Source organism: Mytilus californianus, unplaced genomic scaffold, assembly GCF_021869535.1.
Source record: "Mytilus californianus isolate M0D057914Y unplaced genomic scaffold, xbMytCali1.0.p SCAF_6, whole genome shotgun sequence".
Classification (NCBI taxonomy): domain Eukaryota; kingdom Metazoa; phylum Mollusca; class Bivalvia; order Mytilida; family Mytilidae; genus Mytilus; species Mytilus californianus.
Window position 1 is genome coordinate 23334345 of NW_026262712.1, and position 72089 is coordinate 23406433.

The window sequence follows — 72089 nt, forward strand, 5'->3', positions numbered from 1 at the left end:
GAAGGGGTCATATCAGCAGGTGATGTTATAAGTAAAGAAAGGGTCTATAGAGACACTTTCTATGGTGCCTTTAGGAAAGGGTCATATCAGCAGGTGATGTTTTAAATAAAGAAATGGTCAATAGAGACACTTTCTACTGTGCCTATAAGAAGGGTCATATAAGCAGGTGATGTTACAAGTAAAGAAAGGGTCTATAGAGACACTTTCTATGGTGCCATTAGGAAGGGGTCATATTGGCAGGTGATGTTATAGGTAAAGAAAGGGTCAATAAAGACACTTTCTATGGTGCCAATAGGAAAGGTCGTATCAGCAGGTGATGTTATAAGTAAAGAGAGGGTCAAAAGAGACACTTTCTATGGTGCCTATAGGAAGGGGTCATATCAGCAGGTGATGTCCTAAGTAAAGAAAGGGTCAATAGAGACACTTTCTATTGTGTCTATTTGAAGGAGTCATATCAGCAGGTGATGTTTTAAGTAAAGAAAGGGTCAATAGAGACACTTTCTATTGTGCCTATAAGAAGGGGTCATATCAGCAGGTGATGTTATAAGTAAAGAAAGGGTCAATAGAGACACTTTCTATTGTGTCTATAGGAAGGGGTCATACCAGCAGATGATGTTATAAGTAATGAAAGGGTCAATAGAGACACTTTAATTTCTATTGTGTCTATAGGAAGGGGTCATATCAGCAGGTGATGTTATAAGTAAAGAAAGGGTCTATAGAGACACTTTCTATGGTGCCTTTAGGAAGGTGTCATATCGGAAGATGATGTTATGAGTAATGAAAGGGTCAATAGAGACACTTTCTATTGTGTCTATAGGAAGGGGTCATATCAGCAGGTGATGTTTTAAGTAAAGAAATGGTCAATAGAGACACTTTCTACTGTGCCTATATATAAGAAGGGGTCATATCAGCAGGTGATGTTATAAGTAAAGAAAGGGTTAAATAGAGACACTTTCTATAGTGCCAATAGGAAGGGTCGTATCAGCAGGTGATGATATAAGTAAAGAGAGGGTCAATAGAGACACTTTCCATGGTGCCTATAACAAGGGGTCATATCAGCAGGTGATGTTATAAGTAAAGAAAGGGTCAATAGAGACACTTTCTATTGTGTCTATAGGAAGGGGTCATATCAGCAGGTGATGTTATAAGTAAAGAAAGGGTCAATAGAGACACTTTCTACTGTGCCTATAGGAAGGGGTCATGCCAGCAGATGATGTTATAAGTAAAGAAATCGTCAATAGAGACGCTTTCTATTGTGCCTATAACAAGGGGTCATATCAACAGGTGATGTTAAAAGTACAGAAAGGGTCAATAGAAACACTTTCTATTGTGCCTATAGGAAGGGGTCATATCAGCAGGTGATGTTATAAGTAAAGAAAGGGTCTATAGAGACACTTTCTATGGTGCCTTTAGGAAAGGGTCATATCAGCAGGTGATGTTTTAAATAAAGAAATGGTCAATAGAGACACTTTCTACTGTGCCTATAAGAAGGGTCATATAAGCAGGTGATGTTACAAGTAAAGAAAGGGTCTATAGAGACACTTTCTATGGTGCCATTAGGAAGGGGTCATATTGGCAGGTGATGTTATAGGTAAAGAAAGGGTCAATAAAGACACTTTCTATGGTGCCAATAGGAAAGGTCGTATCAGCAGGTGATGTTATAAGTAAAGAGAGGGTCAAAAGAGACACTTTCTATGGTGCCTATAGGAAGGGGTCATATCAGCAGGTGATGGCCTAAGTAAAGAAAGGGTCAATAGAGACACTTTCTATTGTGTCTATTTGAAGGGGTCATATCAGCAGGTGATGTTTTAAGTAAAGAAAGGGTCAATAGAGACACTTTCTATTGTGCCTATAAGAAGGGGTCATATCAGCAGGTGATGTAATAAGTAAAGAAAGGGTCTGTAGAGACACTTTCTATGGTGCCAATAGGAAGGGTCATATCAGCAGGTGATGTTATAAGTAAAGAGAGGGTCAAAAGAGACACTTTCTATGGTGCCTTTAGGAAGGGATCATATCGGCAGGTGATGTTATAAGTAATGAAAGGGTCAATAGAGACACTTTCTATTGTGTCTATAGGAAGGGGTCGTATCAGCAGGTGATGTTTTAAGTAAAGAAAGGGTCAATAGAGATAATTTCTGTAGCGCCTATAGGAAGTGGTCATATCAGCAGGTGATGTGATAAGTAAAGAAAGGGTCAATAGAGACATTTTCTATGGTGCCTTTAGGAAGGGCTCATATCAGCAGGTGATGTAATAAGTAAAGAAATGCTCGATAGATATTTTCTTTATGGTGCCTATAGGAAGGGGTCATATCAGAAGTTGATGTCCTAAGTAAAGAAAGGGTCAATAGAGACACTTTCTATGGTGCCTATAGGAAGGGGTCATATCAACCGGTGATGTTATAAGTAAAGAAAGGGTCAATAGAGACACTTTTTATGGTGTCTTTATGGAGATTTATATCAGCAGTTGATGTTATAAGTAAAGAAAGGTGACTCAGGGACAGAAAATATGATCACGTTTGTCTTTGAACCGACAGTAAAGTCCCTTATATTGTTGCTTTAGTTTTGGTCATGTTGGATGATAAATACGCAGACACGTCTGGTAAAAAAAAAGATTTCTCATCTTTTGTCTCGTGAAGAGATAGAGTGCCAGGCTCTCTGCACGTTAAAGACCCTTGAAAGAAATCCTCCTTGAAGGGTCTGCAGGTGGGCTGTTGCAAGGCTAAATTTCAATTTCTCTATCCAGTATACTCTCATTTTCCAGTGGTATTTCAAATTTCTCGACATTCATTTCGATTGAAGACCTTCCGTTTTATTCATTATTAAAATTGTTATGACCATTAGCATGCGTGAAATATTTGACACTGGACGTAAAACGAACCACAATCAATAAATTTAATATTACTCTTAATATCAGTGTAAATTAAATATTCTTCTTCTGCTAGTGCTATGGGGGTATATGTTGAATAATTGAAAAATTAGTAATTGATAAAGTTAATCTTGGTACACAAAGTTGAATCAAATTAACACTAGTGATATAAAAGTTCCTACAGAAGCGTATATCGGTCACGCGTTATTTAGTAATTTCGACATTAACTTGTGTTATTTTATGAGAATTAATGCTTTATAAGATGATAATATTGGACTATCATTAAGCGATCATGCCATGCTGCTTTAGTTTTCATTGGGTATTACTTTATAATATTAAAAACAATTTAATTTAACTGTCATTGTTACAAAAGTCTTTTATTTATTCCTGGCTAAAATCTCATCTTTATATTCTTAATAAGAAATATATGTAGTAATGCACAATGCATTAACCCATTTTAAAAGTTATACATAGTTAAATTAGTAAAGATACGCATAGTCAGGAAGTTACGATTACTACAGAACAGAAAAAAACTCAAAGATGGACGCAATGATCGGGAAGCGAAATTTAAAATTATAAAGAAATTGATAAATATATACAGAATGTGTTTTCTTCGTTAATAGATTAGTCGTGCAATCTGTGGCCACCACCTGTAAAAACGACTGGTTTGGTTCCAACATAATGCACTTATTGTGAATGACTTTTTTTATCCTCCCATTCCTTGTCCAACAGAGTACGGGGTATACGGGTAACTGCATGTGTATCTGTCCGTGCGTCCGTCCGTAACAACATTTTTCTCAGCAACTATTCATCACAGCAAAATACTACTCAGTTTCCTACTTCCTGTTTCCCCAACTCTTTTTATTTTCGTACATATGGAAGTTTTGATGGCATTTTCTCAGAAACTATTTCCGGCAGAAATCTAATATTAAGTAGCAAGCTTCATGAATTTTTTACCTGTCAGTTCCCTTCCTACTTCTTATCTTCCAACTGAAAAAGTAAAATAACAAAAATTCCGAACTCAATGGGAAATTTAGAACGGAAAGTCCTGGTAAAATTTAATGCTCAAACACATCTAACGAATGGAAAACAACTGATGCCACTTTGTTATGTATGGGTTGTACTTATTGTTGATAGCCGTACGGTGACATATAGTTAATAATTACTGTGTCATTTGGTCTCTTCTGGAGAGCTGTCTCATTGGCAATCATACCACATCTCCTTATTTTTATATCTACTTTCCTCAATACAAATACTAATATATGGAACAAATCTCCATGATTTTAAAAGCTCTCACGGCGAACAAAAAACGCACATAACAATTTTAGTCTTCATTCGACTCGTATATGTCGAAGTTAAACAAATAACTGACCAAAAAACCACAACAAAACTACAAATTTTAATACGGTTGTGATTGTTTTGAAACGCTATATATGCGGAGCATCCGGGTGACTTCGTCCCCTGCCCCCTACCAGGACTTTCAACGGCCCTGGACCAACTGGGGGCCTTAGGCAGCCCCCATATCCCTCGCTTTTCAGTTTGTGATTCCACTTCATTAACAAGGTAGCTACGCCCCCGATTAAATTGTTTTTAATATTGTAAGTAATACCCAATGAAAACTAAAGCAACATTATAATTAATAATGGCATAATCGTTTTATAATAGTGCAATATTATCATCTTATTAAGCATTAAATTCTCATAAAATGACACAAGTTTACAATTATAATAATATCAACAGTTAAATCAAATTTGTTTAATATTATAAAGTAACACCAAAAGAAAACTAAAGCAACACTATAGTTAATAACGACATATTTGTTATATAATATTCCTATATTTTCATCTTTTAAGGCATTAATTATCGTAAAATAACACAAGTTTACATCAAAATTACTAATAACGCTTGACCGATATACGCTTCCGTAGGTACCTGTATCAAAATATATGTGATTAAAATAAGTAATAAAATGGTTTGTATTTATACAAATTATAAAATACATTTACACCATGATTACATTGAAAGTATAAGGATACCCTACATTTATCATGATAATCATGATCATCATAAACGTAGTCAAATTTCAGAATGACTACCCCCCCCCCCCCCCCCCCCCCCCCCCCCCTTTTACCTCTGGTAAATTACTGAAATATATCGTTTTGCATTAATCATAAAATCATTGTGAAATTATATTATGTATGCTTAACTTCTATTAGTGGGGTCCAAACAGTCATATAAGTTATTTTCCTGCTACATGTAAAAGTTTAAATAATTTCATTTCACTATTTTTTTTAACTTTGCAAGATTAATAAATTATTGTTTTCCAAATTAATATATGTATTCAAGGATTTGTATAGTACGACTATACAAATCGTTGATATATTCTTATTGTGAACTATAATAAAGGCAAAATGTTCAACAGTGTATTCAAAATTATACAAACCATTTAAATTATACTTTCCTGCGATTTTACATAATTAATTTCTAGCTGTTATTTATCTTAACTTAATTAATAAAGTAACATGACATTAATTTTCAATTTAAAATCGGTTAATGTACAAAAGGAAGTAACTTTAGTTGTTCTACATAGGGGCAAAATTGGCAGGTTAATGGTGCAAAATCAGCAGGTGCCGTATCAGCAGGTGAGTGATTTAGACCCGTCTCACTATATCAATTAAAAATTGAAGGGTTTGAAAAAATGATGTTCTTATTATTATTGAAACACAACTACAGTCACTGTGATGATTTTCAATAATCAAGTTTGAAGGTGTTTTATATTTCCTATGTTTTTTTTTAACTTATCCCTTTAATGGATAATCGAGGTCCTGTCAAGAATAAGCCATGGTAGAACTGCATCTTCTTGTAAACTAGGCCTGTTTTAATTGAAAATGTGTAAAAACTGTAAGAAAATCTTTTTTCATATAATATATTGATATTCTGGAGGAACCAGGAGGAATATTTTCCCAGATTGATCATTATTTTCATTTGTTGCTTCGCATGCTTTTTTTCCACGACTTTGCAGCGCGAAAATTTATTTTCACTTTTGTGTGTACACATTTTTTCCTGTATGTTGTGTTGCAGAATATTCATTTTTATCCTATGAAAAGTTATTTACTTTCCAGTTCTCACCAGGCCAAGTCATTAATTTTCAGAATCCTCCTCCCCCCTAAAAATCAAATAGTAGTCCCTCAAACGAATTTTATCTTGCATCGTCTGCATATTTACTTAATAAGAATAAAATTGTTTCCACATTTGCTTTCTTTACTAAGCAGTTTTAAAATGATAGATTAAGTAATTAGTTGGCGAATGAATGATTGTTGCGAGTTACAGTTTTATTAACTTTCAGAAATTCTAATGCTGTATCTGTACTTCGTTTATAAATAAACTTTCGAATATTTGGTTCTGAGCGTTCTTGATAAAGATAAATCCAGAAAAGCGCTGTCAAGTATTATTTTCATTTTTCTTTTAGGATCATGGTTCAAAAAGGGAAGTCAAATTGGCAAAATAAAGAAGGGATTTGTTAACTTACTTACCTGTAGCTAAGGATATCTTGTTCTGTATTTTTTCCTGAATATTTAACATTCGTGCTTTATACAGCTATTCATAAAGGAAACTGTAAGGTTAAAATCCTGGTCATTGAATTCGTTAGTATTATTGACATACTATAAAATGTAAATTTACTTTTTGATATGCATTAAGAACACTTTGTGGCGTACATGTGACTTTATGCTGGCTATGCATATTCCTTTTCAGTTTCTTGGCGCAAATCATAGCACTGAAACTTTTAAATTTCACAGTTGCTGAAGAGGTACCCATTAGTTACTGCACTAACAACTGATGAAAAGACACCAGTTAATCTAATTTTGAAATTCCTGCTTTTGCCCATATTCAAATCTAAGAATGGTAATATACAATACAACAAACATTTTTTTTACAATTAAGGAATCACACGGGGACATGACAATTGGCAATAATAATTCGAGACATGCAAAAATATAGAACTGGTCACTAAACAAAATAAAGATTCACAACGTTCTGTAGAAAAAACAGCATGACTGTTAGAATAAATGTTAATAGAAAACGAATTCGTAAGGAAATCCAGGCTTGGAAAAAGGAATATAAATACTATAAAACTTGTCTTCAAGTTTCTGATATTATTTTTGCCATTTAAAATGTCTATCAATCTATTATAGTTTTACAGATTATAAGCAAAAACGCAAATAATGGTAAATATTGTCATTAAAGAGCAATAACTAAAATAAGGAGTCGGCTGACGATTTCTGCCATGTATGACTTATTTATAGATCGCGCCTTGTCGATAATTTTGCTGTTTAAAGTGTCTATATATATCTATTATAGTTATCAGGATAAGCAACAACAAAAATACACAAAAAGTTGGTAAAAATCATTGTTAAAGAACAGAAACTCCAATAAGGAGTCAACTGACGATTTCGGCAATTACATTTATTTATAAATCTTGTCTTGGTGATAATTTTTACTTTCAAAGTTTCCATTTATCTATTATAGATAGTAGTATTTAAGATTAAAGGTAAAAACGCACATATTGGTAAAAATTGTCATTAAAGGTCAATAACTCTAATAAGGGGTCGACTGGCGATTTCGGCTCTGTTGATTCTGTTGTGGATCTTTTTGCTATAAAAAGTGTCTATCTATTTATTATAGTTTTCAAGAAAACAAAAAAGAAAAAAAAATCGTAAAAAAGTCGGCATTAAAGGGCAATAACTTCAACAAGAGTCGTATAAAGATTTCAGCTATGTTGATTTATTTGTATATCTCGTCTTGCTGATCATTTTTGCTGTTTAAAGTTTATCTCTATCTATTATAATTTTCAAAATAATAGACAAGATGATTTTTTTTCAGTAAAATTCGTCTTTGAAGGGCAATAACTACGTTAAGAAGTCGTCTGACAGTTTTGATGTAAATAGACAGTAGGTAGGACTCATCATTCTAAAATCATATTTTCTCTATCTATAGCAGTTATAAGATAATAGACAAAACCTGCATTTTATCCCTATGTTATATTTTTAGCCAGCAGGCGGGGTCATCGGACACATTTTTAAATTATATATACTATAACGATGATTATGGACAAGTAATGTTGAATATGGCATATTAGTTTCAGAGCAGAAGAATTTGGTAAAAACCCTTTTGGCCAGGTGAGCTAATAAAAAAGATGAACATCGATTCAAAGACAAAAAAACCCAAACCAATAATGACAAAAAATCTACAGGTTAACACAATGTCTTCGACAGAGTGATACAAAAACAGGTACATGTATACTATAGAATACAGAATGGAAGCGGGAAATGTTTCATAAGAGATCAAAGAGCAGAAAACAGCCCAAGGCCACCAATGGGCCGTCAACGCACCGAGAAATTCCCGCACCCAGTGGTGGGCTTCAGTTGGCTCCTAAACAATGATGTATACTGGTTCAGCGAAATGGACACCACACTAAACTCCGAAACATACAAATTAACCATAATAAAAAAAAACATACAAGACTAGTAAAGGCTAGAGGTTCCTGGCTTGGCATAGCCGCAAAATTGCGGCGGGGTTATACAGGTTTTTTTTAATACTAAGTATCTTAACCCTCCCATATACTTCTAGCCAATGTTGCATAAACAAACACACAGCACTACGCAGAATAAAATTCAGTTTAAAAGAAGTCAGAGTATAATGTAAAAAGGTAACAGAAGAAACTGAGCAAAACAATAATGATAACATATGAACTGCGACGGATAAAGATCGACCTTATGCAAATGAATATCAAATATTTACATCTGTTAACTTATTTCGGGTTGAAAAAATCTCTATGCAAAGTCTGTAACTGTTTGAAAATTGAGTTGATATAAGAACCCTACAAAACAGACCCAAAATCATCTTTTATTTCGTATTTGAATATTCTGACATCAATCAAAGTCTTATACATGTACATGTATACGTGTACTTGCATAAGGTCGATTTCTATCCGACGCAGCTCATATTATTTAATAAACAAAGGACTACTAGCAGTTACTGACATGCCAGCTCTAGGCATCGATTAAACTGATCGAAAGATTATGTCTTCATCATATAAAAATCAACCACAATCCCTCCCGAGATACAAATAGCCCTAGTCTTGAAAATATTGTGAATAAGTTTAACAGAGATTATCCCTATCAAAGGTCTACAATCAACATAAAACCCCCGAAGTATCTTTTTGGTTAATAGCTCTTCAACGTTTTCGGTCCTTACACATCCTTGGCTTTCAAATATTCGGCTTTGAGCGTTCCTGATGAAGGTAAATCCAGAAAAGCGCTTCTGACGCATGAAATTTATAACGTGTTGTTTTCATTTTTTAACAGCACTGAGTCGATACCTCTGCTGGTGGACTATCAGTCTCCGAGGGTATCATCAGCTCAGTAGTCAGTACTTCGGTACTGACATGATTTTTAACAGACTATCTAAAATTGCCCGTTTATAAATTTTGAAATTATACAGAAACTAAGGTTTCAACTCCCTCAGGCACAGTTTTGGTAATTTTTTTAGGTCCTTTTTGGTTTATAGCTCTTCAACGTTTTAGGTCCTTATAGATCCTTGGCTTTCAAATATTCGGCTTTGAGCGTCCTGATGAAGGTAAATGCAGAAAAGCGCTTCGGAAGCATGACATTTATGACATTCCGGAGCACCTGAGATCACCCCCAGTTTTTGGTGGGGTTCGTGTTGCTTAGTCTTTGGTTTTCTATGTTGTGTCATCTGTACTATTATTTGTCTGTTTGTCTTTTTATTTTTGGCCATGGCGTTGTCAGTTTGTTTTCGATCTATGAGTTTGACTGTCCCTCTGGTATCTTTCGTCCCTCTTTTATAACGTGTTGTTTTCATTTTTTAAATACAACCATTGAATTTTCTGCCTTGGAACAACCACATGACAAGAACTCGTGCAGTTACTGAATTCAATAGATATGAGAAGATGTGGTATGAGTGCCAATGAGACAACTCTCCATCTAAGTCACAATTTGTAAAAGTAAACCATTATAGGTCAAAGTCATATTTGTATGGACCCGGGACGATTTAGAGCTTGACATATTCTAAAGAAACTTGTATGTAGCTCTCTAATGGTCTTTAAATTATTTTTATCGTTTGTTTGCTGTCTCATTATCGTTCATTCTTCATCTCCTTGAAATGCTATAATCATGTCACCCCGCACTAATAACCGCGTATCTGGCCGACTCAGAAATGTACAAGAAGGAGCCAAAAGGAAAAAAACCCTCAATGAAAGTCACGTTTGTCACAATTATTTATGAAGATTATCATGAGAAATTGTAGCAGCAAGTTCTTAAAAAGTACAATGCAATTGCTGGTGAATGCCACATTTTTATTCTAAATTCACAATGAAATTTTCCTAACACTAATGTTGTAACTCCCTCCGGCAAGGTTGACTTTATAGAAAGTTTTGGTCCTTTTGTTTGATAATTTCTTATGTATTATGAATTTCATTTATAAAAATTGAGTCTTGAAAATATCCAGAAACACGTGTTGTTGGCATCATAGTTATTTGGGTAGAGGACATTTTTTCTTTGCCTTCCCCCTTTTTCCCCATAATGCGTTATTTTTTTCTTTTAATTTCAGTTATTTCCGCGTGTTCTATGTTAGACCACAGAATATCTATGGTTAGATTTACATAGATATAGTAGAAGTAACATATGTTTACTAGTTACTATCAATTGTTAGTTTATTATCCTCAGCGGTCACTGATATATATATATATATATATATATATATATATATATATATATATATATATATATATATTATCAGTGACCACTGTTGATAGTAAAACATGTGACCAATTATGATTGAAATGAATATTTAATGCACAACATTTATGATAGACAGTCCATTATATTTCCACTAATTCAGAATTAGTGGTTGATATTTTATAGTTATTTTAATGAATGCGTTTTAATCATTGTTGAAAGCCGTACGATGACCTATAATTGCTTACATCTACGAAATTTGGTCTCTGGTTGATAGTTGTCTCATTGACAATCATACCAGATCGTCTCATTTCTAAGTTACTTCAGTAATTGGATTTACTAACGTACAAAAATGTAATAAACATAAAAAGAATCATAAACAGTAAGTAAATTTCACAAAAGGATTGGATAATTTTTCTTTCAAATAGTTCTCAAATCTTTCGTTGTCTGTTACAGTAAACCAATTCTTCCAGTCACCAACTGCACCTGAATGTTAACATAATTCATAATTCATAAATTCGAAATATTATTCAAAACCAAAATGAAGTTAATGCATCTGTAAGACATTTTATAGTATAAAGTTTAACGTTCAATCAAAGTGTATGTGATGTCCTTCTAATTGATGTATTGGATAAATACTCAAAAGCCACCAAAACCTTTCAAAACTGCAGTTTTCATCCATTATTTAAGAATGCATAATTAGTGACATGTCCTAAGACGACATAAACTTTTTAATATTTCTAAGGACACAGTCACACAAAGCTATGAAAATGTAAAATTAAGTATTTGAAAACTCCAAAAATGGTGTAGAAAATCCAGGTAATCTTGACAGAATATGGTGATCAGTTATAAAAAATACCGATTTCATAGCTTTTTCTAGTTTTCTCAATTTCGTGATTTTCTTTCATTTATTAGTGTTGAATAGCTCTTTTTCAATTCATCAGTGTGACCATTTGAAATTTTCTACCAATGAAATTTTGCATTCTATTCAAACTGACTGACTAATAGCATTCAAACTAAATAATTCATGCATAATAATTGTTGTTGATAACAGTTTTATGAATTTGTGAACGCGTGAATGACGGTATGACGGTGTGTCATGAAATAGATATCTAAATTCAAGTTGGCATCAACAGGGAACATTTAGGGGCGTTCCACCATTTAGCTGGACTATTTTAGTAATGCTTAAATAATCATAGCTGCTATCAATTTGTAATGAACATTCACAACAAAAAAACTAAACTGGATGCCTATTTAGTGGAGTGTCCCCTTCATCATTAGCCATTCACATGTTGTTGATACTTATGAAATTCACAGGAGACAAAACCTGTAAATTTGGTGTGTTTCTAATGGCAACATTCAGATACAACGGTGCGTAATTCTTTTACTAGGGAAAGCCGCTCGTAAAAAAAATTTATAAAGATTTCAAAGAAAAAAATCCTCATTTCCAAACGGGACGACTAAAATGAAACTAAAATTATCGGTGCCCTATGATCATCTATACTTTATAAGCTGTAAATGCTATATCATAAACATTATCACTGATGGCATCAGTAGATCAAGAAGAACACGAGTGCACACGCTGAAATGTCTCGCCTGCTTTACTTATGATGATTGAATTTTTGTTGAAAGTCTGTAATATGAAGACAGAATGAAAAATGAGAACTGGGAATGTGTCAAACAGTGAACAACCCGACCAAAGAGCAGAAGACAGCCTAAGGCCACCAATGGGTCTTCAACGCAGTGAGAAAATCCCGCACCCGGAGGCGGGCTTCAGCTGGCCCCTAAACAATTATGTTTACTAGTTCAGCAAAATGGACGCCACACTAACCCCCGAAACATATAAATGAAACAAAATTAAAAAAACATACAAGACTAACAAAGGCCAGAGGTTCCTGCTGGGAACAGGCACAAAAAGGCGGCGGGGTTAAACATGTTTTGTGAGATCTCAACCCTCCCCCTGTACCTCTAGCCAATGTGGAATAAACAAATACACAGCAATACGCACAGTTAAATCAGTTTAAAAGAAGTCCGAGTTCGATATTAAAATAGGGTTTACTACAAGTATCATATATACTTAACATTATCAAAGATCCATGTAAATGAGATCAAGGTCAGATGAACCATACCAGACAGACATGTACACCTTTCAATCAGACTATACAACACGTATAGTTAGCCTAGTACTTAAAGTATCTAAGAAACAGACCTAGATGTCGTTGGTTCATGTCTATTATATTTGTTTTTCGTAAATTGGTTTGTTATAAATAAGGCCGTTAGATTTCTCAATTGAATTGTTTCATATTTTTTCATGTCGGGGCCTTTTACAGCCGACTATACGGTATGAGTTTTTCTCATTGTTGAAGGCCATACGGTTGCCTATAATTGCTTACATCCACTTCATTTGAACTTTGTTGATCATACCACATCTCCTTATTTCTATACTAATTACGAAAATTGTACATTGACCAACAAACCATTAAAACAAGCTGCTTTCTTTAAAAAAAGAAATGCAATCGTAAACCCAAATGCTTGTTTGGCATTAGATATAAGATAATTGTTTAAAAAAAAAAAAATTATTGTTTTATATCATTTTTGTTATATAAGAATTAGAAACTGACAGTGACTGTTTACTTAATGTAAATACTGTTCAATGTGGGGTGAAATATTCTTGTTAAAGGAATATTTTTTTCTCTCCTCTCTCCCAAAAGACATCATGTTAAGTCACCCACTTGATGTTCCATTCTAAGATGCTGGTTTTTGTTTTTAAATTAGAGTTAGGTTTTTGGCTAAAGTTCAAATAAAAATGTGAAGAAATTTAATCAATTAATGATTATATGTTCTTAAGAAATGCAATACGTGCACCTGTAAAATAGCCGTTTTTATTGGAATTTGAGATATGTTCATTGTTATTTGAACAATGGCTTGATATTGATCATTATTAAGATCCTTACACCTGCTATGCAAGGTTTTTTTTGCTTAGGGTAGCAAGCATTGGCAATTTTAAGTTCTGTGCTTTGTGTATTCTCTTAAAGGTTTTAGATGACAAACCTCTTTTGTTAAAAACAAACACTTTTAAAACCTTTAACTCGCTTTGAAGATATTTTCCGGATGTCCCTTTTTATTTTGATGTTTTCTTATATTTTAAATTGTGGGTCATGAAAAAAGCCTGCAAGTTTAATTGTAAATATATACAATTTGAATCGCACTGTATCCTCTTCACCTTGATGACCGAAACCAATTCATTAAAAAAGATATTTATAGCCTAGACAAAACAGCTTACACCTTGTGCTTATAAACAAACAAACAAAATTGAAAACAACAAAAAAACTAACATGGTCAAACCTGAAATTACCACTGATAGTATACCCATCACCTAAATATGAGTTTGTTTAAAGGTCACATTTATGTATTGTTGTAAGGTGTTCATTTTTGTCGAGCCTTCGACTTTAGTCGAAAAAGCGAGACAAAGCGATTCTACATTCCGTCGGTGTCGTCGCCGGTGGCGTCCACAAATATTCACTCTGTGGTTAAAGTTTTTGAAATTTTAATAACTTTCTTAAACTATTCTGGATTTGTACCAAACTTGGACAGAAGCTTGTTTATGATCATAAGATAGTATCCAGAAGTAAATTTTGTAAGAATAAAATTCCATTTTTCCTTATTTTACTTATAAATGGACTTAGTTTTTTCTGCTGGGAAACAATACATTCACTCTGTGGTTAAAGTTTTTTAAAATTCTAATAACTTTCTTAAACTATCCTGGATTTGTACCAAACTTGGACAGAAGCTTGTTTATGATCATAAGATAGTATCCAGAAGTAAATTTTGTAAAAATGAAATTCCATTTTTTCCGTATTTTACTTATAAATGGACTTAGTTTTCTGCTGGGATACAATACATTCACTCCGAGGTTAAATTTTTTTAAAAATTTTAATAACTTTCTTATACTATCCTGGATTTGTACCAAACTTGGACAGCTTGTTTATGATTAAAAGCTAGTATCTAGAAGGAAATTTTTTGTTAAAAATTTGTACCTGTTTATCTGTATTTTACTTATAAATGGACTTAGTTTTTCTTCCAGTTAACATACATACAGTCTGAAGTTAAATTTTTTAGATTTATAAACTATCCCGGATTTTTACCAAACTTGGACAGAAGCTTCTTAAAATGAAAAAAAAATAGTATTGAGAGGAATATTTTTATTGTTGTTTTTCCTCATTTTTGTTGAGCCTGCGATTTACAGTAAAAGTAGGCGAGACACTGGGTTCCGCGGAACCCTTACGATTTTTTTTATCTGAACACGATTTTTTCATTAAATATTAAAGGGTGTCTTTTACATGGTAAAATTACACTACTGTCTTATGGTATGTAAGTAAATTCTTTTAAACCAGGTGTATTCATAAGCACATGTCCCAAGTCCGAAGCATGCTGTTAAGTGGTTGTCTTTTTTTGGTGCAGTTCATATTTGCTTTTTGTTTCTGGTTTGAAGTTAAATTAGATCTGTTTGTTTTTTCCTGTTTAAATTGTTTTATAACAGTGTTTTGGGGCCCTCGGTAGGATGCTGTCCAATGTGAGCCAAGCTTTTGTGTTGAAGGTTGAATTATAACCTATAATTGCTAATTTTGACTACACTGTGTTTTGATGGAGAGTTGTCTTCCTACCACATTTAAAAAGATATTCCCTGACATTTGACAAATCCATTAGAATAATCGAGATATTGAAATTGAACTGAAGTTGCCTAGTAGGTTTCTTACATTGATCCGGCTATCCCTTTTCTCTCTTGCTGGATAGTTTAATACTGGTCATTTGGGGGCACTGTGTAGCCTACTGATCAGTGAGATGGCTTAAAATCTTCTTACACTATTTTACATTTTCGTACTTAATATATTAAAACCGAAAATTCATCATCTGATCGTCTTTATGAAATAATAATTATCTATTTTTATTTTGAGGAACATTTTGAAGAGCATTAATTACTACAGGCCGAACATATACTAAGTAGTTAGATAATCTGTTCCTTGACCAAGATAACTATAAATAGAAATTAATTTTATTTAATTTTTCTTATCACTGCCTGCATCTGTCATCACTCGGTGTCTATTAATTAATAGACATTTGATAAGGAAATAACGTTGCAATATTTAAACAAAGAATATTGCAATTTTAAAGAAAATAAAAACTATTCAAGGACGTATATCAATTTAGAATATATACGTCCGTGGTCTATCCTAGACGTAAAATTTCAATAAAGTGCAAGAAAGACTTCATTTTAATTTCAGTATTGTCCTTTAGTTAGTCCCACAAAGACGTTGAGGTATGAAAATTATGAAATAGCCTGCTTCGTACATTATGTACATTTTCCCTAGACTCGGAATCTTAAGTGAAATGCTAGTAATACTTCTTTTATAGATTTTAGTTTTAACAAATCTCGTTTCGAATATAAATCGCATTGTTTACGTGAAATCTTATCTCATATCTAAACACAGCTGGTTTCAACGTCTGACTCGAATTAGAATAACACGTATATGTAAGGTAAATATTAGCAGCTCCACGGTATTTGCGTGCAAGGAAGTATTCAAATGCTTATTAAAGTAGCTTGCGTCATAATAAATTTCGCATCATATGTAACATATCTCTATAGCAACTTTAAGATGCCAATGATTCAACAGGTCAAATAATAAGCTATTGCGCATGTATATGAAAGGTGGCCATAGAAAGAAACAGATGTATTCCGAATAACATCCGGTTTTCCGAAAGACTACGGACATCGTCCAATATATACTGCGTAAACCCTCAGGGGTTTACGCAATGAGGTCACGGTCAGATGAACCCTGCCAGACAACATGTGCACCATGCAATCATTCCATACACCAAATATAGTTGACCTATTTGTTATAGTATCTGATAAACAGACTTAACCATGAAAACTTAATATTGACGAATGGACCATTAAAATGAGATCAAGGTCAGGTTTGCTTTTAATTCTTCAAGGTTTATTTTCTTATTTATTTTTTGCAACATCTGAAATGCTATTTGAATAACATGCCAATATTAAACAGATAAATTGTATTTACTTTCTGTGAATGAAAATAAAATTCTTGTTTCAAAACTATGTTTACACCTGTAATTCATATAACTTTCATGTATATAGAGGCAGTATTCAAACACTCTGAGAATTCACTTCAAAAGCATAAAATGAAAGGTGCATGTGTGTATGCATCATATCTCAAAGTACTACATCATAATATGCTTACCTTTCCTAAACATAAAGTCCATGTTGTTCCGTTTTTTATATGACTGTTTAAGTTCAGAAAAGGAACACTTTTCTAATACTTTACTGTAAAACTCTTCAGACTTTCGAACGTCCAAAAAGGTGGCTATTCGATCTGTTTCTCTCATTGGGTCCTGTAATAATTAATCTCGAGTTAAATACATGTTCATAGCAACTTTGAGATTAGTCAGCACAATAAGAATATATCTACATCAGGTAAGCTTTTAAAATAATAAAAGTTACAATTCGTGGAATAAAATGGATTAGAATTCGAATGATATATGATTTAAGATCAAAATGTTATACAGAGCAGTTGCTGTTAAAGGCATTTTGATAAAAAAAATAGGTAAGATTATTGACATTTTGAAGTGTGTCTAGTATGGAATTAGCACTACTTCTTTATACAGCCATGCTAGTAATATCAGACAAGAAAAGATTCGCTATTTATATAATACTCAAATGTACTTACCGTGTGTAAATCTTCGTAGTTGACATACAATACTTGAAGCTCTGGGTGTTGTTTGAATACCCTTTCCCAGTCCAGCACGTATTTGTACCATGCGCAGTGATAAACTGAAAAAAAGTCAGTCCTTTTGTATGTTCTCTTTGATCTCCATTACAGTGTATCCTTCATGTTATGTTTAAAAGATATTTACGAGAATGATTTAAGTTTTTGCTTAACGGTGCGAAGCTACATAAATTCATACATCTTTAAATCATAACCTAACAAAAGTTAGTTCGAGTTCTGATTGGTGTATATGTATATGCATATGTTATAAATAATTTGGAATTCTATCATTGCATTCAATTTCATTGGAAAGTATGGGTCTAAAACGCACACGTACTGGGAGGTAAGTACAACAAAACAACACGCAAGTATAGTTATTAACAATGTCAACAATGTTTCTGTAAACCTCGGGACATAGAAAATTTATTTGTAACTCACGCTGTATACTTTAGACGACGCTGAAGTCGAGAGTATTACTTTTACCTGAAACAATTTTCTAGTAATTCATTGGAGAGAGTAAAAATATTTTGAATTCAAGATATCGCGTGTCAGTCTTATAAAGGAATCCGAATATAACCTTTTAGGTCTGATGACTAAGTTTTATTTTGTTTTCCCTATTGAGTATTTTATTTTCCTTTCAGTCTAGCCTAAATCGTAACCCTCAGAACGGATGGCGCTAATCTTTGCTTCACGATCTTTCCTATTATGTCTCACTTTGTGCCAAATAACTTATAATACTGTCTCTGAAACCCAAATAAGGGTACTAGATCCGAACATAATCAAATAAAACTAATAAATACTTGTGAGATAAATATAAAAACTTCCCATTCTGCCCTAAAAATTCAAAAGAAACACAAAACAAAAGCTACCGATCAACTTCTGCATTCTGATATTTTCGGAATTGCCCTATCAGATACTCTGTTTTTTTTAAAGAGTGTTCTGTCGATAAGTAAAGTAAATACACTGTACACTAAAGGTTTTTGTTCCCCGATTTGTTTCTGACAATCGAAACTCATGTTTGTGTTTTGACGCAACTTTACAAACTGCCTTAGGCCGTACGGTTGCCTATAATTGCTGACATCCACTTCATTTGAACTTTGATGGCTAGTTATCTCATTGGCAATCATACCACATCTCCTTATTTTTATATTAACTTATTAAAGTAAAGCGATCGCTATTCTGAAAAATTGGGAAACAGAATATTATTCGCTCTTCAAAATTCGTAATTAAGTTACATGGATGCCTTAAGCGATTACGGGATTCTCATGGAGACTTAATATGGTTTTTTTAGAATTCAATATGAAAAATATATAACTCAAAATAACAAATGAGCTCAAATTTAATAACTAGCGACTTATCTTTTATGAATTATCTTTATATCTACATGTGTGACCTGTAAAAGTGCGCGCAAATGTAATACAAAGCTGCGCGCAAACGTACAAACAACTTTAATCCCCAAATGCACGCAAATGTAATGCGCCCATCGAACTAGTCTAAAAGGCTATAGACCGGCAAGTCTCAATTATAACTTCGTTCAAGCATGCGGAACGAACAAATAACAAGCTCACCTTTTTCCGACATGAAGAAATCTAAAAACTGACTAAATGTCCCCTTATAATCAACAGCATGTTGGCAATGATGGAAGAAGGATACAGCGACATCTTTTGGATTACGGTTTACAAATATAATCTTATTTTTCTTCTCCAGTATTTCTTGTGGTAAGTGTTTAAAACAACAATGGCTGTTTATAAGTCTGGGTGATGGTAGCTCGTCAATTTTTTCTGGTGTTTCAAATGGAAGCATTGCTACTTCTTTGGGTAGATTTTGTTCTTTGCCGTCCTGCTTCAACATGGTAGTAATTTCCCATGTCCAGTGCGTACCTGAAAAATAGCCGTGTCATATTAACTTCTTAGCGTACAACCCCAAAGTTCAGCAGACAATAAGTTCATTTTTGTTTTGTGTTTTATGTTTTTAAAAATAGAAATAATTTTAGCAATTTAGGGACAAATAAATAGTGTACTTATATAGTATATCCCAATGTCCAGTATTTACAAATAATAAAGAAAAAACCGCTGACAACAAATAGAAATAGCATGATAAACAAATGAGAACACCTGCACACATGGGTAGTCGTGTTGGTATTCGATCTACTTAGAGTAATAAGAATTACATGGTGGTTTAATCACTATATAATAAATTCATCGCTAGTTTCAATGGATGTTCACGGAGAAATTAAGAAATTATTCATGGGATTGAATTTATATATTGAATTTATCACGGGTTGGCCCTTTATACCAAATATTTTACCGCGCGAGATAGCGAAAATGACACAACATACATGTAACATCACAAGGAACAGAAATAAACATCACTATATCAATGATGACTTAACTTCATAGAAAAAAATGAAAACAACAATTTATAAATTTCATAGCTATCTTCATAAAACAGCAAGCAGTGAAACATAAGAGTAAAAGACGAAGAAATTTGTAGATCATATTAACAATCAAATAACTTCATATTAAACAAGAAATGATTGTAACAGGATGCGGTTACGAAGTCTCCCAAACGAAGCTCCCATAATTCGTAATTCCCAGGGTCGCCTGACATTGGACAAAGTCCAGTGAAAATTGGTTTGGTCCAGTAAAGTTATATGCATTAGTGATGCCTGGGGACTAACCCTGTATATCATTCAAATCATCTAGGCATGACAAACCGGAATATATATGGTTTAGGGGTGGGGATCTCGACCATTTACAAGATACTAGAATATTGGGGGTGGGGGGAACCCCTGGGGACTGACCCTAAACGTCATTCAAATGTTCGAGACATGACGAACAGGAATATATATGGTTTAGGGGTAAGGATCACGACCATTTACAAGATATTAGAACTTTCTCAAATGACAGGGGGTCGAGATGACCCCTGGGGACTAACCCTGTATATCATTCAAACCATCTTGGTATGACAAACCAGAATATGTATGGTTTAGGGGTGGGGATCTTGACCATTTACAAGATATTAGAACTTTCTTAAATAGCAGGGGGTGGGGGTGACCCCTAGGGACTAACCCTGTATATCATTCAAACCATCTTCGCATGATAAACCAGAATATATATGGTTTAGGGGTGGGGATCTCGACCATTTACAAGATACTAGAACATTGGGGGTGGGGGAACCCCTGGGGACTGACCCTAAACGTCATTCAAATGTTCGAGACATGACGAACAGGAATATATATGGTTTAGGGTTGTGGATCTTGACCATTTACAAGATATTAGAACTTTCTTAAATAGCAGGGGGTGGGGGTGACCCCTAGGAACTAACCCTGTATATCATTCAAACCATCTTAGCATGACAAACCAGAATATATAGGGTTTAGGGGTGGGGATCTTGACCACTTACAAGATATTAGAACTTTCTTAAATGGCTGGGGGTGGGGGTGACCCCTGGGGACTAACCCTGTATTTCATTTGATGTGCTTTATCAAGACAAACCAGAATGTATATGGTTTAGGGGTGGGGATCTCGACCATTTACAAGATATTAGAACTTTCTTAAATAGCAGGGGGTGGGGGTGACCCCTGAGGACTAACCCTGTATATCATTCAAACCATCTTTGCATGACTAACCAGAATATATATGGTTTAGGGGTGGGGATCTTGACCACTTACAAGATATTAGAACTTTCTTAAATGGCAGGGGGTGGGGGTGACCCCTGGGGACTAACCCTGTATTTCATTTGATGTGCTTTATCATGACAAACCAGAATATATATGGTTTAGGGGTGGGGATCTCAACCATTTACAAGATATTAGAACTTTCTCAAATGGCAGGGGGTTGGGATAACCCCTGGGGACTAACCCTGTATATCATTCAAACCTTCTTAGCATGACAAACCAGAATATATATGGTTTAGGGGTGGGGATCTTGACCACTTACAAGTTATAAGAACTTTCTTAAATGGCTGGGGATGGGGGTGACCCCTGGGGACTAACCCTGTATTTCATTTAATGTGCTTTTTCATTTAGAACATTTTCAATTAAAAAGATTGTGTCTATCACAAACGGTTTTCAATTCATAATCATTTGAAAATTAAAAAAAATAAAATCCCATAGGGTTCTATAGTAAAACCCTCCTTTCTTATTGCCCCTCAAAGTACCCCTTTATAAACCCCATTGCACAAACAAAACCCTGATTGCACCACTAGACATGTTTGTTTAACATATTGTGAAACCCTAAGTTAATCTGACAAGCGGTTTTGGAGAACGGGTGCGGACAAGTTCAAATTTAAAAGTGGCGGAAGAGGAAGAAGAAGAAGAAGAAGAAGAAGAAGAAGAAGAAGAAGAAGAAGAAGAAGAAGAAGAAGAATAATAATAATAATAATAATAATAAGAACTGAGCAAAACCAATAAGTCTTCCCAAACTTCGTTTGGGAGACTTAAATATTAAAATTTTTATTTAGCGAGAAAAAAATATTTTTGAGGGTCTATATTTTATTTAAAAGTTATTATGTAAAAATAATAAAAAATTAAATAATAATAAAAAGAGCAAAATGTTGCCCTAATCATACGAAATTGTCATACAACTAATCAATAGGGTGCGCATTTAAAAGTTGATTTAAAACCTGACTTTTATAAACTCATGTTTAATTAATAAATGAAAAATATTTTTGTTTTGGTAGATCGATCAAATATTTTTGAAGTGAATAAATGACATGGCTCCACCAAAAGCAATACTTGATAAAGAGAATGATTTCTTTCACACATTTACCCACACACAGTTGGCTAATGGATAAAATGCTGTGTGAAGACCATTACTTTTATGATAACAGATCTACCAAATTCTTCAACACCTTAGTTTAGTGAAATGTTACAAAGATATCAACTTATAGAAAATACACGAGGCAATTTTTTGAAAAAGACACACACACACACACTTATCAACAAATGTAAGAAGTTATCGAAAGCTATTGCAACCATACTCTTTTATCACGAAATAAACTATTTTCAATATCTGAAGAAGTAAAAGCATACCAAAGACTACCTGAAGTGTTGCCACTTTTACTTAGTAATTATGCACGAGTTTGTGTGTGTTAATTTGAAAACTAACAATTTTACTACTCACCGGCTTTTGGGTAAGCTACCAAGAATACATCGTCTGGTCTGATATGCATTTTGATTATATTTGGTATATTAATTCGATGGTCTGCAATACGTTCCTTCTCTATTGCCTTCTTTGACAGATAGTATCCATCATATTCAATGACATTCACGCTGTTGCCATTATTGTCACTGAGAACAGTGACTTCTTCATCCTTGAAATTAACTAAATTAGAAAAATTGAAAGAAAAAATGCTAATCAATCTACAAACAGTTGAAAATGACACAAAACAAAAATCGATTCGGAATATTCCTATTTAACTTTTATATTACAGGGGTTACAAATATTCCTATCACAGACGACAAAAACACAAAGTTCAAATAAACAAATAACACTGACAATAGATCTAAGTTACTAAAAGCAAGCTTTAATGTGCTTGATTTTGTGATAAAAAAATTAAGCCGTCGATCACTCTCATATGACCGCTGTACTTTCCATTAGATTTCTTACAGTGTAGAACAAGTAGAGACGATTTTGAGCAGTGGTTTAACAACTTTTCAAGTAAATTTTGACAACGGAATCTCATTACAGATAAGGAAAAAAAACTAGAGTGAATACGCTGAGATGACTCACCTGCTTTATACAAGGTCTGTAAACCGTGAAATTTTGATCAAAACCGTAGTTTGGCATATTAATCAAAAAGTTCTTATCCTAATTAACGTGTGTACTAGGTATCAAGTTGATGTAAACACAACTTCATGGTAAACTACCTTAACCAAAAGCTTGAAACTGACACGATACGGACAAACGGACGGACAAAACAACGAACGGATGCACACAGACCAGAAAATATGATAGCCACTACCACCCTACGTGGTGTATAAAAAGGACAACGTTAAAGTTTACCGTTGAATTTAGTGAGAGCCATGGTCAGGTTTATAAGTTTCAGAATATTTTGAAGAGCAAAGAGTGTGTAATCATATCCCTTTTGATGTGTGATCCACGCAAGATTTTTTTTAAATTTAAAAAAAAATAGTTTTACGATAGCCACCATGGCCACAAGACTGTTGAGTTGCTTGGAGGCTAATTTCCTAAAGGGAGTTCGTATCTTCTCGAACTGAAAGTGTGTATGTATGTTTGTTTGATGGTGCTTAACGCCATTTTCAGCTGCATTGGCTATATAATGGCGACCACTTTTTATTGTGGGAGGATGCGGCAGTACTCGGTGAGAATCAATTTGAAAGAATTGGTCCTGCATTGTTTCATTTAACAGAATGTCTAACGTAGATACAACTATCGTGTTTAACATGTTTAAGGGAGCCATCGTTCTTTATAAAATCCACTCTGATCCAAACAAAATATTCTCTGAAATGGACATTATCAAGATGCTTGATTTTTTTATTGTTAAAATATTTGTTACGTTCGGAGGACGTGTTTTTCAACAAACAATCGGCATTCCAACGGGAATCAACTGTGCTCCTCTTCTTAACGCATTGTTACGTTATTTATATGAGGCATACTTCATACAGGATCTTTTGATGAAGAATGAAAAGAAGCTAGGATCATCCTTTAAATTCATGTTCCGCTTTATAGATAATGTCCTCTCACTGAATGATTCAAAATCTACAAATATATCCCATCGAACTTGAAATAAAGGATACAACTTGGTTTGTACTTATATTAGCAACACGATGGGTGCCACATGTGTAACAGGATCTGTTTACCCTTCCGTAGAACCTGATATCACCCCCGGATTTTGATGGGGTTTGTGTTGCTCAGTCTTTACTTTTATGGGTTGTGTTTTGTAGACTGTTGTTTGTTTTTTAGTCGTTTTTCGTTTCTTGTCATGGCATTGTCAATTCGTTTTCGACCTAGAGTTTGACTATCCCTTTGGTATATTTCGCCTCTCTCTTATTACAGAAGAATGTAAAATATCGGTTTGGAGGTGAATCTAGTCAGTTTTCTATGAAATGTAAATTTATAATTATATTAAATACAGGCGGACGAAAATGTTTTAAATAGAGTATACCCATTTCTCCGGTGATAGCTGCAGTCACTGAGTGTCATTTTCTTGAAATACTAATAAGCCTGGAACTCCATAGCTGGAGATGCACAAATTTCCATATCAAAATTGTACATGTATTTACTTCGCTTTGGAAATCATTGCTTTTTTTCGAAAAGATTACATATTTGTACATATATATATATATATACAAGTCTAAATTGAAATCAACGTTCAAACCTATGATTGCGTTGGATAAAAACCGCAATTTTTATACGTGTGCATGCAAAACAAATTTCTTGGTAGAGGGGTCTAAATACAGCACAAACAACATTTTCCAAAATACCAAAAAGTGAAAAAGTATATTTTAACAAAACGCATTTGACTAGCAGGTCGAACAACGGATGTTCTTAAACCCTGCTGACTGCCATGGCGATTGCCAAATAAACGGATCACAGATGTAACAAAATGGATCTTAATTTTAATCTAATACCAAATATAAAAAACAAAAAACTTGCGGAAAAGATGGTATACCGCAAACATGAGGTGCAAAAATTTGTACACCATATCCGGATTTCGACAATTAATGTCTCTTTAGTGATGTTAGGAATCGAAACGGTATTTGGAAGGCCATATAATTTACCTCAATTTGGGATTGACTCTTGAATTTTGAAGAGTCGAAATAGGATGAACGGATCATATAAACCCGAAGGCAAATATAATACAAGCCCAAACGAAAAAATATAAACAAGTCTAAATTGAAATCAACGTTCAAACCTATGATTGCGTTGGATAAAAACCGAAATTTTTATACGTGTGCATGCAAAACAAATTTCTTGGTAGAGGGGTCTAAATACAGCACAAACAACATTTTCCAAAATACCAAAAAGTGAAAAAGTAAATTTTAACAAAACTCATTTGACTAGCAGGTCGAACAACGGATGTTCTTAAACCCTGCTGACTGCTATGGCGATTGCCAAATAAACGGATCACAGATGTAACAAAATGGATCTTGATTTTAATCTAATACCAAATAGAAAAAACAAAAAACTTGCGGAAAAGATGGTTTACCGCAAACATGAGGTGCAAAAGTTGTACACCATATCCGGATTTCGACAATTAATGTCTCTTCAGTGATGTTAGGAATCGAAACGGTATTTGGAAGGCCATATAATTTACCTCAATTTGGGATTGACTCTTGAATTTTTAAGAGTCGAAATAGGATGAACGGATCATATAAACCCGAAGGCAAATATAATACAAGCCCAAACGAAAAAATATAAACAAGTCTAAATTGAAATCAACGTTCAAACCTATGATTGCGTTGGATAAAAACCGCAATTTTTATACGTGTGCATGCAAAACAAATTTCTTGGTAGAGGGGTCTAAATACAGCACAAACAACATTTTCCAAAAGACCAAAAAGTGAAAAAGTATATTTTAACAAAACGCATTTGACTAGCAGGTCGAACAACGGATGTTCTTAAACCCTGCTGACTGCCATGGCGATTGCCAAATGAACGGATCACAGATGTAACAAAATGGATCTTAATTTTAATCTAATACCAAATAGAAAAAAAAAAAAAACTTGCAGAAAAGATGGTATACCGCAAACATGAGGTGCAAAAATTTGTACACCATATCCGGATTTCGACAATTAATGTCTCTTCAGTAATGTTAGGAATCGAAACGGTATTTGGAAGGCCATATAATTTACCTCAATTTGGGATTGACTCTTGAATTTTGAAGAGTCGAAATAGGATGAACGGATCATATAAACCCGAAGGCAAATATAATACAAGCCCAAACGAAAAAATATAAACAAGTCTAAATTGAAATCAACGTTCAAACCTATGATTGCGTTGGATAAAAACCGCAATTTTTATACGTGTGCATGCAAAACAAATTTCTTGGTAGAGGGGTCTAAATACAGAACAAACAACATTTTCCAAAAGACCAAAAAGTGAAAAAGTATATTTTAACAAAACGCATTTGACTAGCAGGTCGAACAACGGATGTTCTTAAACCCTGCTGACTGCCATGGCGATTGCCAAATAAACGGATCACAGATGTAACAAAATGGATCTTAATTTTAATCTAATACCAAATATAAAAAACAAAAAACTTGCGGAAAAGATGGTATACCGCAAACATGAGGTGCAAAAATTTGTACACCATATCCGGATTTCGACAATTAATGTCTCTTTAGTGATGTTAGGAATCGAAACGGTATTTGGAAGGCCATATAATTTACCTCAATTTGGGATTGACTCTTGAATTTTGAAGAGTCGAAATAGGATGAACGGATCATATAAACCCGAAGGCAAATATAATACAAGCCCAAACGAAAAAATATAAACAAGTCTAAATTGAAATCAACGTTCAAACCTATGATTGCGTTGGATAAAAACCGCAATTTTTATACGTGTGCATGCAAAACAAATTTCTTGGTAGAGGGGTCTAAATACAGTACAAACAACATTTTCCAAAAGACCAAAAAGTGAAAAAGTATATTTTAACAAAACGCATTTGACTAGCAGGTCGAACAACGGATGTTCTTAAACCCTGCTGACTGCCATGGCGATTGCCAAATAAACGGATCACAGATGTAACAAAATGGATCTTAATTTTAATCTAATACCAAAAAGATAAAACAAAAAACTTGCGGAAAAGATGGTATACCGCAAACATGAGGTGCAAAAATTTGTACACCATATCCGGATTTCGACAACTAATGTCTCTTCAGTGATGTTAGGAATCGAAACGGTATTTGGAAGGCCATATAATTTACCTCAATTTGGGATTGACTCTTGAATTTTGAAGAGTCGAAATAGGATGAACGGATCATATAAACCCGAAGGCAAATATAATACAAGCCCAAACGAAAAAATATAAACAAGTCTAAATTGAAATCAACGTTCAAACCTATGATTGCGTTGGATAAAAACTGCAATTTTAATACGTGTGCATGCAAAACAAATTTCCTGGTAGAGGGGTCTAAATACGGCACAAACAACATTTTCCAAAAGACCAAAAAGTGAAAAAGTATATTTTAACAAAACGCATTTGACTAGCAGGTCGAACAACGGATGTTCTTAAACCCTGCTGACTGCCATGGCGATTGCCAAATAAACGGATCACAGATGTAACAAAATGGATCTTAATTTTAATCTAATACAAAATAGAAAAAACAAAAAACTTGCGGAAAAGATGGTATACCGCAAACATAAGGTGCAAAAATTTGTACACCATATCCGGATTTCGACAATTAATGTCTCTTCAGTGATGTTAGGAATCGAAACGGTATTTGGAAGGCCATATAATTTACCTCAATTTGGGATTGACTCTTGAATTTTGAAGAGTCGAAATAGGATGAACGGATCATATAAACCCGAAGGCAAATATAATACAAGCCCAAACGAAAAAATATAAACAAGTCTAAATTGAAATCAACGTTCAAACCTATGATTGCGTTGGATAAAAACCGCAATTTTTATACGTGTGCATGCAAAACAAATTTCTTGGTAGAGGGGTCTAAATACAGCACAAACAACATTTTCCAAAAGACCAAAAAGTGAAAAAGTATATTTTAACAAAACGCATTTGACTAGCAGGTCGAACAACGGATGTTCTTAAACCCTGCTGACTGCCATGGCGATTGCCAAATAAACGGATCACAGATGTAACAAAATGGATCTTAATTTAAATCTAATACCAAAAAGATAAAACAAAAAACTTGCGGAAAAGATGGTATACCGCAAACATGAGGTGCAAAAATTTGTACACCATATCCGGATTTCGACAATTAATGTCTCTTCAGTGATGTTAGGAATCGAAACGGTATTTGGAAGGCCATATAATTTACCTCAATTTGGGATTGACTCTTGAATTTTGAAGAGTCGAAATAGGATGAACGGATCATATAAACCTGAAGGCAAATATAATACAAGACCAAACGAAAAAATATAAACAAGTCTAAATTGAAATCAACGTTCAAACCTATGATTGCGTTGGATAAAAACCGCAATTTTAATACGTGTGCATGCAAAACAAATTTCCTGGTAGAGGGGTCTAAATACAGCACAAACAACATTTTCCAAAAGACCAAAAAGTGAAAAAGTATATTTTAACAAAACTCATTTGACTAGCACGTCGAACAACGGATGTTCTTAAACCCTGCTGACTGCCATGGCGATTGCCAAATAAACGGATCACAGATGTAACAAAATGGATCTTAATTTTAATCTAATACCAAATAGAAAAAACAAAAAACTTGCGGAAAAGATGGTATACCGCAAACATGAGGTTCAAAAATTTGTACACCATATCCGGATTTCGACAACTAATGTCTCTTCAGTGATGTTAGGAATCGAAACGGTATTTTGAGACCATATAATTTACCTCAATTTGGGATTGACTCTTGAACTTTGAAGAGTCGAAATAGGATGAACGGATCATATAAACCCGAAGGCAAATATAACACAAGCCCAAACGAAAAAACATAAACAAGTCTAAATTGAAATCAACGTTCAAACCTATGATTGCGTTGGATAAAAACCGCAATTTTTATACGTGTGCATGCAAAACAAATTTCTTGGTAGAGGGGTCTAAATACAGCACAAACAACATTTTCCAAAAGACCAAAAAGTGAAAAAGTATATTTTAACAAAACGCATTTGACTAGCAGGTCGAACAACGGATGTTCTTAAACCCTGCTGACTGCCATGGCGATTGCCAAATAAACGGATCACAGATGTAACAAAATGGATCTTAATTTTAATCTAATACCAAAAAGATAAAACAAAAAACTTGCGGAAAAGATGGTATACCGATAACATGAGGTGCAAAAATTTGTACACCATATCCGGATTTCGACAATTAATGTCTTTTCAGTGATGTTAGGAATCGAAATGGTATTTGGAAGGCCATATAATTTACCTCAATTTGGGATTGACTCTTGAATTTTGAAGAGTCGAAATAGGATGAACGGATCATATAAACCTGAAGGCAAATATAATACAAGACCAAACGAAAAAATATAAACAAGTCTAAATTGAAATCAACGTTCAAACCTATGATTGCGTTGGATAAAAACCGCAATTTTAATACGTGTGCATGCAAAACAAATTTCCTGGTAGAGGGGTCTAAATACAGCACAAACAACATTTTCCAAAAGACCAAAAAGTGAAAAAGTATATTTTAACAAAACTCATTTGACTAGCAGGTCGAACAACGGATGTTCTTAAACCCTGCTGACTGCCATGGCGATTGCCAAATAAACGGATCACAGATGCAACAAAATGGATCTTAATTTTAATCTAATACCAAATAGAAAAAACAAAAAACTTGCGGAAAAGATGGTATACCGCAAACATGAGGTGCAAAAATTTGTACACCATATCCGGATTTCGACAACTAATGTCTCTTCAGTGATGTTAGGAATCGAAACGGTATTTTGAGACCATATAATTTACCTCAATTTGGGATTGACTCTTGAACTTTGAAGAGTCGAAATAGGATGAACGGATCATATAAACCCGAAGGCAAATATAATACAAGCCCAAACGAAAAAATATAAACAAGTCTAAATTGAAATCAACGTTCAAACCTATGATTGGGTTGGATAAAAACCGCAATTTTTATACGTGTGTATGCAAAACAAATTTCCTGGTAGAGGGGTCTAAATACAGCACAAACAACATTTTCCAAAAGACCAAAAAGTGAAAAAGTATATTTTAACGAAACTCATTTGACTAGCAGGTCGAACAACGGATGTTCTTAAACCCTGCTGACTGCCATGGCGATTGCCAAATAAACGGATCACAGATGTAACAAAATGGATCTTAATTTTAATCTAATACCAAATAGAAAAAACAAAAAACTTGCGGAAAAGATGGTATACCGCAAACATGAGGTTCAAAAATTTGTACACCATATCCGGATTTCGACAATTAATGTCTCTTCAGTGATGTTAGGAATCGAAACGGTATTTGGAAGGCCATATAATTTACCTCAATTTGGGATTGACTCTTGAACTTTGAAGAGTCGAAATAGGATGAACGGATCATATAAACCCGAAGGCAAATATAATACAAGCCCAAACGAAAAAATATAAACAAGTCTAAATTGAAATCAACGTTCAAACCTATGATTGCGTTGGATAAAAACCGCAATTTTTATACGTGTGCATGCAAAACAAATTTCTTGGTAGAGGGGTCTAAATACAGCACAAACAACATTTTCCAAAAGACCAAAAAGTGAAAAAGTATATTTTAACAAAACGCATTTGACTAGCAGGTCGAACAACGGATGTTCTTAAACCCTGCTGACTGCCATGGCGATTGCCAAATAAACGGATCACAGATGTAACAAAATGGATCTTAATTTTAATCTAATACCAAAAAGATAAAACAAAAAACTTGCGGAAAAGATGGTATACCGCAAACATGAGGTGCAAAAATTTGTACACCATATCCGGATTTCGACAATTAATGTCTCTTCAGTGATGTTAGGAATCGAAACGGTATTTGGAAGGCCATATAATTTACCTCAATTTGGGATTGACTCTTGAATTTTGAAGAGTCGAAATAGGATGAACGGATCATATAAACCTGAAGGCAAATATAATACAAGACCAAACGAAAAAATATAAACAAGTCTAAATTGAAATCAACGTTCAAACCTATGATTGCGTTGGATAAAAACCGCAATTTTAATACGTGTGCATGCAAAACAAATATCCTGGTAGAGGGGTCTAAATACAGCACAAACAACATTTTCCAAAAGACCAAAAAGTGAAAAAGTATATTTTAACAAAACTCATTTGACTAGCAGGTCGAACAACGGATGTTCTTAAACCCTGCTGACTGCCATGGCGATTGCCAAATAAACGGATCACAGATGTAACAAAATGGATCTTAATTTTAATCTAATACCAAATAGAAAAAACAAAAAACTTGCGGAAAAGATGGTATACCGGAAACATGAGGTGCAAAAATTTGTACACCATATCCGGATTTCGACAATTAATGTCTCTTCAGTGATGTTAGGAATCGAAACGGTATTTGGAAGGCCATATAATTTACCTCAATTTGGGATTGACTCTTGAATTTTGAAGAGTCGAAATAGGATGAACGGATCATATAAACCTGAAGGCAAATATAATACAAGACCAAACGAAAAAATATAAACAAGTCTAAATTGAAATCAACGTTCAAACCTATGATTGCGTTGGATAAAAACCGCAATTTTAATACGTGTGCATGCAAAACAAATTTCCTGGTAGAGGGGTCTAAATACAGCACAAACAACATTTTCCAAAAGACCAAAAAGTGAAAAAGTATATTTTAACAAAACTCATTTGATTAGCAGGTCGAACAACGGATGTTCTTAAACCCTGCTGACTGCCATGGCGATTGCCAAATAAACGGATCACAGATGTAACAAAATGGATCTTAATTTTAATCTAATACCAAATAGAAAAAACAAAAAACTTGCGGAAAAGATGGTATACCGCAAACATGAGGTGCAAAAATTTGTACACCATATCCGGATTTCGACAATTAATGTCTCTTCAGTGATGTTAGGAATCGAAACGGTATTTGGAAGGCCATATAATTTACCTCAATTTGGGATTGACTCTTGAATTTTGAAGAGTCGAAATAGGATGAACGGATCATATAAACCTGAAGGCAAATATAATACAAGACCAAACGAAAAAATATAAACAAGTCTAAATTGAAATCAACGTTCAAAGCTATGATTGCGTTGGATAAAAACCGCAATTTTAATACGTGTGCATGCAAAACAAATTTCTTGGTAGAGGGGTCTAAATACAGCACAAACAAAATTTTCCAAAAGACCAAAAAGTGAAAAAGTATATTTTAACAAAACGCATTTGACTAGCAGGTCGAACAACGGATGTTCTTAAACCCTGCTGACTGCCATGGCGATTGCCAAATAAACGGATCACAGATGTAACAAAATGGATCTTAATTTTAATCTAATACCAAATAGAAAAAAAAACAAAAAACTTGCGGAAAAGATGGTATACCGCAAACATGAGGTGCAAAAATTTGTACACCATATCCGGATTTCGACAATTAATGTCTCTTCAGTGATGTTAGGAATCGAAACGGTATTTGGAAGGCCATATAATTTACCTCAATTTGGGATTGACTCTTGAATTTTGAAGAGTCGAAATAGGATGAACGGATCATATAAACCCGAAGGCAAATATAATACAAGCCCAAACGAAAAAATATAAACAAGTCTAAATTGAAATCAACGTTCAAACCTATGATTGCGTTGGATAAAAACCGCAATTTTTATACGTGTGCATGCAAAACAAATTTCTTGGTAGAGGGGTCTAAATACAGCACAAACAAAATTTTCCAAAAGACCAAAAAGTGAAAAAGTATATTTTAACAAAACGCATTTGACTAGCAGGTCGAACAATGGATGTTCTTAAACCCTGCTGACTGCCATGGCGATTGCCAAATAAACGGATCACAGATGTAACAAAATGGATCTTAATTTTAATCTAATACCAAATAGAAAAAACAAAATAACTTGCGGAAAAGATGGTATACCGCAAACATGAGGTGCAAAAATTTGTACACCATATCCGGATTTCGACAATTAATGTCTCTTCAGTGATGTTAGGAATCGAAACGGTATTTGGAAGGCCATATAATTTACCTCAATTTGGGATTGACTCTTGAATTTTGAAGAGTCGAAATAGGATGAATGGATCATATAAACCCGAAGGCAAATATAATACAAGCCCAAACGAAAAAATATAAACAAGTCTAAATTGAAATCAACGTTCAAACCTATGATTGCGTTGGATAAAAACCGCAATTTTTATACGTGTGCATGCAAAACAAATTTCTTGGTAGAGGGGTCTAAATACAGCACAAACAACATTTTCCAAAAGACCAAAAAGTGAAAAAGTATATTTTACCAAACGCATTTGACTAGCAGGTCGAACAACGGATGTTCTTAAACCCTGCTGACTGCCATGGCGATTGCCAAATAAACGGATCACAGATGTAACAAAATGGATCTTAATTTTAATCTAATACCAAATAGAAAAAACAAAAAACTTGCGGAAAAGATGGTATACCGCAAACATGAGGTGCAAAAATTTGTACACCATATCCGGATTTCGACAATTAATGTCTCTTCAGTGATGTTAGGAATCGAAACGGTATTTGGAAGGCCATATAATTTACCTCAATTTGGGATTGACTCTTGAATTTTGAAGAGTCGAAATAGGATGAACGGATCATATAAACCCGAAGGCAAATATAATACAAGCCCAAACGAAAAAATATAAACAAGTCTAAATTGAAATCAACGTTCAAACCTATGATTGCGTTGGATAAAAACCGCAATTTTTATACGTGTGCATGCAAAACAAATTTCTTGGTAGAGGGGTCTAAATACAGCACAAACAACATTTTCCAAAAGACCAAAAAGTGAAAAAGTATATTTTACCAAACGCATTTGACTAGCAGGTCGAACAACGGATGTTCTTAAACCCTGCTGACTGCCATGGCGATTGCCAAATAAACGGATCACAGATGTAACAAAATGGATCTTAATTTTAATCTAATACCAAATAGAAAAAACAAAAAACTTGCGGAAAAGATGGTATACCGCAAACATGAGGTTCAAAAATTTGTACACCATATCCGGATTTCGACAATAAATGTCTCTTCAGTGATGTTAGGAATCGAAACGGTATTTGGAAGGCCATATAATTTACCTCAATTTGGGATTGACTCTTGAATTTTGAAGAGTCGAAATAGGATGAACGGATCATTTAAACCCGAAGGCAAATATAATACAAGCCCAAACGAAAAAATATAAACAAGTCTAAACTGAAATCAACGTTCAAACTTATGATTGCGTTGGATAAAAACCGCAATTTTTATACGTGTGCATGCAAAACAAATTTCTTGGTAGAGGGGTCTAAATACAGCACAAACAACATTTTCCAAAAGACCAAAAAGTGAAAAAGTATATTTTAACAAAACGCATTTGACTAGCAGGTCGAACAACGGATGTTCTTAAACCCTGCTGACTGCCATGGCGATTGCCAAATAAACGGATCACAGATGTAACAAAATGGATCTTAATTTTAATCTAATACCAAATAGAAAAAACAAAAAACTTTCGGAAAAGATGGTATACCGCAAACATGAGGTGCAAAAATTTGTACACCATATACGGATTTCGACAATTAATGTCTCTTCAGTGATGTTAGGAATCGAAACGGTATTTGGAAGGCCATATAATTTACCTCAATTTGGGATTGACTCTTGAATTTTGAAGAGTTGAAATAGGATGAACGGATCATATAAACCCGAAGGCAAATATAATACAAGCCCAAACGAAAAAATATAAACAAGTCTAAATTGAAATCAACGTTCAAACCTATGATTGCGTTGGATAAAAACCGCAATTTTTATACGTGTGCATGCAAAACAAATTTCTTGGTAGAGGGGTCTAAATACAGCACAAACAACATTTTCCAAAAGACCAAAAAGTGAAAAAGTATATTTTAACAAAACGCATTTGACTAGCAGGTCGAACAACGGATGTTCTTTAACCCTGCTGACTGCCATGGCGATTGCCAAATAAACGGATCACAGATGTAACAAAATGGATCTTAATTTTAATCTAATACCAAATAGAAAAAACAAAAAACTTGCGGAAAAGATGGTATACCGCAAACATGAGGTTCAAAAATTTGTACACCATATCCGGATTTCGACAATAAATGTCTCTTCAGTGATGTTAGGAATCGAAACGGTATTTGGAAGGCCATATAATTTACCTCAATTTGGGATTGACTTTTGAATTTTGAAGAGTCGAAATAGGATGAACGGATCATTTAAACCCGAAGGCAAATATAATACAAGCCCAAACGAAAAAATATAAACAAGTCTAAATTGAAATCAACGTTCAAACCTATGATTGCGTTGGATAAAAACCGCAATTTTTATACGTGTGCATGCAAAACAAATTTCTTGGTAGAGGGGTCTAAATACAGCACAAACAACATTTTCCAAAAGACCAAAAAGTGAAAAAGTATATTTTAACAAAACGCATTTGACTAGCAGGTCGAACAACGGATGTTCTCAAACCCTGCTGACTGCCATGGCGATTGCCAAATAAACGGATCACAGATGTAACAAAATGGATCTTAATTTTAATCTAATACCAAATAGAAAAAACAAAATTTCTTGCGGAAAAAATGGTATACCGCAAACATGAGGTGCAAAAATTTGTACACCATATCCGGATTTCGACAATTAATGTCTCTTCAGTGATGTTAGGAATCGAAACGGTATTTGGAAGGCCATATAATTTACCTCAATTTGGGATTGACTCTTGAATTTTGAAGAGTTGAAATAGGATGAACGGATCATATAAACCCGAAGGCAAATATAATACAAGCCCAAACGAAAAAATATAAACAAGTCTAAATTGAAATCAACGTTCAAACCTATGATTGCGTTGGATAAAAACCGCAATTTTTATACGTGTGCATGCAAAACAAATTTCTTGGTAGAGGGGTCTAAATACAGCACAAACAACATTTTCCAAAAGACCAAAAAGTGAAAAAGTATATTTTAACAAAACGCATTTGACAAGCAGGTCGAACAACGGATGTTCTCAAACCCTGCTGACTGCCATGGCGATTGCCAAATAAACGGATCACAGATGTAACAAAATGGATCTTAATTTTAATCTAATACCAAATAGAAAAAACAAAATTTCTTGCGGAAAAAATGGTATACCGCAAACATGAGGTGCAAAAATTTGTACACCATATCCGGATTTCGACAATTAATGTCTCTTCAGTGATGTTAGGAATCGAAACGGTATTTGGAAGGCCATATAATTTACCTCAATTTGGGATTGACTCTTGAATTTTGAAGAGTCCAAATAGGATGAACGGATCATATAAACCCGAAGGCAAATATAATACAAGCCCAAACGAAAAAATATAAACAAGTCTAAATTGAAATCAACGTTCAAACCTATGATTGCGTTGGATAAAAACCGCAATTTTTATACGTGTGCATGCAAAACAAATTTCTTGGTAGAGGGGTCTAAATACAGCACAAACAACATTTTCCAAAAGACCAAAACGTGAAAAAGTATATTTTAACAAAACGCATTTGACTAGCAGGTCGAACAACGGATGTTCTTAAACCCTGCTGACTGCCATGGCGATTGCCAAATAAACGGATCACAGATGTAACAAAATGGATCTTAATTTTAATCTAATACCAAATAGAAAAAACAAAAAACTTTCGGAAAAGATGGTATACCGCAAACATGAGGTGCAAAAATTTGTACACCATATACGGATTTCGACAATTAATGTCTCTTCAGTGATGTTAGGAATCGAAACGGTATTTGGAAGGCCATATAATTTACCTCAATTTGGGATTGACTCTTGAATTTTGAAGAGTTGAAATAGGATGAACGGATCATATAAACCCGAAGGCAAATATAATACAAGCCCAAACGAAAAAATATAAACAAGTCTAAATTGAAATCAACGTTCAAACCTATGATTGCGTTGGATAAAAACCGCAATTTTTATACGTGTGCATGCAAAACAAATTTCTTGGTAGAGGGGTCTAAATACAGCACAAACAACATTTTCCAAAAGACCAAAAAGTGAAAAAGTATATTTTAACAAAACGCATTTGACAAGCAGGTCGAACAACGGATGTTCTCAAACCCTGCTGACTGCCATGGCGATTGCCAAATAAACGGATCACAGATGTAACAAAATGGATCTTAATTTTAATCTAATACCAAATAGAAAAAACAAAATAACTTGCGGAAAAAATGGTATACCGCAAACATGAGGTGCAAAAATTTGTACACCATATCCGGATTTCGACAATTAATGTCTCTTCAGTGATGTTAGGAATCGAAACGGTATTTGGAAGGCCATATAATTTACCTCAATTTGGGATTGACTCTTGAATTTTGAAGAGTCGAAATAGGATGAACGGATCATATAAACCCGAAGGCAAATATAATACAAGCCCAAACGAAAAAATATAAACAAGTCTAAATTGAAATCAACGTTCAAACCTATGATTGCGTTGGATAAAAACCGCAATTTTTATACGTGTGCATGCAAAACAAATTTCTTGGTAGAGGGGTCTAAATACAGCACAAACAACATTTTCCAAAAGACCAAAAAGTGAAAAAGTATATTTTACCAAACGCATTTGACTAGCAGGTCGAACAACGGATGTTCTTAAACCCTGCTGACTGCCATGGCGATTGATAATAAACGGATCACAGATGTAACAAAATGGATCTTAATTTTAATCTAATACCAAATAGAAAAAACAAAAAACTTGCGGAAAAGATGGTATACCGCAAACATGAGGTTCAAAAATTTGTACACCATATCCGGATTTCGACAATAAATGTCTCTTCAGTGATGTTAGGAATCGAAACAGTATTTGGAAGGCCATATAATTTACCTCAATTTGGGATTGACTCTTGAATTTTGAAGAGTCGAAATAGGATGAACGGATCATTTAAACCCGAAGGCAAATATAATACAAGCCCAAACGAAAAAATATAAACAAGTCTAAACTGAAATCAACGTTCAAACTTATGATTGCGTTGGATAAAAACCGCAATTTTTATACGTGTGCATGCAAAACAAATTTCTTGGTAGAGGGGTCTAAATACAGCACAAACAACATTTTCCAAAAGACCAAAAAGTGAAAAAGTATATTTTAACAAAACGCATTTGACTAGCAGGTCGAACAACGGATGTTCTTAAACCCTGCTGACTGCCATGGCGATTGCCAAATAAACGGATCACAGATGTAACAAAATGGATCTTAATTTTAATCTAATACCAAATAGAAAAAACAAAAAACTTTCGGAAAAGATGGTATACCGCAAACATGAGGTGCAAAAATTTGTACACCATATACGGATTTCGACAATTAATGTCTCTTCAGTGATGTTAGGAATCGAAACGGTATTTGGAAGGCCATATAATTTACCTCAATTTGGGATTGACTCTTGAATTTTGAAGAGTTGAAATAGGATGAACGGATCATATAAACCCGAAGGCAAATATAATACAAGCCCAAACGAAAAAATATAAACAAGTCTAAATTGAAATCAACGTTCAAACCTATGATTGCGTTGGATAAAAACCGCAATTTTTATACGTGTGCATGCAAAACAAATTTCTTGGTAGAGGGGTCTAAATACAGCACAAACAACATTTTCCAAAAGACCAAAAAGTGAAAAAGTATATTTTACCAAACGCATTTGACTAGCAGGTCGAACAACGGATGTTCTTAAACCCTGCTGACTGCAATGGCGATTGCCAAATAAACGGATCACAGATGTAACAAAATGGATCTTAATTTTAATCTAATACCAAATAGAAAAAACAAAAAACTTGCGGAAAAGATGGTATACCGCAAACATGAGGTTCAAAAATTTGTACACCATATCCGGATTTCGACAATAAATGTCTCTTCAGTGATGTTAGGAATCGAAACAGTATTTGGAAGGCCATATAATTTACCTCAATTTGGGATTGACTCTTGAATTTTGAAGAGTCGAAATAGGATGAACGGATCATTTAAACCCGAAGGCAAATATAATACAAGCCCAAACGAAAAAATATAAACAAGTCTAAACTGAAATCAACGTTCAAACTTATGATTGCGTTGGATAAAAACCGCAATTTTTATACGTGTGCATGCAAAACAAATTTCTTGGTAGAGGGGTCTAAATACAGCACAAACAACATTTTCCAAAAGACCAAAAAGTGAAAAAGTATATTTTAACAAAACGCATTTGACTAGCAGGTCGAACAACGGATGTTCTTTAACCCTGCTGACTGCCATGGCGATTGCCAAATAAACGGATCACAGATGTAACAAAATGGATCTTAATTTTAATCTAATACCAAATAGAAAAAACAAAAAACTTGCGGAAAAGATGGTATACCGCAAACATGAGGTGCAAAAATTTGTACACCATATCCGGATTTCGACAATTACTGTAAATTCAGAAATTATTGCGATGTTTTTATTATTGCGAAAAATGCGACAGGGTTATAATCGCAATAATTTAAACTCGCATTTTGAAATTTTTTATATGAATTAAACAGGATTTTTCTCAATATCGCAAAAATTAAAATCGCATTTTAGTCTAAAATGATAAAATCGCAATAATAAATGCACGCAATAATTTCTGAATTTACAGTAATGTCTCTTCAGTGATGTTAGGAATCGAAACGGTATTTGGAAGGCCATATAATTTACCTCAATTTGGGATTGACTCTTGAATTTTGAAGAGTCGAAATAGGATGAACGGATCATTTAAACCCGAAGGCAAATATAATACAAGCCCAAACGAAAAAATATAAACAAGTCTAAATTGAAATCAACGTTCAAACCTATGATTGCGTTGGATAAAAACCGCAATTTTTATACGTGTGCATGCAAAACAAATTTCTTGGTAGAGTGGTCTAAATACAGCACAAACAACATTTTCCAAAAGACCAAAAAGTCAAAAAGTATATTTTAACAAAACGCATTTGACTAGCAGGTCGAACAACGGATGTTCTTAAACCCTGCTGACTGCCATGGCGATTGCCAAATAAACGGATCACAGATGTAACAAAATGGATCTTAATTTTAATCTAATACCAAATAGAAAAAACAAAAAACTTGCGGAAAAGATGGTATACCGCAAACATGAGGTGCAAAAATTTGTACACCATATACGGATTTCGACAATTAATGTCTCTTCAGTGATGTTAGGAATCGAAACGGTATTTGGAAGGCCATATAATTTACCTCAATTTGGGATTGACTCTTGAATTTTGAAGAGTTGAAATAGGATGAACGGATCATATAAACCCGAAGGCAAATATAATACAAGCCCAAACGAAAAAATATAAACAAGTCTAAATTGAAATCAACGTTCAAACCTATGATTGCGTTGGATAAAAACCGCAATTTTTATACGTGTGCATGCAAAACAAATTTCTTGGTAGAGGGGTCTAAATACAGCACAAACAACATTTTCCAAAAGACCAAAAAGTGAAAAAGTATATTTTAACAAAACGCATTTGACTAGCAGGTCGAACAACGGATGTTCTTTAACCCTGCTGACTGCCATGGCGATTGCCAAATAAACGGATCACAGATGTAACAAAATGGATCTTAATTTTAATCTAATACCAAATAGAAAAAACAAAATAACTTGCGGAAAAAATGGTATACCGCAAACATGAGGTGCAAAAATTTGTACACCATATCCGGATTTCGACAATTAATGTCTCTTCAGTGATGTTAGGAATCGAAACGGTATTTGGAAGGCCATATAATTTACCTCAATTTGGGATTGACTCTTGAATTTTGAAGAGTCCAAATAGGATGAACGGATCATATAAACCCGAAGGCAAATATAATACAAGCCCAAACGAAAAAATATAAACAAGTCTAAATTGAAATCAACGTTCAAACCTATGATTGCGTTGGATAAAAACCGCAATTTTTATACGTGTGCATGCAAAACAAATTTCTTGGTAGAGTGGTCTAAATACAGCACAAACAACATTTTCCAAAAGACCAAAAAGTGAAAAAGTATATTTTAACAAAACGCATTTGACTAGCAGGTCGAACAACGGATGTTCTTAAACCCTGCTGACTGCCATGGCGATTGCCAAATAAACGGATCACAGATGTAACAAAATGGATCTTAATTTTAATCTAATACCAAATAGAAAAAACAAAAAACTTTCGGAAAAGATGGTATACCGCAAACATGAGGTGCAAAAATTTGTACACCATATACGGATTTCGACAATTAATGTCTCTTCAGTGATGTTAGGAATCGAAACGGTATTTGGAAGGCCATATAATTTACCTCAATTTGGGATTGACTCTTGAATTTTGAAGAGTTGAAATAGGATGAACGGATCATATAAACCCGAAGGCAAATATAATACAAGCCCAAACGAAAAAATATAAACAAGTCTAAATTGAAATCAACGTTCAAACCTATGATTGCGTTGGATAAAAACCGCAATTTTTATACGTGTGCATGCAAAACAAATTTCTTGGTAGAGGGGTCTAAATACAGCACAAACAACATTTTCCAAAAGACCAAAAAGTGAAAAAGTATATTTTAACAAAACGCATTTGACTAGCAGGTCGAACAACGGATGTTCTTTAACCCTGCTGACTGCCATGGCGATTGCCAAATAAACGGATCACAGATGTAACAAAATGGATCTTAATTTTAATCTAATACCAAATAGAAAAAACAAAATAACTTGCGGAAAAAATGGTATACCGCAAACATGAGGTGCAAAAATTTGTACACCATATCCGGATTTCGACAATTAATGTCTCTTCAGTGATGTTAGGAATCGAAACGGTATTTGGAAGGCCATATAATTTACCTCAATTTGGGATTGACTCTTGAATTTTGAAGAGTCGAAATAGGATGAACGGATCATTTAAACCCGAAGGCAAATATAATACAAGCCCAAACGAAAAAATATAAACAAGTCTAAATTGAAATCAACGTTCAAACCTATGATTGCGTTGGATAAAAACCGCAATTTTTATACGTGTGCATGCAAAACAAATTTCTTGGTAGAGTGGTCTAAATACAGCACAAACAACATTTTCCAAAAGACCAAAAAGTCAAAAAGTATATTTTAACAAAACGCATTTGACTAGCAGGTCGAACAACGGATGTTCTTAAACCCTGCTGACTGCCATGGCGATTGCCAAATAAACGGATCACAGATGTAACAAAATGGATCTTAATTTTAATCTAATACCAAATAGAAAAAACAAAAAACTTGCGGAAAAGATGGTATACCGCAAACATGAGGTGCAAAAATTTGTACACCATATACGGATTTCGACAATTAATGTCTCTTCAGTGATGTTAGGAATCGAAACGGTATTTGGAAGGCCATATAATTTACCTCAATTTGGGATTGACTCTTGAATTTTGAAGAGTTGAAATAGGATGAACGGATCATATAAACCCGAAGGCAAATATAATACAAGCCCAAACGAAAAAATATAAACAAGTCTAAATTGAAATCAACGTTCAAACCTATGATTGCGTTGGATAAAAACCGCAATTTTTATACGTGTGCATGCAAAACAAATTTCTTGGTAGAGGGGTCTAAATACAGCACAAACAACATTTTCCAAAAGACCAAAAAGTGAAAAAGTATATTTTAACAAAACGCATTTGACTAGCAGGTCGAACAACGGATGTTCTTTAACCCTGCTGACTGCCATGGCGATTGCCAAATAAACGGATCACAGATGTAACAAAATGGATCTTAATTTTAATCTAATACCAAATAGAAAAAACAAAATAACTTGCGGAAAAAATGGTATACCGCAAACATGAGGTGCAAAAATTTGTACACCATATCCGGATTTCGACAATTAATGTCTCTTCAGTGATGTTAGGAATCGAAACGGTATTTGGAAGGCCATATAATTTACCTCAATTTGGGATTGACTCTTGAATTTTGAAGAGTCCAAATAGGATGAACGGATCATATAAACCCGAAGGCAAATATAATACAAGCCCAAACGAAAAAATATAAACAAGTCTAAATTGAAATCAACGTTCAAACCTATGATTGCGTTGGATAAAAACCGCAATTTTTATACGTGTGCATGCAAAACAAATTTCTTGGTAGAGTGGTCTAAATACAGCACAAACAACATTTTCCAAAAGACCAAAAAGTGAAAAAGTATATTTTAACAAAACGCATTTGACTAGCAGGTCGAACAACGGATGTTCTTAAACCCTGCTGACTGCCATGGCGATTGCCAAATAAACGGATCACAGATGTAACAAAATGGATCTTAATTTTAATCTAATACCAAATAGAAAAAACAAAAAACTTTCGGAAAAGATGGTATACCGCAAACATGAGGTGCAAAAATTTGTACACCATATACGGATTTCGACAATTAATGTCTCTTCAGTGATGTTAGGAATCGAAACGGTATTTGGAAGGCCATATAATTTACCTCAATTTGGGATTGACTCTTGAATTTTGAAGAGTTGAAATAGGATGAACGGATCATATAAACCCGAAGGCAAATATAATACAAGCCCAAACGAAAAAATATAAACAAGTCTAAATTGAAATCAACGTTCAAACCTATGATTGCGTTGGATAAAAACCGCAATTTTTATACGTGTGCATGCAAAACAAATTTCTTGGTAGAGGGGTCTAAATACAGCACAAACAACATTTTCCAAAAGACCAAAAAGTGAAAAAGTATATTTTAACAAAACGCATTTGACTAGCAGGTCGAACAACGGATGTTCTTTAACCCTGCTGACTGCCATGGCGATTGCCAAATAAACGGATCACAGATGTAACAAAATGGATCTTAATTTTAATCTAATACCAAATAGAAAAAACAAAATAACTTGCGGAAAAAATGGTATACCGCAAACATGAGGTGCAAAAATTTGTACACCATATCCGGATTTCGACAATTAATGTCTCTTCAGTGATGTTAGGAATCGAAACGGTATTTGGAAGGCCATATAATTTACCTCAATTTGGGATTGACTCTTGAATTTTGAAGAGTCCAAAAAGGATGAACGGATCATATAAACCCGAAGGCAAATATAATACAAGCCCAAACGAAAAAATATAAACAAGTCTAAATTGAAATCAACGTTCAAACCTATGATTGCGTTGGATAAAAACCGCAATTTTTATACGTGTGCATGCAAAACAAATTTCTTGGTAGAGGGGTCTGAATACAGCACAAACAACATTTTCCAAAAGACCAAAAAGTGAAAAAGTATATTTTAACAAAACGCATTTGACTCGCAGGTTGAACAACGGATGTTCTTAAACCCTGCTGACTGCCATGGCGATTGCCAAATAAACGGATCACAGATGTAACAAAATGGATCTTAATTTTAATCTAATACCAAATAGAAAAAACAAAAAAACTTGCGGAAAAGATGGTATACTGCAAACATGAGGTGCAAAAATTTGTACACCATATCCGGATTTCGACAATTAATGTCTCTTCAGTGATGTTAGGAATCGAAACGTATTTGGAAGGCCATATAATTTACCTCAATTTGGGATTGACTCTTGAATTTTGAAGAGTCCAAATAGGATGAACGGATCATATAAACCCGAAGGCAAATATAATACAAGCCCAAACGAAAAAATATAAACAGGTCTAAATTGAAATCAACGTTCAAACCTATGATTGCGTTGGATAAAAACCGCAATTTTTATACGTGTGCATGCAAAACAAATTTCTTGGTAGAGGGGTCTAAATACAGCACAAACAACATTTTCCAAAAGACCAAAAAGTGAAAAAGTATATTTTAACAAAACGCATTTGACGAGCAGGTCGAACAACGGATGTTCTTAAACCCTGCTGACTGCCATGGCGATTGCACAATAAACGGATCACAGATGTAACAAAATAGATCTTAATTTTAATCTAATACATATATGTATATAATAGCTAATCGTGAAGTAAATATTCAGACTTACCGTGTGGGAGTTCAGATTTATCCATTGTCTGAAAAACAAGACAAACATTATTGTGAATCTTTAAATTTATCCAACAAAATTTCCAAATTACCACGTCGAAAAACGTTTCGACTCGATAGTTTTTAACTTCCAGTACGGTGACGAACAACAAAAAGACAACCAAAAAGTGGAATATATGTTTACCTATTTGTTATTTGCATGTAATTGATGAATATAAATATATAATAATATATTTCCATTGTGGAAAAAAATAAATTTGTATGAGCTTGTAAGAACCAGACATCAGCAAAATGAGATATTTGATTAAAGCGACAACCAATCGAGTAGCAATGATTTTTCAATCAAATGCAGAAGACATCTGATTATCACATGATGGCGGAAATGTATGGTCAATATTCATGAAAGTAGTAATAATACTATTGTCATCATCAGCGATTAATTTAGGTTTCTCCAAGTATTAAAACAATCTATTCACGTTTATTTACGGTTATCCAACTCGTTTCAAACAAAATGTAACCTTGTTGCTTAAACAACCATCAAAATTATTTTATTGACATTGTACAGTGAGAGCTGCATAGTATAATTTTCATTATCTGTAACTTGTTAATATTTATTGTAAATTTTTACGAGGTTTTCAATAAGAAAGGGGCATTTAAAAATGTCTATATATCTATAATAAAACAAAACTTATACTTGGTATACAATTAGCAGTAAATGATTGCATGTTTCTTTACTAATTTTTTAGGAAAACTTTTTTAACGTGCATAAATGGTACATTTTTTTCACAACATAAAATTGAGAATGGAAATGGGGAATGTGTCAAAGAGACAACAACCCGACCAAAGAGCGGAAAACAGCCGAAGGCCACCAATGGGTCTTCCATACAGCGAGAAAATCCGGCACCTGGAGGTAGGCTTCAGCTGGCCCCTAAACAAAATGTGTACTAGTTCAATGAAAATGGACGTCACACTAAACTCCAAAACATATAAATGAACTAAAATTAAAAAAACATACACGACTAACAAAGGCCAGAGGCTCCTGACTTGGGACAGGCGCAAAAATGCAGCGGGGTTAAACATGTTTTGTGAGATCTCAACCCTCCCCCTATACCTCTAGCCAATGTAGAATAAACAAATACACAGCAATACGCACAATAAAACTCAGTTTAAAAGAAGTCCGAGTCCTATGTCAGAATAGGTAACAAAAGAAACTAAGCAAAATGACAATGATACATAAATTAACAAAGGACTACTAGCAGTTACTGACATGCCAGCTCCAGACCTCAATTAAACTGATTGAAAGATTATGTCTTCATCATATGAAAATCAAGCACAATACCTCCCGTTAGGGGTTTCGTATCATACCATCATAAAATATATGAGAAGAACATAACCCGTATCATGGCAACAACTGGTTTAAGCAAACCGACTTAAAACTTTAAAATAATGTAAACTCGAATGGTGACTAGGATACTGAAAACTGATCAGCTTGACTACTCTCATCCAACAGAAAAATAATGTGCGGGTTGTGTAAATACGCAACCATGTCCGATTGGAAGGGTGACGTTAAATCCCATACCTCGTATGGGTAGAGTGCCTTTCAAACTGCATGTTAAGAACCTGTTGTGACATATTGGCATTGGAAAAAATGAAACAGAGAAACGATTCTTCCTAAAACTTTCCTTTGCTAACAAAGATCCTTCTTCATTAATCAGTCCAATCGGAAATACCTTCTTAAAGATCAGTCTGTTCTTATCAAGTCTTAACCTCCTGATTGCATCTCTGCTATAGTTCTCCATTCATATATTATCTGGCTGGCCACGTCATTACTGGTGACTTGACCGCTGTCAGTAAATCTTCTCTGCAGAAATGTGTTAACCAAAGAGCCCAAATACTACGAGCCTTAATCCATAAATTGGAAACACAACTTACTAATGGATTCATCAAGGAATTATACCAGGCAATAGGCTAAACATAAAAGGAAGACGTAGATACTCTCTTGGAATGGGTTACGGATGTCATGTCTTTGATACAAATCAGAATTTGAAACTTAATGGGTCTATAAAACACGTTTTACATCAGCTTCAAAGACCCTAATGTTGCAAAGTATCTTTTCTACCTTCATAACAAATATGCTGTTGTCCCCGCATGTCTACAAAGTTCAGGCATAAAATTCTATAAACGTTTGACAAAATTTTTAAAGTCTAATAAACTAAATTCCTCTACTGTATCTTACTTTCAACCATGTAAACTGTCAAAACAACTCGTAATATAAGGAAACTACGGAAAAAGAAAAAAAAATCCCAATTTGCTTGTCCAAGTTTCGTTGACGACGGACCAAATATCGCAGTTTCGACAAAAAATACAAGTTGGAGAAACGTGAACAAACCCCCTCGGCAGGTGAATTTGTGAGAAGAATTCCTTTATAGAAAGGTACGTATACGTCCGTTATCGATAGGAGGCTGAACCTAGAGTTGTTACAATGTAACATTCCCAATATAATTCATCCATTCATCATGAACCTACTTCTACGTCATTTGGTCTCTGTTGGAGAGTTGTCTCGATCATTGGCAATCGTACCACATCTTATTTTTATATTACTAGGTAAACATAAACTAGTCATACAAAGAACACACCAAATAACACTTAGACCCCGTTCACACTAGCATTTTTCTTTAATCGATCTAATTTGAATCGATCTAAATAAAACCAACGCGTTCACATTGGCCCTTAAATCGATCTAAAGTGAACCGATCTAGTTTAAATCGATCTAAATGTCCTAGTGTGAACGGGGTCTTATATACCTTGACAGTTCTGGAACGAAAGGACTTGCCTACCATCTCAAGTTGTGACAAATTGAGTATGTTGGGTTATTTTCCAAAATTCAATTATGCTTTTCCCACGATTACATACTGTTCTAAGACAGTTCTCCTGACAGTCCTAGCAGATTTTTCAAAGGTTCATCAGGAAGGAATCGTCAAACATGCCGCCGTGTTAATACAACAAAATACAAAAATTTTCTCTGAGGATAAACATACCTGTGTTAATTTAAATGCATTGCATGTGTCAAAAAATTAAGAGGATTTCCTGGATTGAGAGAGGGACTCTGTTAGCAGATAAAAATAAATAATCAATGTTTTTTTATTTTTTTTTAGTATTTCCTGTCTATTTTTATTACTGTATTAACGTATTTAACGGTGACATCAATATATCATTTTTTTCTAGAAATGTGCAGTTTACTATCAACATCCGTATACTGATGGCGACTTAGATCCCTTTAGGTTTTTTCTGTATACGGATGTGGATAGTAAACTGCACATTGCTAGAAATAAAAGAAATATTGATGCCATCGTTAAATACGTAAATAATACTTTTTAATCTGCTAGCGGAGTCCCTGTGGTTTGATCCAACTGCAGGTCTCTGGCATATTCGTACATAAAAGAGGGACGAAAGATACCAGAGGGACAGTCAAACTCATAGATCGAAAACAAATTGACAACGCCATGGCCAAAAATAAAAAGACAAACAGACAAATAATAGTACAGATGACACAACATAGAAAACCAAGGACTAAGCAACACGAACCCCACCAAACACTGGGGTGATATCAGGTGCTCCGGAAGGGTAAGCAGATCCTGCTCCACATGTGGCACCCGTCGTGTTGCTTATGTAAGAATAAAGTACATAAAGTACATGTAAGAATAGAGGGGCATCATATATATTGTTATTATCATTTGAATAAGAGCAAGAACACATTTACATTAAACTTGAACAATAAATAAAAAAAAAAACAAGATGGAAAAAGGGGGGTCCATTCCCCAAGCGCCTGTGGAGTATACAATTGCAAATAATTTACTTACACTTCGTATGATTATTCGACGAACAAAGAGACCACAGGTTGTAATTGAATCAAACTACGAGTTTTAATCACAAGATAAATGTGTTATTATATAGGACAAAATATTGAGGATAATAGTTTTAAAGCCGATGTGGGAAATCGATGTTTAATATATCCGGAAAATGTAGTTAGAATGCAGTAAATTATAAATGTCAATATATATTCTAATTTTAATCCCTTATCCGACTAGTAGAAAATTATAAGCGTGCAGGTAATTTCAAGTAACTGTAGGCAATCTTCCTAACGAATTTCTGTTAAAGTAAAAGTAGAGATTATCTACACAGATGCATCGTTTCGTTGTAATTGGACTTCGACAAACTTGACAGATAACAATGAGGCTAAATAAGATCCCGTCATTCCTATGATAGAAAAATATGTGTTTCCTCCTTTCAGAAGATACTTGGCTAATTATTCTGAGCCAAGTTTGGCAAAAATAATACACGAGAGTTTTTATTTTATCGTCACTTAACATTTTTATATCTAGTAGTACTTTGACAATCTGACCAAAAGTTAGTATACCAACACATTGAAATCATTAACACGCGGGAACCATTCAGCCAGAAGCCAATGCCTAAGTACTAATATGGGGTAAACATTTTTTTTGAAAATTTTCTGTATATAAATTTGGTAATGTATATAAACAAAGGTTCCAACTTCCTCGAGTAAAGTTGACCTTAGTCTAATTGTGCTGTTCTGTTTAGGTCTAATTTGATTTTGACGCTTTTAAATGTTAAATTTATAATATTTGGTTTTCAAAACTTTTTGGGCCGCGATCATTCATGATGAAGATAATAAAAACAAAAAAACTTGCAGCGCTCATTAAAATCGGTAATTTAAAAATCAACAATAATGAGTTTGAGGCTTATATGTATTCTTTTTATGGTCTGTTATATCTCTGTTAAGTACATATTGTTGAGCTCGAGCGAGCTATGAAACATGTGCAGATTGACACAAATAAGAAAACATCTTGTTTTTAATAAATTTACGTATTCTGGTCTGTCCCGGTGAACTAACTCTGACGTATTGCATAGTGTGCATAAAGGAACTTTGAAACAGGTTCACGCGAAAAGAAACATTTCACTTCCTTCTGTTATCAATTAGGTTTAAGCCAACGTTTCAGAGACTTGTGTTATATATAGGGATTTATTTTTGTTTTGTTTTTGACCTATGATTCTTTTTTGTTTGTTTGTTGAAAAGTCCGATAGCCCTTTTTTACATCTAGTCAGAAGTTGTCTGCGCCTCCTCTTTGAAAGAGAGACTGAAGATACCAAAATGGATATACAGACTCATATATAGGTTCTCCTCATGTGGCATCCGTCAAATTAGCCCTAACAGGTTACCAAATGAAACGACACAGAGAAATACTGACGACAGACAACTGGGTTTATTTGCATATTTCATACTTACTTCATTTATTTTAAGAAAGCACAAAAAAAAAACAAATTATAGTTAGATAACTAAATTTTATTCTTTGGCACTGTACTTAAATGTCCATGACGAATTTGTTAATTTTTCGGTAAGGTGTTTATCAAATTCTTCATTTTGTGCCACTGTAAACCAATTCTTCCAATCTCCAACATCACCTGAAACGTAGTTATAAGTTTGATACTTATAAACATATGTTATAAGCATACACTTCACCTAAATACATGATACTATGAATAGACTACATGCTTATTATGTTTTTCAGGTTCTGTGGTCAATTTAGTCACCTGACATAATATTAATATCGAATTTAATTGACATCGGCTACTTTAGAATCTGCTCCGAGCTCGTTCTCGATTGTAATTTCGAAGCAGCTATTTCGATTTTCTCCATAGATTCGTTTTACCTACGAAACCCATGATGTATGAAACCAATGCGTGAAGAAAAAAGTCGCGTGGAATTATGCATATTGTCGATCGTCTTTTAAACCATGTAAATGGACTGGATATAAAAATTGTTAACGATTTCAGGACAAAGTGTAACCAGAATTCAACTGTTCATGATGATAGGACTGAAATAATTAGTAACAATGTATTGATAAAATAATATTGACGTATTGCAAGCAATTAAAATAAACATTAATAATTACATTACATGTATGTTTCATAAGAATCTGTACTTTTGATAGGCTGATAACCCCAAATTGTATTTCATTTCTCAATAAAATGCAACATTCTTAACTGCACATGCTTCCCAATACAACATGATGACGATGTTTAGGAAAACAAACGAAAAGCTTGATATATCTCGTTATTTTATGGTTGTAGCAAATACATGTAATTATATAGAATTGAATGCTTCTTATTTGTAATTTTATTCAGTTGTAAAAGCGTTGTTCGTGCGCACATTGTAAGTATGAAGCGCTTCCGCGTTAGCTGTATTTGTTAATATATATAATTTTTGTACAACTACGTCTAAATTCCCGATATCAGATAGTCGGTAAGATAAATTCGCTCGCTCTCACCCCATATGGAATTTACTGACTCGTGTTTTGGAATTGGTGTTATGTCATCAGAGTTTTACCTTTCCTAAATATAACCTCTCTAAAAGGATGATTTCTGTTCTTGTAGTCGTCTTTCAACTGGTTGAACCTACACCTATCTGCTACTTGACTGTAGAAATCGGTGCTATTTTTAATATCTAAGTATTCTGCAAGCCTTTCAATTTCCTTCAGTGGATTCTGAAATAAAATATCGAAATAAAGGGTAATGAATGAATCGACATTGGATTATATGACAAAGGCGCTATTTCTCTTTCTCACGTATGTTGCATCTCTTTGTTATAATTTATTTATCTTGTTCAAGGTAGTAAAGAGGGAAATAGACCGAGAAAAAGAAACGAGCAAGATTCAGATAACTATTATTATGTTAGTTGTCTCCTGCTTTTGAGGAATACACACTAATCATCAAAAGCAGAAGACTAACAATTGAATAACATATACATATCTACAAAGTAAAAGGATAATCAGTTCCTGATTCATTGATGATAACCGACAGCAGGATAGTTTTGCGCTTCAGGTGATACATACGATCTAGGGTTGTTTCTAACTGATGTAAACTCAAATTGTAATTAAGCACCTTTACTTTAGAAAGATCAGAAAAGAACGCCATTTTAAGCGAGGGCAGTTTTTCTGAAAAATCAAAATACTTCAATCTCTTTTTTAAACCCCTTTCAGAAAAATATTCCTTGTATCTAGTCTAATTTGCAATCAAGCCAAAAGTAGATCTACCATAATGTAACTCATATAGATATGCAACTATTGTCACATCACAGCATACTATATAATATGCTCAGTATTATATAGATTGAAATGTAATTTTCCCAGAGAAATATATCGAATTGCAACTCAAAACCTGAACCGAGTATACCTCTTGTGTAATTAGATAAGTCCATCTGATTTATATGACGTCGCTCAAGATATATTCAAGTCAGAAGCTTCCAACGCCGAAAACTATACGTGATAGGTTAAAGGGGTCACTAAACATATTGAGAATTTATCTTGCCATTTTGAGGTCTTCATAGTTGACAACTAATACATCTAATTTTGAATTATTCCTAATGACATTATCCCAGTCCATCATGTATTTGTGCCACGGGCCAGCATAAACCATGCCTACAATAAAGAAGGGTTTCCAAAAAATAGCCGACACGGTACTAAAAATAAATGTATATGTCAAACTTTAACAAACTGGCTTTGAACTAACTGTCAGTAACTGCAAGTACTCTCAGATATGTACTTAGTGTCTTTTTTGTTGTAGGGATGTATATATACCCTGCCACATCCGGTCTGTGTTTTTGTCACTTGTTTTTCTGCTTTGTATCGATCTGATGAGTTAAGCCCTTTTCAACTGATTTTTATAGTTTGTTCATATGTTGTACTGTTACACCACTGTCCCGGGTTACTGTATATCATATTGTATTTTGTTCGTTGTTTTTTTACATAAATCAGGCCGTTAGTTTTCTCGTTTGAATTGTTTTACATTTGTCATTTTGGGGTCTTTTATAGCTGACTATGCGGTAAGGGTTTTGCTCATTGTTGAAGGCCGTACGGTGACCTATAGTTGTTAATTTCTATGTCATTTGGTCTCTGGCGGAGAGTTGTCTCATTGGCAAATATACCACATCTTCTTATTTTTATATTTACAATGGTTAAATCGAAATCTATACTACTAAAATAACAAGGTCCAATTTGTTAGCCGGCATGACGTAAAAACGACGAATCAAAGAATTCAACTTTATATATAACTAATATAGGACAATAGTGTTGATTAATAATTATACCATTCCAGGCCCTTTTGTTTTCCACATAATTAATATTGCCAATAATTAACAAGTTCCGGGTCGAATCCGATACCGATACCAATAGTATATGTCACATGTAGTTTCCGCTTGTAGTTCTTCTTATTCCTCCCTATACTATCTGGAGTACCACTACTATATTGTAGTGAGAAAATCAGGACGGGTTCAAACAGGAAAATTTTGAAAGCAAAGAAAACTAAGCACCTTAATATAATCAGCATGACTTTATCAAATGACAATACGAATACTAAAAATCCAGGCTAAAAACAAGGCATAGGTACTCTAATTCAGTCACGGACCCGCGATGTCGCGGGTGTGTTCTAGTGATAAATAAACAAATCAAGCATTGTTGCTACTTCTATGTATTAGCAACATAACATTTTCATGTTCTGAGTTTTAAACATTAAACCCAAAATGAAAAAAACTATAAGAATAACGCTCCAATCAAACTAATAGCATTCAAAAAATTGTAATAACTATATACATGTATACCTTTCTATATAATTAAAGCACACACACATATACACACACACACACACATAGTATTACAATAGAAGAATAAGGACGAAGAAATATGCACCCTCTAAAAATTAGATATCAAGAAAAAACACCAGATATATAATAAAAAGTAAAATAACAATAATACCGGACTCCAAGGAAAATTCAAAACGGAAAGTTCCTTATCAAATGGCAAAACCAAAAGCTCTAACACATCAAACGAATGGAAAACAACTGTTATATTCCTGACTTGGTGCAGGCATTTCCTTGTGTAGAAAATGGTAAATAAATCCTAGTTTTATAGATAGCTAAACCTCTCAATTTTATGATAGTTGCATAAATCATTTACAGCGTTTTTTTCTAAATATATGTGTTGATATTGGAATTGAGCATTTCTAAGACATGTGTGACATTATTTGATATTGCAGAATATGTATATACTATCATATATTACAGAAAGAAGATATTTAAATAAATTATAAATCATTTTTAAATACCTCCTTCCGACATAAATAGCTGCAGAAAATCGTTCCATGAACCTTCGTAGTTAATTGTATGCCTGCAGAAATGGTATAAGGATACAGCAACGTCTTTTGGATTGCGATTCACAAATACTACCTTGTTCTTTTGGGTCAATATATCACGTGGTAAGGAACTAAATAGCATATGGCTGTTTAATATACGCGGTGAAGGCAGTTTATCTACCATTTCCGGTGTCTGAAGTGGCAGCATGGCACTGACTTTAGCATACTCTGTGTTATATTCTAGTCTTTGGTTAAGTAACATATATATGATTTCAGCCAACCAATGTGTTCCTACAACGATGCAATATATACTCAAAATAAATTTAATTTCTTATTATAAATTTGACTGCAATTTGTTCTTGTGACAATTGCAAAACTGCGAAAAAAAACATTATCGACGCAAAGTCGAATATTGTTATTGCTAATACCAAAAAGAAAAACAAATGCTATAGATGAATAAGAGAGAAAAAAATGGGTATGGTCTTTTTGGTAGGGGTTGCTGTTTCATTGAGTATATCAAACATACCTTTTTATGGTGTATACATACATGATAAATATTCTCTACACGTGCACTTATTAAAAACCGAAGCAAAGGGACACTTGTCTTTTTAATTATGTATACAGGATGAAGGTTGTATTTTTGGCTCCATTGGTTGTTGATTTTTTTATATGCTAGCATACTTTTTTATGGTTTGTTTATCAATGAAGATTAACGCAGCTTATAACTGTTATATAAAAAGGGTAATAAATATGACAGAATTAATTTTGAATATGTACCAACGACTTGTTTGGTAACGGATTTTGTATTGTAAACAAAACAATTCCACTTATCAATAATGTGAATAATGAATGGTTTTTAGATATTTAATTAAAACAAATTTTAAGATGACAACTCTTTTATTCGTTAACGTACTTAATATTGACTAAATATCATAGAAATGGTGGCGATTTAGGTTTTTAGTTTAAGATGCCGCCTAACCTTGAATTGATCTCAAATGGTAAGTATTTTCATATATTGTGAAGACTTGAACGAAAATGATATATGTTTGCCATTCGCAATATTTTATAGTAATAACGTGATTTAAGAAAATCTTAAGGAATTTAAGAAAAATTACACTAAAAATGTATTTCAGTATTCATTCACCTGTTTTTGGATATGCTGTTAGGAAAACGTCATCATGTCTGGTCTTCATTTTGATAATGTCAGGGATATTCTTTCGAGGGTCTGGATACCGTTGCTTTTCAATGGAAGATCTCGGCAAATAATACCCGTAACAAGGAAACATTTCTATGATGTTCCCACTTGGGTCTTTAATTGTCAGGATATCATTTTGGTCTATCTCAACTGCAATAAAAACGCAAAATACTACAATGATTTCTACTGCTACTATCACTACTATTATAAAAGTTGTTGTCCAATTTACAATAACCTTGACAATTTTGACTACTACCCTATCAAAGCTATATATATTGTGCTATGTTACTCGGTTAGCTCAGGGACTTTCTATACGTTAGTATAGAAAGTCCCTGGTTAACTATACAATTTATTTTGTATCCCAATAAATTCTTTAAAATTGTCAAGGAACTCTTCCAATACCAGATACTAGTAATCTATTCGCCACTTTTTTCAAATGATCTTGACTACATGATTACTTCTTGTAACTTCCTTTTACGATAATAATTGGTTGTATTGGTTGAAAAGAAGATTCACCTTGTAATAGTAATGATAAAAAGTTTATGAAACGCATTCCTTAAAAGTACATGCTTTTTTAATGAAAGAAAAAAATGCTTTGCTATATTATCTTATAAAATAATCTAGGCTCAGATCACCGCACTGCTGACAACACAAAACAAATGAACAGCGAATGTTTAAGTAATTCAAATATATGAATTATTTAGTTTCCACAGAAGTAAATTTGAATCGTGTAATTTCCCGCCATATCTATTCGGAATATTTCATTTGGCATTTAACTTTAAATCATTAAGAAACAGATTCTACCATTACCTGGTTGATTACAATATGTATCTACTCTTGATGAGGGAGAGGGGTAGGAGGAGTTTCCTCCCGAAATCACGAGAAAATAAATGACAAATCCCGAATTCCTGAATTCCCGACGATTACAGAAACCCAAGGTCGTCGGTTTGACGTATAATAAGAGTCTGAAGATGTCACTGCATAGTAAACGTTACGACATTTCTCTCACTCTGACTCTCAGTTAGCCATCTTTTTTCCTAAACTTGACAATTTGATCGTCTCGACTGCAGAACTATCGTTTCTCAAGAGATGTAATGCTGAACATGATCCTATCGACCCCACTTCACCCCCCTGACACCTTAAAATATTCTTTAAATAGTTAATTACTTCAATGGCGGGCAAACATTGATACGTTTTGCCAACTTGAGTAATGATTTCAGTCTGCAAAAAATACGTGATTCGAAAAAACCAGAACCAGTATGAAAGGTCTTCAACACTTATAAATAGAACATTACCAACCTTTGGGCCACTGTGTATATTGTGCCATATTTGCTTCTAACCTAAAATAAAAGTGATGCGTGCGTATTGTTAAATACAAAAAATAACTATTTCATAATTGTTTTTGCAATAGCTTAATTTCTGAATATAGAATAAATGACAAACATTTTTCCAATGCTTGAAATTACTAAAAACTTGATAGTTATTCCCATTTGTCGTGAAGTTATGCTGGTTGACTGCAATGAAATGCAAATGCACATGTTTCGAGCTCAACCTAATATGTATTAATGGTTTTTCTTACAATGTGTCGTTAAAGTGATGGAGGAACATCTTTACGTTTGCTTTTTTTTCTAAAGTGACCCGTATAAAGAAGAAGGTACACGACAAGGCCACACGAATTTGAAAATCTGAACTTTTATAAATATATATCAAAGAACATTCTTCAGATGTTAATAAGACATGATTCTGTCAGATACAAATATTTATACTTTTGAATTTTGCCATGTATATTTGCTTTACGGCTTTTAAATTAACCACTAAACTTTTTTTCTTGGCATAAAGATATGAGCCTCAGCCTTATCCCAAAGAATATTTTGATTAAACTTTGTCATTAAGCACAAGTTACACCCATAAGAGGTTCAAAGGCATACTAACATATATAAACAACAATATAATCATGACATTTACATTTACATAAAATATTAAACACACAACACAACACATGAACTCAAGTTCCGCCTGTCCTCAGTTCCATAGACTGTTTAATAAAGGAGCCTAAAGATTTCACTTGCTGCTTTGTCGTTGGATTTGGAATATAGTTCATTTTATTATAAGAAAAATGTTTGTATTGGGTTTTTAAATCGTTAAAAAGGACATATGTCTTAAATCATTATTTATTTAACATGATGAAAAGAAATGGGATTCATAATCCAGAACTTGTGGACAAAAAAAATCTTTTTGTATAATGCTGTGGCTCATATTCAGTTTTACACGCACACAAAAACACGTGTCAAGTGTCGATTTTAGGTCAAATATGTCTATCAGATATTCGCGACAGCACAACAAACGTTTTTACGCTGAAGATGAAAGGAAATGAAAGGAAATAAAAGATCGAAGAATTATACTATTTTAGCAAATGTACGCATATCCAATGTATAGCGCATTATACACTTAGTTAGACAATACAATATAAAAAAATTAAATACATACCGGGCTTCGAAAGAGCTTCACACCAAACTGGTCATATATTATTGAATTCTGTACATATAATTGTCCCTGTGTATTTAGCTAAATATAGATTACAATAAACGTTAAAAGTGTAGAATGTGACCTACTGTGTATTTTTTACATTAGATGAGATCGGGGCTTATGCATCTATGACCTTCTAGTTTTGAATACGATGTATTACTTGTCGAATTAGATTTATAATTTATGATTAAGATCTTTTCAATATTAACTGTCTGCACCTATACAGTTGCAACAACACAGACAGGTAAAATGTAAGCGGTTGTATAAAAAGTAGTCCAAATCTACGGAAGTCCATTTCGGACCTTCTAAAAATATAATTCGAGATCACGTATTTAATTCGTTATCACAAATTGTATAATTCGTATCACAGATTTAATTCGTAACAACGAATTTGTGGAATTATATCATAGTTTTTGTAATTCTTAATTACGAATTAAGTTCGTTATCACAATTTTTTGTAATTTGTGATAACGAATTTAATTGGTTATAACGGATTATATTCGGGATAACGAATTTGTGGAATTAGTTATCATAGTTTTTGGATTTGGGATTAAATTCATTATCACAGATTTTCAGCTCACCTGACCCAAAGGGTAAAGTGAGCCTTTCTCTTCACTTTTCGTCCATCGTTGTTCGTTAACTTTTACAAAAATCTTCTTCCCTGAAACCTTTTGCCAAATTGAAACAAACTTGGCCACAATCAATTTAGTTTTAACGCATTTTATTTGCAAAATAAGTAAAAGGGATCGGACACAAACTGAAACAACATTAGTGACGTCCTCTCTTTGTATAAATATAAACACAAAAACATTATACCTAGAAGTTGTTGTCGTGTTTACAGGGTGGGTTAACTCACAAACAGATGTGTTAAGTTTGTTAGCCAGCGACCTAGTTTACACACAAATAATCTCTAGAAAAAAAAGTTTGATCCTCATAATTCTTAAATTAACCGATACATTTTTATTCATTATTTAAACTCTTTTTAGACCGGTGAATTAACTGTTTTGCATGTGGTGAAATTGAAATCATCCCTTCGTAAATTTTACGGACGCCATGACGAGTGGTTAACCGTTATGGAATAACCGTTTCACAGATGATATCGGATATGTTCCTTATGTCGTAACTACAATACCCTTCCCTTTTCACGAATGTGACCTACCGAATTAGACTATTTACCGGATTTGTAATAACATAAGCAACACGGGTGCCACATGTGGAGCAGGATCTGCTTACCCTTCCGGAGCACCTGAGATCACCCCCAGTTTTTGGTGGGGTTCGTGTGGCTTAGTCTTTAGTTTTCTATGTTGTGTCATCTGTACTATTATTTGTCTGTTTTTCTTTTTGTTTTTGGCCATGGCGTTGTCAGTTTGTTTTCGATCTATGAGTTTGACTGTTCCTCTGGTATCTTTCGTCCCTCTCTTTCACAAAACCATTGTAGATAAAGAAAAACTTGAAAAATGATCAGCAAGACAAGATCTCAGTCATGAATTTTATTCTAGTCTTCAATGTCGAAAATGCACAAATACCAAGGTGAGCGACATCGGCTCTTTTTGGGCATCTTGTTATAATTCATGATAACAGGTTAAAATCATAATCACGAATTGTACAATTCGTTATCACGGATTACAAAAAACTGTGATAACTAATTCCACAAGTTCATAATCACGAATTTAATCCGTGATCAAGAATTATACAATTCGTGATTTCGATTTTAATCTGTTATTATGAAATAAAATCTGTGATAACGCAATTTAATCTGTACCCAATAATTACAAAAAAAAACTGTGATAACGTATTCAACAAATCCGTTTTAACGAATTTAATCCGTTATAGCGAATTATACAATTCGTTATAACGATTTTAATTTGTTAAAATAAATTACAAAAAAATTGTGATAACGAATTTAATTCGTAATTACGAATTAAAAAATCTGTGATAACGAATCCACAAATTCATTATCACAAATTTGATCTGTGATTACGAATCATATAATTCGTGATAGCGATTTAAATTCGAGATTTCGAATTCAAATTATATTTTAGGAAGGGTTTAAATGGGCTTCCGTAGATATATTGCTGCAATGGTGGAGAACATTTACAATTTAAGAATTGTAATCGTCTCGTTTGTCTTTTAAACAAGCTACTTATTTTGTTCATAATTTCAATTTGATCAAAGAAGCTGGAGTACAGTGTCGAAATTACCCCGGTTAAACTGTCTGCACTCGATAGTATCTAGTATAGAAGATGGATTTTTAAACTGTGTAATATCCCCAATTCTGGACTTTACAGCAAAAACACATGAAAAATAGTGGAGATGCAACACTTTAACAATATTTTTCTCTGAACTAACTATTACAAACCAATGGATGTGTGGAGATAGAATAGTGTAGTTCTGACATAAACTCGTAGGGTGTAAAAATCTCGTACTAAAGTTGTATAGCGAGATAGCCCATTGTACTTGGATATAAAATATATAGCTATCTCCATTTTTATCAAAAGGGGACACATAACACTATAAGATTCACACGACGAATTTTTTTTACATTTTAGTGACGTTGTTCCGATTCATTTTAAAATAATTTAATTTTGGTTCTACTGATTGGCTGAAAGGTTTTTGTCTATCAGCTCATAAACATATAATTTTGTCATGTGACCGTGAAGTCATCAACGTTTTTTCATGATTTACACCTTAAAAATGGAATTTAGAATTAAATTATAAGGAATAACTGTACTACGCGGGTTATTCAGTGTGCACCACATTTTGTAGGTTATTTCTTCATAGACAGAAAAAATATTACAGTCATTCCTTAAATAACAAAAAAGTATATCGTAAACAATCTTTGAATCTGTGAAGAAACGAGAAAGCACAAGCATGTACGAATGTGGATGCATGAGAATTGGATTATCATATTTATTCTTAAAATGTATCTTAGATTTGGTGTTTCATTCCCTATTTCGAAAATATTCAACTTAAAAAACTTTAACCCGACAAGTTTGTTTAAAAAAATATATACATTTAGTTTCTGTCCTCGAAAAATGTTCAGATCCGTGTTTCTTTTCATAAAATTGTAAAAGGACAAAAGCAGGTCCTCCTGTAACATTTACAAAACCGGGTCCTTACATTTTGAAATGACCTTTCTGTTCATGCCTAGAAATACAAATATTAAGGTGATAAAAGTGACTTATCTTGCATTTTATCTTTCCGTACTTTTTTTCCGTACAATGTGCGCAATTTAACGAGAAAATAAACAAATTCGAGGTAAGTAGTCAGTCACCGTACTGAATACTAGACACTATCGTGTCCAAACTGTTTTTTGCACCCTCAATAAAAAAATAAAAGCAAATTTAAATAATTTTTTTAAAAAAAGCAAGAAAATACACCGTTGTAGTAAGTTTATATCAGACGTAGACACAAACATTTTCAGGTAAAGTACTAAGAAAGTTCATATACATTTTACATTTTTTATGATTATGAATATTTTTGAGAAAACCCCTTACGCAGGAAATGTGACTCAAACTGTATTCAAATACCAAAAAAAACCCTATTACATTAATGATGATAATAATTGTTACTGGTGCATATGAATAAACCACACTTACTTTTCTGCCACCAACAAATGGTGCAGAATATGCCGGTATTAAGTTAGGAATATGACAGCTGTTTTCCATTCGTTCCATTTGTTGATAAAGTCGATCTAACGTTTGATTTTGTCAGTTTTTATGGACTTCCTTTTTTTTGAATTTACCTTGGAGTTCCGTATTTTTGTTAAAATAAATACCTTTTTGTGGAGTGTATTGATTCAATTCAAGTCGGAGTGTATTGATTTAATTCAATTCATAATTGCTAGATTTGTTAGATTTTCTACATAAGGAAATGCCTGTACCAAGTCAGGAATATGACAGTTGTTTTCCATTCATTTGATGTGTTTGAGCTTTTGATTTTGCCATTTAATAAGGGACTTTCTGATATGAATTTCCTTGGAGTTCGGTATTTTTGTTGTTTTACTTTTGGTACGACAGAGCTTTTCTTCAATCGGTCCGGGACATTTAATCCAATTGAAATATTGCAATTACCGGTTCTTGCTCTTATCTATAATTTTCTCATCAATAGTTCACACCGCTAAAATTTTGTTTTTAATTTCTTAATTATTCTTCCCTTCTAAATGCGCATATTATGCATCAAATTAATACCATGTAATTTGTATTACAACGTTTTTGGTCGATGTCACAAATGGTGGAGTGCAAGTTCACGAGGGTCATTAAAAAATTGAAAACAATACGTTTAATAATTCCATGCGTCCAAAGCGCTTTTCTGGATTTACCTTCATCAGGAACGCTCAATGCCAAACATTTGAAATCCGAGGGATGTATAAGTACCCCTGCCTAGTATCAAATACTTTTGTGCGAGCAGCCACAATGGGAATTATTTTTTATTAATGTCCATATCGTGCATCAAATGAGAGTAGGTATCATGTAATATTCTTTTAATCTAAATGTAACAAAATTCCAACTGCAGTTTGATCATAAAACACTGTAATAATATTGCGTATAGTGAATTTTGTCATGTATTAAAATCTCATATCTCTTGAATTTCCCATTTGATGTGTTTTTGATGCCGACAAGGAATTTAACATTTCTATGTTATGTTTCATTCGACTGAAATCTGTTTAAAATGCGATTCTAATGTTGCAACATCGATTGTTATAATAGCGCTGCATAATTGCTAGATTTGATAGATTTTATTCTACAGATCAATTGCAGTTTTACTGCTGCAGTTACAGACTTGGAAAGTAAAAAGAACTGTTCCAACTAAATAACGCGAGGCGAAATCATTAAATTATTATTAAACGAGCTTGACTTGTGGATAATGGAATTATATTATATATATTTTCTGCATACTGCAAATATTGTTACACATTCGGAATGAAACAGAACATTATATTTTTGTGTTTATTGTGGAAATATTCGGACGCCGTATCAGGTAATTTTTGTTATGTTTAAATATTATTTTGTTTTATCATTTAGATCTTTGATATGAACCAATTAAGAAATACTCTATATTTGTGTTAGGGGACGATTTATCAAACATTTTGAGAATTCATTGCTGTAAAAATGACGAATATTCAAAAGATTTTTTAAATGTAAAACATTTATACTACCTTAGGTTTTGTCCAGTTATTTTCATTTTTGAAAGACATAGTTAAATATGTATATAAAGGGCAGGTGAGAGCCTTTCAAAATCATTTTCCTTATGAAAGGCTTTCTTAAAACATTTTTTCTTCATAAAACTGGATCTTTATTTTAGGGTAGAAAAAATTAGGAATTTTTAAATATTTCAATAACTGCTTAAAATATTATTACCTAAACGTTTTACAAACTATAGTTTATTCTATACCGTATAAAGATTCAGTATAACTTTCAACGAGACAGCCATCTATGCATATATGGTTACATTCGATGGTATACAAAAGCAATTTTCAATACTTTATTAAAAGCTCTTTCTTTTGTCTAAAAGGGTTGAACTTGCAGTAAATATCCTCAACAACTCCAATGTTGCTCAATATTCTAGAAAATAGACTTCTGGTAAAATGATAGAACCTTTTTTGGTTTAGTCATGCATATTTTGATAGCGTTAAAAAATCGTTTTCCTCATATATATTCCATATGAAAATCAAAAGACATACTTTTCTCGTCAAAATTCGAATGTTTCAAATACTTGTATCTTTTAAGAAAACACACGGACTTATCTTTTTATTATATGTTTTTTATGATTTGTACAATTTTCATTGATAAAGATGTTATTAATGAAAACATTGTTATTTTGAATATTGGCAGCAGGCACACTTAATATATCTGTATTCACTCTTTCCGATCCATGGTATGCATGTTATGACCACAGAAACTGCGTTTAATATTTTATTTCAGAAGTCAGTAAAATTTATAACTTGATGGTGCTGAATGAAGAAACAAATACAAATATGAACGACTACTGGGAGTCTGGTTTTAGTGACAATGATCCGACTGGCGATAAACATTTAAGCTCATTATATGATGTTTTAGTTCATGGGAATTTCAGAAGTGCCCTAGTGGATGACTGGTTTCTGGAGCCACCACATGAGGTAATTGATACCCCAACAATGACGACATTGCTTCAAAACACTTTCACGGTAGCACATACGAAGCTACCAGAATGTTTTAATTTGGAAGTTATACACCTTATCGCTGTTTGTCCGCCATTACTGGACATCACAAAGGTTCCCGTAAAATTTTGACGTTATGATAGAAAATGTTTGACGCCACGAAGGAAAAGTGATGGTTGTATGGCGTCAATAGTTCAAGTGTCGCAGATTCTCGGGTCAAGTGTCGCAGATTCCAAAATAGCGATAAGGTTTATTTTCTCTGAAGTATATGTTCAGATACAAAAATATCTCTGAATCTAACTTTAATACTGCTATAGTAGTAATGATACCGTAAACATAACGTTTCCATATAAGGTAAAATAATCATATTGACAGTACGAATTTAATTCAGGTGTAAATTGATAGCACGTGTGAATATATGAAATTCATTGCATGATAAAAAGATTTTGCATTATTATCCGTCTACGAAATGGTTTTTGAGACAATATTGTTGAACAACATTTTGTTCTCACATTCTTTGTTACTCATCTGGGTCAGTTTTTGTTTTATAATTATATCTCATTGATAGTACAAATAAAAAGTCTTTTCTATATTCTATCAGTATGGCTTCTATTTAGGACGATTTGATCCTATAACGTAAGCAGTAATGTTATGTTTTTACTATGAATAATTCCTGACAGGGTTTTGGATTTCAAATCTTACGGGGCATTTTAACTTAAGTAATGCAACTATTTCATTGTGTGGAAATTATTGTCGTTGATTCGTAGAAATCATGGTTTCATTGGTTTTATCAGGTTGCCCTGTTACTGTTTAATGGTGTTGGCGATTTACATTTCTGGATGGTTTTTAATACAGAAAATTCATCAGAAGTTTTTCAGTCATGGATGACAGCGGAGAGACTAGTTGGTACCTCTTCTCCGGTTATGTCATCTAGTCACACCAGTATAAAATGGAAGTAAGTATTTTGCTGACTCATGATATATAAAGTCCGATTTCAGCTAATTATCGTAAGAACTTGGCTTTCGTGAAATGGACCAAGTAAGTAATAAAAATAAATTCATTGAACAATAATTTGTATTTAAAAAAAGATATTACATGATAATCACTGGCTTTGGTTGGTTTTGACTGAAGACCCTGGATGCAAATGTTTGAAGGCTAATTGAATGATTTATAATGCAAACGACTGCGTAGATAGTTATCAAAGGTACCATGCTTATAATTTAATACCTCTTCTCTTCTCTCCCGTTAATGTTATATATATGTTAAATATAGACGACACCGAAGAATACGAAAAGCAAATATATAATGTCACGATAAATGGAACATTGGGGTTTTTACTTTTTGCAATCAATTTAAACTAGGAAATATACCCCTCATGCATACTTTATTCCTTGTCCGGGGTTTGCTTTACTTGTTGTCTATCAGCTCTTTAACGTCTGTACGTGGATTAGGGTTTTTCAAAAATTGGACTTCGAGCATCATGTGTTGTAAAATTTGTACCGTTAATGTTATAACTGACACCAATAGTGATTTCAATTTGGAGTAAAATTATTTGGAAATACTTTGTCCAAATTTTTCCTTTTATGTATTATAATAGATAAAAATGCACTGACAAATAATATATATATATATATAAGTACCAAAATATAAACAGCAGAAATAACTTAGAATGAGAACCGTTGCTACGTAACTAAATCTTATTTTCAGTATTCCTGGTTACCAGTTTGTCCTGTGTCCTTTATTAACGACGCCTCCATGCTGGTTTGCCGTCACTGACAGAAATATCAGAAATAATAGCAATTTGCATCCCTACTTTGTTATTCCAATGAATTCGTCAGATCCGTTTGCTGTTTTATCAGGTATGACATTGGTTCTGTTTAGTGCTTGAAAACGTTCTGGTCCGTTTGCCTGCTTAGTTTTATTTTATTAGAAGTAAGTGTTTCTTTCAATCACAGAATCAGTAACAAAAAGTGATGGATTTTTGGATTTGAATATTAAAGAATTTTCAATTAAACGTGGTTAGTTATTTTCAAAAGATATTAACACTTATAATATGTATAAGTAACGCATCATTTATAACAACAGGATTATAAAATGTCCTAAATATATAGATATACTATATAAGGGAGAAACAATAAAACATGTCAAAATAATAAGTAGAAAAAGGAAAGACAAAACAATCTGACCAAAAGAAAACAAAAGATAAACAAGAATTCACATAATATTACAGAATTAAAAAAATATTGAGCAACACAAATCCGGCAAAACAAAAACGAATTCATGATATCATGAAGCTGCTTCACTAATGATGTTTATTGTATTTGACACCAATAGTCCGATGATAACATATTTGAACTGGCAACATATTTATCTGTATGTATCAAGTCGGGAGCCTAGAAGTCTATCTGTTACTGAGCCGTGTATAAATAACCTTTGAGACAATGAATAGTTATATTATATATGAAACATGATATCACACGAAACACCTTCTGAAAACGTGTTATTTATTTCATAGTTGTACGAAAAGTAATCTTAAAGTTATCCTTTGAGATGACACCACTGTCCTCACTTTACAATAGAAAATAAAAACTGTACAGTTGATTCCTTAACCAAATCTTTGAGGATGCAATGGAAAGTAGATTATAGATTTTGTTTTATAAACAGTGAAATGCGATTTCCTGCATATTCAGTTGTTCAATATTATTTTCAAATTATTTGAAAAGTGTTTTTTTCTGTATTAAGACAAGTAACTAAATAAAGGCAATAGTACGTTACCGGTGTTTAAATCCTCTCATCAATCCATCCGGAACATACAATTGAAGAGTAAAAATAAAAACTGAGGGAACCGCATGAACTCCAAAAAGGAGCGAGATCGGTTACATCGACAGGGTAAAATTGATCTGATATGAATGCATCTACCGACCCACAGTGCAAATGTACACAATCGGGAAATAGACATTACGTGTAATTATACTGGTCAGAGGACTTTTATTGTATTTAAAGATCTAAGACCGCGAAAACAAGGCGCTAGTGAGATGACACACAGACATATCGTTTTGGTCAACCAATTCATGAGAGTGAACGAAAACTTATGTAGAGTCGTTTTCTATCGTTGTTCCTTACAAGGTAAGAAATTCGAGTGCTCATGGTACGGTAGTTTTCGGATGTGCAACTGAATGAATGACCGAACAGCTTTGATCCAATCAGACCAAGTGTCCAGTTAATGTTTATTTGGCTTGTGGTTACCACTTCACTGGAACAGTTCTCAATTGCATCAATCAGTAACCCGAACTGTCTAGGGAATTCGATATTTTGGTCAACTTTCTATGTTGTGAAGAACTTTTAAAAATGTTTCCTGTATTATTTATAAAAGAACAATAACATAAAAAAACAAGAATATGTGTCAATAGTGCATCCTTCGAAATACTAAGTCTTGTTTTTACTTCGAGGCATATCGGGAAGATAGATTTTTTATTTTTGTTTTTCAATGTTCTTTACCTCCTGAATTGATTTTGATTTTGGATGTCTAACTTTTTTTATTCGAACACCAATGATGCGCCTTGATAACTAAATCATTTGATTATTTTTTTTCCAATACTGTGTGAACATCTTGTTTCAGAAAACCAAAATGCTGGACCATATCAAACTGTTTTGATTAAAACATTTCAATATACCGGAGTGACCACGGTTGAGGTAAGTTTGGTCTTTTGAAATAATATTAGCACTTCAACGTTTGTATTGAATTTTGGATTTATGAATATTTTCAAATTGGTATCAAAAATCTCTGTTCTAGAGTATAAACATTATTTATCAAAAAGCTCATCTTGTGCAATCAAACTGGTACCAGCTTATACTCATGATAATATTACAAATGCTAAAAACTTTGTCTTGTCATTGACGTACTCCATACATCCTTTTATTCACGACATGAAACAACAAGCTTTGGAAAATATTGTAAGCCAAACACCATGTGTTAAGATTCTGATAGCCAGGTTGGTGCCAATTGTTTAGATTATAACTAAACCAAACAATCAGTATTTATTTTTCATGTTTATCCATTTATTTACAGATTGATTTGGTTCCAGACTTTGGTCCCGGTCCTGTCTACATTAGCCAAATCGAAGTAACAAACATAGCAACAATCTATTTAGCGAAAGAAGACTTTACATTTGAGTACAGTATTGACGATTGTGCACTACAGAATAGAGTTGAATATCGTCACTTAACAGATAGAAACCTAACGGTAAGGGCTTTTTTATTTTATGTAATCTCAGTAGTTTTCTGTTGAAGATAATGATTCAACAGTAGCATTATATTATACACTGAAATGCTTACCATGAACCAAGGATTTTCCTTTACTTCATATAGGCTATTATAGAAACAAAACAAAAACAGATATTTAAAACGTTGTGATGTGACTGCACAAACGATCAATTTGCAGAAAACAGCTTTAAAGAGTTTTCTATATATTGAATACATACGGCGGTATTCAGTAGCAGTTTGTTTGGCAGATATCTCAGGCACGCAAGGGCAACCACTACCACCGTCTTTTTAAACAACGATTATTTATCAAAATCGACGTTGTTCTTGCGTGTGCATAAGTTTTTCAACTCACCAATATTATTCAGAAACTTTGATTTCCTACCATCTGATAAATGAAAAAGAGCAATCCTGAAATTTCGTAAATGCATAAAATATCTGAGAGACTTAAACTTACTTTAAATTGCAGATATCTATTAATCATCTTAATTCAAAATTATTGCACTTTATTGTACTTGATTTTTTTTACTAAGGCACTATTTTCACCTTCTTCAAACCTTCTGTGTAATTTTATTTCCCTTGATGAATGACGGATAATGGCCCTATACTATAATGGTTTACTTTTATAAATTTTGACTTGGATGGAGAGTTGTCTCATTGGCACTCATACCACATCTTCTTATATCTATATAGGTATATATCGTGCACAGTCTCTACAGACTAGTTATTCCAGTTGTGAGATTCTTTTGACATGCGTATTTCTTAGTATAAAAATGTGATAGTCACCATACGTAAAACAATTCAAAACAGAAAATTAACGGCCTGATTTATAACCCTGGTATCTTTCATGAATGTTATACCAAAGCAATACACGAAAAACAGACAGTAACCAACCACAATTACTGGAATACAAGCTCCATTCTTTGGAAGGCACACACGAATGTGGCTGTTTACTATCTTTTTACGGATACGCATAACTTAGAATACTTATATTCTTAACAATACACTTTTTTGCTTATACAATAAGAAACAATTTTTATCTTATATCATTAGGAGATTTAGTATGATTTCCAATGATACAACTGTTTTAATAGAGTCAAAATAATGCAATTTAAGCCTTTATGATTCATCGTACGATCGTGAACTATGAGCAAAACCAATACCGCATAGTCAACTATAATAGACAACCATCCCTAACAGGGGGCATTAACCTAAGAATAAAACACTCAATTAAGGTTTAACAGGTAGGGTATACTACCTTTTCGGAAACGCATAACTATGCATTCTAAGGCATATGTTTCATCCAGTATAATTGTTTATTTACATAGTAAACGACTTTTTTGTTTTTATAAGATAAGGACATGTAATGATACTGCCAATGTGACAAATATCCAACAGTGTCCAAATAACATGGAATTAGACAGTTATAATCCACCGTACATAGCCTTCAACTTTGAGCAAAACCTATACCGTATAGTCAGTAAAAAAACACCCAAATAACAAAATGTTTAACAATTACAACAACAGCAAAAAACCACGGCCTGCTTGACAAATCAAGTGATGAGTTGTAATGCATGATTCACTCATACATGTTTACGCAATGGTGTGCTCCTTACACAAAACTTGCTCTATAGGAGCCATGAGACATTTTCGTGTATTTTTGATTTCGTGATTTTGCCAAATAGATATAGGAAGATGTGGTATGAGTGCCAATGAGACAACTCTCCATCCAAGTTACAATTTATAAAAGTAAACCATTATAGGTCAAGGTACGGCCTTCAACACGGAGCATTGGCTCACACCGAACAGCAAGCTATAAAGGGCCCCAAAAAATTACTAGTGTAAAACCATTCAAACGGAAAAACCAACGGTCTAATCTATATAAAAACGAGAAACGAGAAACACGTATGAACTACATAAACAGACGACAACTACTGTAATCAGTCTGCATACAACCTTATGGACAATTTGTAATTCGTTGAAAATTAAATTTGTGGTTCACCTGTATCCATGAAATCCACGAAAATTGGTATTCAACGATTAATAATGGATCCACAGTAAGCGGACAATTTTTTGAAACTAGTTACTCCAGTAATGATTGTGGCCACGTTGGGTACCAATTGGCGCAGTAGTTTCAGGGGGGAAGATTCTTGTAAAAGGTAACGGACGATGAACGCCAAGTGATGAGATAAGTAAGAGCGTTAGCGAAAACTTATCATGAAGTAAGGGATTATCATTCTCTTACAAACTTAGAATATTACAAAGTGCTCAAGGCTTAAATGATCTCTTGATTGGTGGTATTCAAGAATTAGTTTCATTGTCAGTGCAATGTTTATAATTGATGCATGACTTCCTTTTTCGGCATTTCATGTATGGATTAGTTTTAGCCATGTAAGGACTCTCTTATTATTTGGGAAATACTAAAAAAAAAAATGAGTTATTTGCCTTTTGGTTACACAACATTACAAAGAAAAGGTATTCATTGTATGTTTCCTGATTGTGAATATGAATGTAAATCATGTATGTAATATTTTAGTGAGGAATTATCCTTTTTCTTTTAAAGTTTAAATCAATTAATACATTTGAGTTACAGCTAAATTTTATTTCACTCGGCTTTTTACATGCTATACTATTTAATTATTTCAGGGAAATGGTCAAATAAAATGCTTTTAAAAATTTTAAATATGTTCAAAACTTAAATTAAATTCCTGTTTTTTTTTTTTTTTTTTTTTTTTTATTATTTTATCGGAATATTGGAAATACCTAATCTTCCCAATCGCTGATCCAATAGTCAAAGTTTTGGAAAGCTAAAGATTTAGGGTTTTTTTTTATTTCAAAACTTCTTTTTTTTTGCATTGCTTATGATATTGTTTATTTTTTTTGTAATTTGAAGCTATTGATATTTTCATAATTACATTCACAGTACCAGTATTACCGCATCAGTAAACTTAACTTATTTAGATTTTTTGTTTGTTTCACAATTCAACTTTCAGTCAGTTTCAATCACTGTGTGATAAATCCTTTCAATCTGATAAATGTGCTTCGGGGCAGTTGTAACTCATTTATAGAAACTCTTTGTTTTGAACTGTAAATAGACCCGAATAATAGGGTAATATCTTATTAAGAACATGATTTATATCCATTCTTCACAATTAAGAGACATCAAATCCTACAATTTCATTGGTCGAGAGCACATTGCTATATTCTAAGTATATGCAAGAGAATGATAATCCCTTTCTGGATTTGTAAAGTACTCAAGGCTTAAATGATCTCTTGATTGGTTGTATTTAAGAATTAGTTGCATTGTCAGTGCAATGTTTTAATTAATGCATGACTTCCTTTTAAGGCATTATTTCATTTATGGATTAGTTTAAGTGATGTAAGGTCTTTCTTATAATTTTGGAAGATATAATAGATTGTGTTTTAGACATTAGATGACACAACAGTACAATGAAATGGTAAGAAATGTTTCCTGATTGTGAGTATGAATGTAAATCATGTAATATTTTGCTGGTGGACGTTTCGTCCTCGAGGGTATCACCAGCCCAGTAGTCAGCACTTCGGTGTTGACATGAATATCAATTATATGATCGTTTTTATAAATTTCCTGTTACAAAACTTTGAATTTTTCGAAAAA

General features: G+C 33.5%; 3 protein-coding genes across 4 annotated transcripts in view; 1 reads left to right on the forward strand and 2 right to left on the reverse strand.

Annotated features, from left to right (window-relative positions):
- Positions 1-8668: 8668 nt before the first annotated feature.
- Positions 8669-49073, reverse strand: LOC127704809 (sulfotransferase 1A2-like). The gene is made up of 7 exons (XM_052209027.1): positions 48989-49073; positions 45130-45157; positions 22532-22732; positions 18974-19285; positions 17367-17470; positions 16881-17031; positions 8669-11109 (listed from the first exon to the last, which is right to left on the reverse strand). Exons 2-7 carry the CDS (start codon positions 45152-45154, stop codon positions 10997-10999), a joined length of 906 nt encoding a protein of 301 aa, XP_052064987.1. The 5' UTR covers positions 45155-45157; positions 48989-49073; the 3' UTR covers positions 8669-10996.
- A 1382-nt stretch (positions 49074-50455) lies between these two features.
- On the reverse strand, positions 50456-58320 carry LOC127705166 (sulfotransferase 1A1-like). 2 transcript variants are annotated; one of them, XM_052209415.1, is made up of 7 exons: positions 58140-58320; positions 56827-56867; positions 55477-55677; positions 54306-54623; positions 52515-52624; positions 51535-51691; positions 50456-50609 (listed from the first exon to the last, which is right to left on the reverse strand). In XM_052209415.1, the coding sequence occupies exons 2-7, from the start codon at positions 56852-56854 to the stop codon at positions 50491-50493; spliced, it is 933 nt and encodes a 310-aa protein (XP_052065375.1). In that variant the 5' UTR covers positions 56855-56867; positions 58140-58320; the 3' UTR covers positions 50456-50490. The 2 variants fall into 2 exon arrangements, with proteins under 2 accessions (XP_052065375.1, XP_052065374.1); XM_052209414.1 differs by having other exon boundaries at positions 58015-58145.
- A 4488-nt stretch (positions 58321-62808) lies between these two features.
- LOC127705326 (uncharacterized) overlaps positions 62809-72089 on the forward strand; it is a 26481-nt gene continuing 17200 nt past the window's right edge. The window contains exons 1-6 of the mRNA XM_052209642.1: positions 62809-63033; positions 63978-64171; positions 64987-65147; positions 65900-66051; positions 67812-67885; positions 68262-68435. Of these exons, the coding sequence (XP_052065602.1) occupies positions 62976-63033; positions 63978-64171; positions 64987-65147; positions 65900-66051; positions 67812-67885; positions 68262-68435 (813 nt within the window). The 5' untranslated portion in view covers positions 62809-62975. The remainder of the gene's footprint in view (positions 63034-63977; positions 64172-64986; positions 65148-65899; positions 66052-67811; positions 67886-68261; positions 68436-72089) is intronic.

Excerpts from the sequence above, each read along its gene's own strand:
- LOC127704809 (XM_052209027.1), bottom strand. The coding sequence starts at position 45,154 with ATGGATAAATCTGAACTCCCACACG. Across the intron at positions 19,286-22,531 it reads GGTAGCTTACCCAAAAGCCG|GTACGCACTGGACATGGGAA; the intron begins GTGAGTAGTAAA and ends GCTATTTTTCAG. Across the intron at positions 11,110-16,880 it reads GGACTTTATGTTTAGGAAAG|GTGCAGTTGGTGACTGGAAG; the intron begins GTAAGCATATTA and ends GTTAACATTCAG.
- LOC127705166 (XM_052209415.1), bottom strand. The coding sequence starts at position 56,854 with ATGGCACAATATACACAGTGGCCCAAAG. Across the intron at positions 51,692-52,514 it reads ACTATGAAGACCTCAAAATG|AATCCACTGAAGGAAATTGA; the intron begins GCAAGATAAATT and ends ATTTTATTTCAG. Across the intron at positions 50,610-51,534 it reads AGAGGTTATATTTAGGAAAG|GTGATGTTGGAGATTGGAAG; the intron begins GTAAAACTCTGA and ends ACTACGTTTCAG.